This window comes from Triticum urartu, chromosome 7A (assembly GCF_056163025.1).
Source record: "Triticum urartu cultivar PI428250 chromosome 7A, HENAU_Tu73, whole genome shotgun sequence".
Taxonomy (NCBI): domain Eukaryota; kingdom Viridiplantae; phylum Streptophyta; class Magnoliopsida; order Poales; family Poaceae; genus Triticum; species Triticum urartu.
The window spans coordinates 643074575-643145461 of NC_141879.1; the positions used below are offsets into that span (position 1 = coordinate 643074575).

Consider the following 70887-nt stretch of genomic DNA (forward strand, 5'->3'; position numbering starts at 1 on the left):
CTCGGGTCCCCCGCCACGACTGGCGTCATGGGTCAATAAGGGGCTGGACTGGGGGCCGGCAAAGGGCGTGCCCCTGTTGCAGGGCCGCATCCGAGATCTCCTAGAAAGAGACATCAGTCTGGTCGTGGTGACGCAGGTTATGTTAATTCGCCGAGTTCTGCCCTGCAAACGTCGCCCCCTTCGCCTGTGGGAGTTCAACCCGGAGGGACCACGAGTTCTCCAACATTTTCTTGGCATGACGCCCATGGAGATGTACAAATTGTTCTTCGGACCACAAGTAGTGTGTTCGGATTCTACGGAGGATGCAGGTCTGAGATGCAATCGTCCGGATACTCAAGTAAGTAGCCTTGTGCCCGTACTCGCTATCCGTATATTTATCATAAAATTGCCCCTAAAAGAGTTGTCCTTCAAACAGGAGTGGATAGAGAAAGCAAAGCTAATCAGGTGTCCGGCCCCCCTCCCCGAGACCACGCCGGGTCCCGTGCTAGTCAGGATGTTGGAGGTTGTGCGTTCGGAGGAAAGCAAGGGAGGGGACAAGGAAGCTACAGCCTCCTCGAAGAAGGTTGTCCGGAAGGGAGGAATTGAAAATTCCTCTCCTCAGGGGAAGAAGAGGATCGCCTCTGACGACCCGGAGACCATGGCCTCAAAGCGGGGGAAGAAATCTTCGTCAAAGGGTCCTGCGCCGGGGGATACTTCGGCCGAATTATGCCCTCAAGGGGATCAGCCCTCCACCAAGCCGTAAGTAGAGAGGAGTTTTCTTTTTAAGAAACGAGAGAAATCCTTGCTTTATATCTGAGAAAAGTAATCGGAAATTTACCTTGTAGCTCGGACCTTAGCCCTTCTCAGCAGAGCTCGTCTTCGGGGGATCTTCTTTCGGAGATGATGGAGAGCGGAACTCCTCCCCCTGCCGTACCGCCTTGCGAGGCAGGCGACCCTGAGGTATCGTCGCGGAGGGTTTCTCCGAATCCGGCAGGGCCGGAAGGTAGTCATATGGCCCCCCAAAGCCCTTTGCGTCCGGCCTTCGAAAAGGGCCATCGGACGAGTCCGGCACCGTCTGATGCGCGGTCGGAGGAGCTGAAGGATCTGCTAGGGCGAGCATCTATCTCAGAGGAGCATCGTGCATTGATGGGTACGGTGATTGAGAGGATTTCATCCGCGGAGAGCGGATTGCACGAGGCCGTCAGGAGTTTACTGACAGGTTTTGAGGTACGCGAAATAATGTACCCTTTTTGGATAGTTGCGCATAAATAAGATGCGCCCTGTGTAGATAGTAGCCCCTGAGACTCTGTGCGTTGTCAAAAGTGACGGCGCGCAGAGGATCATAATCCCAGGTCTAATATGTCGCCTTCATACGTAGGTGGCGAAGTGTCTGGTGGCCAACCGGACTGATAAATTTGCCGAGCTAAAGCGGCAACTTGACGTGGCAGATGCCGACATCGTGCTTGTCAACAAGCGGCTTGACGGGGCACAAGGTATGTAATTCCTCCGGTGGCACCTGGTAAGGAGGAGCTTTATGCCAGTATCTTACAATGTGTGCGCTTGATGCAGATGGTGCTGCTGCCATGGAGAATCTTCGGGCGGAACTGGCCTGAGCCAAAGAGCAAGCCAGGAAAAGTGATGCGGCTGCCGGAAAGGCAATTGAAGAGATGAAAGCCAAACAGGCTGCTCACTGCCGAAGCAAGAAGAAAATGGCCGAGATGGCTGTGAAGCTGAAGGGCGCTGTTGACCGTTGCAAGCTTCTTGAAAAAGAAGATCAGGCGGAACAGACGGACTTGGAGAAGGCCGTTGCCGATGCCAAGGATGCTCGCTCTGCGATGAGAGCTATGAAGGAGGAGCTACGTCAGGCCGAAGAGATCGCGGCTGGAAAGCCCTTTATGCTGCGGAGGAAGTTCTGTGATCCTAAACATGCTCCGTTGGACCGGATGTGGAGTACGGCGGACACCTATCTGGATTTGGCAGCGAGTGCCGCAGATGCGGCCGAACACTTCCGAGATCAAGAAGATCGCGAAGTGGAAAAGCTCTTTTGGTCGCAGTTCCACAATCCAGAGCGTCCACTGTCATTAGCCAATCGTTTGGCCGAATGGGCCGAGCTAAATAGGTTGTCCGGACTCGCCATGAAGTATGTCATGAGTCATCTGTGGCCAGAGAGGCCAGAGCCGACAAGTTATTTCAACTTAGTGCAGCAGTTCCTTGGTGCGGCGCCGTATATCAATGCGATGAAGAGATCAGCGTGCATAGAGGGTGCGCGGATGGCTCTTGCCCGTGTCAAGACATACTGGGCGGAAATGGAAGCCACCGCTGTTGCATCCCCAGACTCGGGTGGAAGCCGAGTACCTGCCGAGCACTGTTTTCAGGAAGTTCTGCAAGGCGCTCGTTTAATAGAGACGCAGTGTTCGAAGGATACTATATTCGAATAACATATATTATTGTAAAACAATATTGTGATAAATTTTGGAAACTTTTTTATACTTGAGCCTGCAAGTATTATAACACCTCCTGTGCGGCCGTTTAACATATATGTATATATAATCTGAAAGATGGCAGTCGTCGGCTTCAGCCCCCACGCACATAATGCGGGGGTGTTCGCAGAAGGCGCATTTTGACACTTGATCAAACGTCTTGGTCCTACAAAGGAGGTGATAACGCAGCGAACTAGGCAATCGGACTATGATGCTTTATCACTTTCACTTAGCCATAGGAGTTTGACAGTGAGGCTACTTATATAGCCCCTGGTGGCACCTGCGCTCGCCCGAACTCGGGGCGCGTATGTGCCTGGCCGGGAAACGGCCCTTCGTTAATGCGGAGGAATCCTAAAGATTCCGGTAAGTCATCGAGTGGTTGACCAGTCTCACGCTATATCATGATAGTCAGTTTTCGGCTTTCTCTACTGAGGTGCTCGCCTGGCCGAACCGGGGCACAATCACAGTAGTTCTCCTGGTGCCGCCTTAGCCGATAGAGCGGAACGTAAGGCAGCAAAACACAGGAGCCGGGCAAACCCAACATTTGACCAAAGACATGATTCGGAGCTGATGCATATAAGGCCAAACTCGCGACACTGAACACTCCCTAAGGTATTCGGTCTTTATGAGGGTGGGCGGGATAACGCCCTTAGTAATAAGCCCCTAGTGTCCGGGTACGCGCAAAACTCTGACGTGGCCACATGCCAAAACGCCAGCCTCCTCCTTGGTTATACCAAGAAACCAGGGGATGTGTATTAACAAGAGACAGTAAAAAAGGTTTACGCAGGGTCTTAATCTGAAAAGAATCCTTGGAACGGGTCCCTGCTGCATGTCTGCGCCTGTGTCTCCGTTGTGTCGTATCCTGGACGGGCGTAGCACGGTGTTCATATGTAAAAGAGAGGAACTTAGTTAAAGAAAGATCATGCCGAACATGAGTTATACTAAATAAACAAAGTATAAATTGAAATGGGTAAAATTGAGCTTTATTGTCTCTTGTTTTATATGCGCGGGGCCCCTAGTACAGGGGTATACGGCTATTAAGCCTTTATCAATTGTATGTTTATGCCGGACTCGTCTAGCCGTGTCCGTGGTCTTGACGACCTGTTTAGGTGCTTTGGCTGGTGAAGCCGCTTTATTGTGGGGTTGTCGAGGCAGTCGCACTGTCTTCCACACGGGAGGAACACTCAATGTTTTCCCTTTAATGAGATGATGCCTCGTGGACCGGGCATCTTAATCGTAAGAGATGCATAATGCGGTATTGCGTTAAAGCGGGCGAAAGCTTCGCGCCCCAGCAGTGCTTGATAGCTACTTGAGAATGGGGCGATGTGGAAAGTTAGCTGTTCGCGACGGAAGTTATCGGGGGAGCCGAACATAACCTCTAGCCGGAGAGAACCCATACAATGGGCATCCGGGCCTGGCGTTACCCCTTGAAAGGAGGTTTTGCTATGGCGAATTTTTGTTGGGTCTATCCCCATGTTGCGGATTGTGTCCTGGTATAACAGGTCTAGACCATTGCCGTCGTCCATCAGGACATTTGTAAAGTGGAGTCCGCCGATTATTGGATCTAATACCAAGGCAGTCCAGCCTGCGTTCCGGATACTTCTAGAGTAATCCTGATGGTCGAAGGTGATCGGTTTTAACAACCATTGGCGAGATTCCTTTGGGATAGGCCGTATGGCGCGTATCTCTGTTGGCGCCATTATGTTCGTCACGTGAAGTAAGTTTACTGTTTTGACTTCTTGTGGGAAATCCTTTTATTTCCTGGTGCTCTGCTTGTGGGGTTAGTCATCGTCCTCACTTGGTGTGTCGAGCCCCTTGTGTTCGGCGTTAAGTTTGCCGGACTGCTTGAAAACCCAACAGCCTCTGTGGGTATGGTTCGCAGGCTTCCCGGGAGTACTGTGTATTTGACATATCTTGTCCAAGATTTTGTTTAAGTTGGATAGCTCGTCTCTGTTATCCTTGGTGGGCGGCTTTTTCTGATTCTGCTGCGAGCTTTTGAATCCGGCGTTGACCGCCGTGCTCTTTGGGCTGTTTCTCTTATTTTGGCGCTGGTCCTTGCTGCGTCGGGGTTTTCCGTTTCCATCCCTAACTTCGGATGTACTTGGGTCACTGGTGCTACATCTTGCCAACCAGCTGTCCTCTCCTGCGCAAAAGCGGGTCATGAGGCTTGTTAATGCGGCCATTGTTCTTGGCTTTTCTTGACCGAGGTGTCTGGCGAGCCATTCGTCTCAAACGTTATGCTTAAAAGCTGCTAGGGCTTCAGCGTCCGGACAGTCGACTATCTGATTCTTTTTAGTAAGAAATCTGTTCCAGAATTTCCGGGCTGACTCTCTGGGCTGCTGAGTTATGTGACTGAGATCGTCTGCATCCGGAGGGCGGACATAGGTCCCTTGAAAATTTGCCCAGAAAGCATCCTCAAGCTCTTCCCAACTTCCAATGGTGTTTTCGGGAAGGCTTTTGAGCCAATGCCGGGCTGGCCCTTTAAACTTGAGGGGTAAGTATTTTATGGCGTGGAGGTCATCTCCTCTGGCCATGTGTATGTGGAGGATATAATCCTCGATCCAGACCCCAGGGTCTGTTGTTCCATCGTACGCCTCTATGTTTACGGGCTTGAACCCTGCTGGAAATTCATGGTCCAGCACCACATCGGTGAAACATAGGGGGTGTGCGGCACCCCTGTATTTGGGTGTGCCGTGATGTTCGGATATTTGTTGTGTTGCATTGCTTACTAGAGTTTGCTTTCTTGGCCCGTAGATAGATCTGGCTGGGCCATCTTTTTGATGCGGATCCTTTAGTGGATCGCGTGTCGGCTTGTGTGCGGCGCCGCTTGCCGCTCCATGCTGGCCATGCGGTCGTCTATCCGACTGGGTGGCTTTCCTACTTTTTGACTGCGGGGGCTCTAAGGCCTCCTTGCCAAATTCAGGCAGTAGCTTTCGCTTTGGATAGCTTTTTGTGCGGCGGCTGCCGCCATATTTGTCTGCGGTGTTGTGTATTTTGCTCCATCTGATTCTGAGTGCATCTTCTGCAGTTTTGAGCTTCCGCTTCTGCTTTTTCAGGCTACGCGCAGTGGCGACGAGCCTTTTATGGAGGTTCTTCTGCTCCATAAGATTATCTGGCGTAAGGTCGTCCGGACTGTCATTTTCGCCGGGGACGGGGTGTTCGGTTTGTTTATCCAAGTTGCCCTGTTCGGATGGTTGCTCGAAGGCATGTTCGTTGTCCGCCGGCTCGTCCCGCTCTATGGCTGGGTCTGTATGGCTGATGTCTCTGTCGAGGCGGGGCTTGGAGCGGTGCTTACGTTGCTGCTTTGATTGCTTTTCGGGTGAACGATCCCTCATTGCATCCCCGTGTTCCTCGTCGTCGCTTCCTTTGGGTGTGTCCACCATGTATACATCATGAGATGAGGTGGCTGTCCAGTGCCTTATAGGCGTTGGTTCATGTTCATCTCCTACATCGTCGTCCATACCGTCGATGTCTTCGGAGTTGAAGTCGAGCACGTCGTTTAAATTATCGACAGTGGCTACGAAGTGGGTGGTGGGTGGGCTTTGAATTTCTTCATCATCCGCATCCCAACCTTGCTGACCATAATCCGGCCAGGGCTCTCCTGATAAAGAGAGAGACTTTAGTGAATTCAGAATATCGCCGAAGGGCGAGTGCTGAAAGATGTCCGCGGCGGTGAACTCCATGATCTGCGCCCAATCGGGTTCGATCGGTAGGGGTGCGGAGGGCTCGGAGTTTGGAGAGGAGTCCGGCTCCTTGGAGTCACAGGCTTCGCAGAGAATAGGGCTGGTGTTCGGCTCGATCGCCGTAGAGATTGCAGCCCCCGAGGCGGTGTCCAATCACCCATCCTCGATTGGCGCAGTTGGCTTCGAATTAAGGGTCGGAGCTGGTGCGGGTGCAGCCTCCAGGGCACTGTTCGGCGGCAGAGCTAGATCATGCCCATCATGACAGTGCGGCGCGCTCGGCTGTGGCTCGAATCCGTCGAAGATCAAGTCTCTGCGGATGTCGGCCGTGTAGTTAAAACTTCCAAATCTGACCTGATGGCCAGGGGCGTAGCTTTCGATCTGCTCCAGATGACCAAGCGAATTGGCCCGCAGTGCACAGCCGCCGAATACGAAGATCTGTCCGGGGAGAAAAGTCTCACCCTGGATCGCATCGCTGTTGATGATCGGAGAAGCCATCGGGCCTAAAAGTGACGACACAGAGGAACTCTCAATGAAAGCACCAATGTCGGTGTCAAAACCGGCGGATCTCGGATAGGGGGTCCCGAACTATGCGTCTAGGCGGATGGTAACAGGAGGCAGGGGACACGATGTTTTACCCAGGTTCGGGCCCTCTTGATGGAGGTAAAACCCTACGTCCTGCTTGATTAATATTGATGATATGGGTAGTACAAGAGTAGATCTACCACGAGATCAGAGAGGCTAAACCCTAGAAGCTATCCTATGGTATGATTGTTGTTCGTCCTACGGACTAAAACCCTCCGGTTTATATAGACACCGGAGAGGGCTAGGGTTACACAGAGTCGGTTACAATGGTAGGAGATCTACATATCCGTATCACCAAGCTTGCCTTCCACGCCAAGGAAAGTCCCTTCTGGATACGGGACGAAGTCTTCAATCTTGTATCTTCATAGTCCAGGAGTCCGGCCGAAGGCATAGTCTGGCTATCCAGACACCCCCTAATCCAAGACTCCCTCACATCTACTCCAATGGGTTGTATGCAATCTATCCAATAGATGGTGAAAAAATAAATGTGGTTGCTCTCTACTTCACCTTGGAGCTTGTGCAAAGGTTGTTGGTTAATCTACATACAACTTTGCTCTCTTTTCATATTTAATACATGCCACATAATCACTATGTCTTATGTGGCAAATTTACCAACACCTATCTTACAACTGTTGGAGATGCCCTAATAGGTTGTATCTAGTTTGGCCAATAGAATATGAGATAATGAATAAGGTGCTCTCTCATTCTATATTGGAGCTTGTGCAAGGGGTGTTGATTCATGTACATACAACCTTCCTCTCTTTCCTCATTTATTATATGACACATCATCAAAAATCCAATGCGGCAAAGTCTACCAACAACTATCTTAGACTAGCCACAATGAGTAGTAACGTAGACTAGTAATATGCATATGTTACTAGTCTATATTACTACCTCTATAGTGGCGAGTAACATACTCCCTCCGTCCGGTAAAGAGTGTACATCTAGAAATTTTAGGACAAATTATGGAGTTGAGTAAAAAATGTATTGGAAAGGTGCAAGCCACCAGCTATCTCCTCTTTAATTACCCAACCCGCAGTGACCTAAGTGCATGCAGAAATTAAGAAGACCATGTATAGATTGCTATTGGTCTTGATTACCGTGTGACGAGAGAAAAGTATTTTTTTCTACTTTAAAGTGCATTGGGAAGATAGAAGTACACTCTTTCGTGGACAAATATTGAAGCTAGATGTACACTCTTCACCGGACGGAGGGAGTATGTGTGGTAACATGCAACACTTCATTTATTAGGTTATAGACTCATATTGCCTTGATACGTGCAATGTTACTCATACTATTAGTAACTAGCTATGTTATCACTTTCTTCTCTTTCTTCATTTATTGATTGCCACATCATCTATTTTATCTAGATATGCGTGATATTACTATCTATATTACTCCCATTATGGGTAGTCTTACAACCATTGGAGATGTCCTGCATGAGCACATCGTTCAAGGCATGCAACTCATTCATTCACCCATCCCATACATGCACCATCTATCTCAGTTTTTAGTATTTTAAAGCAACACACTTTCTGAAGCATCGCAACGCAGCTTTAGCGGCCGCGGGCTTTGACATTTTATTAGGACCCTACCGCCAAGCACCCTGGCGGTAGGGTATAATGGGCTACTGCCAAGAACTCTGATGGTAAGGTATTTTTCACGTTAGGTGTTCGTTACGGCGCAGTCAAAGCCTAACGTCAGAGATTCTGGTGGTAGACAGTTAAACCTTACCGTCAGAGACAATGACGATAGGAAAAGGGGTCAGATCTCGATTAGCTTTCAGAAAAAGGTCAAAACACGAAATTTGGACACCTAGCGACGACTATAAGCACTAGAGCGATCCGAATGTGCGTCGCCCTCATTACCCCTCCCTCACTGGATTTGCTCTTGCTTTTTTTTCAAAAAAAACTTCCGATCTATTCATCTTTCATCATCTGTCAAGGCAGTACAAAGAACACTAGAAATTAAAATTATATCCAGATCCATAGACCACCTAGCGACGACTACAAGCACTGGAGCGGGCCGAAGACGCGCCGCCGTTATTGCCCCTCCCTCACTGAAGCCGAGCAAATCTTGTTGCAGTATACAATCGGGAAGTCGTTGTGCTAAGGCTCAATAGAACCAGCGCACCAGAACAACAACCGTCGCAGATGAAGAGAAACGTTCCTTACTAGACATGCTTATGATTTAAATCTGATGTACGAGTGCGATGATGATCCACCTAGTTTTCTTCTTCCTCAAGTCTCTCATATCTTGAAGGATGTAACTATTTTGAATTGAACCAGCAATAAAAGTGCCAATTGGCTTTCCCTCAGAAAGAAAAAAGGCACTCGTTTGCTGAAGAAACTCTTCTCAAACGCCCGGGCAGCGGCCCGTGCTCTCCACGCGCGGTTGACCCCCACAGGCCACCAGTAAAGGAACTCCCCACCATCCTCCTCGCTGTTCGCCGCCGCCGCCGCCTCCCTCCGCTAAATCCCCACCATCCCTCCTCGCACCGCCTCGGCCCCCCTCCGCAGCTCCCCACTCCGCCCTCCCGGCGCGCCACCCACCGTCGACTCGCGCCCGGAACCCTAGGCAAGCAACGGCGATCGCCGGCCAGCAGGCCATGGACGGCGGCGCGGCGGAGCTGCGCGAGACACACCGCCTGACGGGCCACGCCGACCGCGCCTGGTCGCTCGCCTGGAACCCCAACCCGGGCCCCGGCGCGGGCCCCGTCCTCGCCTCCTGCGGCGGCGACAAGACCGTGCGCATCTGGAAGCGCGCCCCCGACGGCGTCTGGGACTGCTCGGTAAGACCAATCTACTACTTCAGTTCGCTCCAGAGGCCCACGTTGCATTGCGGTGGTTCGTTTCCTCACTTGCGTCCCGTCCGCCTCGCTTGTTCAGGACGTGCTCGACGGCGTGCACGAGCGCACGGTGAGGTCCTGCGCCTGGTCCCCCGACGGGAAGCTGCTGGCGACCGCGAGTTTCGATGGCACCACCGCGATTTGGGAGTACTCCGGCGGGGACTTCGAGTGCGTCGCCACATTGGAGGTGAAAACTTTTGCTGAATTTGGTTTTTGGGTTCAGTGTTGCCGCTTTTTGTTGTGGAGATTGCTGGTTGGTTACCTGTGGATGTTAACTCTGTGCTGTCGATGGGCAGGGGCATGATAATGAGGTGAAGAGCGTGTCGTGGAGCCAGTCCGGTTCGCTGCTCGCGACGTGCAGCCGGGACAAGGCAGTGTGGATATGGGAGGTGCAGCCAGGGAACGAGCACGAGTGTGTAGCCGTGCTGCAGGGGCACACTCAGGACGTGAAGATGGTCCAGTGGCACCCAGTCCTTAGTGTTCTGGTTTCTGTCAGCTATGACAATACCATCAGGGTACGGACTCTATCAATTTAATTTGTAATGCACTAGTTTGGCCTGCGTCACTTTGCTGCCTGGCGATTTTAGGCTGTGGATAGGCTGCTCTTGCTCTGTTAGGTTTGCAGAGTTTAAGTGACATTAATATTAAGATGGAAGCTTCGATGTAGGTCTGGGCTGATGACGGCGATGATGACTGGCATTGCGTACAGACATTAACTGAAGCCGATAACGGGTAATGAGGCTCTTTGGTCCAGCCCTTTTTGCCTTTCTATGGTTGATAAAACTTGTACTGCTTGTGGTGTAATATGTTTTGACTTTATTTACTCCCAGTAATGGGTACATTGTCTTATCACGCGAATGTCCAGCTTATGTTTCTGTAGAAGATCAATCCCAGCTTATTTGATGCTGATGATTGTGAAAAAGATGTGATGCATGAAAACCCATTTTATGACTCATTTGGCTGTTGATTTTATGACCATATCGTCTTTTCATATGCTTGGATCTTGCACATTTTACTTTCTATACTAGCAACCATGTACATGCATGCACGATTCTACCATTGTTCTTTTTGTTTTTGTATAAATATCCCTTAATTATTTAACTTGTATTTTTTCACAGTTCCCACTTTGCTAAAACATAATCTGGGATTACATGTCAATCATTGTAATGTGTTTGTGTTATGTTACTATTAACTATTAAGATTACCCTGACACTGTTCCATCTTGTTTGGATGATATGATACACTTTCTGCTATTCATCTTTAAAAATAATAGAGCATATATTTATCTCCTTTTGAAGTTTTGATTGTTCATTTCAATTGTTGATGGACACTGTTCTCTCATTAGTAGCACAAAGCTACTGTATTGATTATTCTTTCTGGTGTTAGAGCTTAACTGATTATTGCTTCTTGCCCTGCTATATAGTTGATCTCCTTTTTCTTGTTTACAGTGGTCATTCCTCAACAGTATGGTCAGTATCTTTTAACCAGAAAGGAGATAGGATGGTCACATGCAGGTTCGCTCTATCATGCTGGATTAATATCCCTCTTTATTTTGTAGGCTCTTTTTGCGGTATTTTCCCAGATTCTCTAGCACTGCTGAATTCCTGTGTTCCAGACAGGCCCTAGCAAAAGTTACTAATGTCATATGTTTCTTATCCAGTGATGACTGTACTTTGAAGATTTGGGATACGAGTGTTGATTTGTCGCAGCCAACAACCGGAGAAGGTCATGAATCTTGGTAAGAGTTTTCTTATCGATACCATTTTTTGACTTATATTTGTCGTACAAGGTTCGATAACACTGAAATAGCACAGCTGTTCCTAAAAGATATGGCTGCAGAAGTAGACAAGATGTGTGGTAGTTCACGTTTAGTCCCCACCCAAAAATTAGACCATGCCAGTGATGAAATCAAGCATGTTAGTGTTCTTGTGCTTTCTATTGCTATTAGTCTGGCATATCTCTATATTTTCATATTATCTGCCACTTTACTCCCTGGGACAGTTGCAAACTAATAATTGGCGATGTGCCTGACTGCCTGTTCACGGAGAAGTGGTTGTTTGGTATAGTATTACCAGTGTGTATTTTTCTTTGTACCAGAACTTGTATAAGTTAGATGTACTCATCATTGTTGGTATTAAGATCAAATATCAACGCTTACATTGAGTAAAATTTTGATTTGCTTTCACCGGAGTGCAAATCTAGTACAACCCAGCCCTTTCCAGGCAATGGTGGCTTTAGTGTATTGTTAAGAAGATTAGTTGAGACATACTTGTTAGTTCTGACCATTCCCTCACTTAAGGACTATGAGTCGACTTTAGTGTTTGTGTGTAACTGTTCTAGTTCTGCTGATATTGTTGTTATCACATCACTGCAGTGAATCTTTCCACCCACCCCTCTTTAACAGGATGATTATTGTTTAATTTCAGGCGACATCTTTCCACTTTATCTGGACATCATGGTCGAACTATTTTTTCAGCCCATTGGTCAAGGTTAGTTGAGCTCCAATGACTAACACATATTTACTGCTTCTGAATTTTATTCAGAGGGAGCAAACAAATTACTCTTTATCAGATAGAGCACAAGCTTTTTTATGAATTCAATCAACAATATAGATTTTATAAAACTACTTTCGGACTTCTGGTTGAGAGCATTATATGTCTGCAAAAAGGAGGCTCATTCTATTTACGCAAGTAAACTTTTAATTATGTACATCAATATTCCTGTTGGACCGATGGCCAGAATCCTGCAGAAAAAGCCGATCCAAGTCCTTAACTGTCGGTTCTACATGTTTACGGAAGATATATCACTGACCATTTATGTATATGTTTCCAAAATACAGATGTTGTATATTTATGTTGAACAAATGTTGATAATTGACCATTCTTATCTACCGAAGTCTTTACATAAGTCAATGTGGATTGACATGCTGGATTAAAATAGAATAGTCTTTCACTCTTTTGTACTATTCTTTGACATTTTTCATGCTCCTCTGTGCATGCAGCGAGGATGTTATTGCCAGTGGGGCAGGTGATGATGCTATCTGCTTATATGCCGAGGAGAAGAGTACTATGGTATCTTATCCTTCCGCTGAACATTCAAATTCTCACCACTCTTGGTTTATCTCTTATACGATCTGCTTAGCTGACTAGTTTGTCCAAGTTACATTTGCGGTAGATAGTGGAGTGCGATGTTTCAACATGGAGTGCATACTTCATTAGTGAACATACTTTTCTAGGGATAAATGCTTGAGGGTTGTTCATATATTTTTCTAAATGCAGTGACCACCATTTGATTTAAGTATTAACAGCTACCTTGGACGGTGCAGGTTGAGGGGCCTTTGTACAGATTAATATTGAAGAAAGAGAAAGCGCATGACATGGATGTAAATTGTGTCAGATGGTGTCCTCAGGTAATCTCAGAAAATTAGCAACAAAATAGTCTCAATGTGTTAAGCTGGTAAAGGATTTCAATTGTCTAGCAATTCAATCCAGTATGAGACCATCACAATCTATAATGGTTCAAGTATCTTTTACTTTGGTTATTAGAGGTGCCTAATTCTTTTCTAATAAACTCGTAGGACCCGAGGGTGTTGGCTTCCGCGAGCGATGATGGCACAGTGAAATTGTGGGAGCTGCGGGGCAATGTACTGGAGTGAATTGTACTCTATGATAATAGTTCTAGTTGTGTACCTTAAGATCACAGATCAGTGTAGGGATCGCCATTTGGTTTCTGTTTTCCAAAACAATGCTCCGTTAGGTTAGCTAATACTTTTTGGACCTGCAAGAGCTTGGATGGTGGTGATCTTGTAACAGATTTGCCATCCAAGCCACGAGTTCTGGCATCGATATGGAATTGTTGGCGTATACAATATGAAACAATAGACGTGCTATCTTTTTTTTAAACGAGCTTTGAAACATCAAATTAAGTTCCTGTACAGACAAGTGCTGCACACAGTTTTTTGCAATCTCGTATTCTCTTCGCCATTGGAAAGTGGAAACACCATATTGTTTGTCGCACTGATTTATCTGCCAAACGATTATGTTCACCGTTGCTGCGCGGAGTTCATAGTGGAAAACTTCGGGAGCAGAATATATTGGCTTGCCATGGAAACAGATGTTAAAATTTGAAGCAGACTAGATGTTTGGAATTCCTGATGACCATTTCGTTGGTCCTTACCTGAAGGTTAGTACTATCTACAGACCGAAGTGTCCTGGAAGGAAGGACAAGAGATGCTCTTCGGACAGCATTCACTAATTAGAACGCAGACAATGATAGGTTATGGTTCATGCTATGAAGTTATCCATCTTTGCTGCAAGGCGGAGATGACGGTGCGGCAAGGGGCAGACGGTGGTGCTGCATGCCAGGTCGTCGCTCGCTGCACGCGGTTGCTGCAAAGGAACTAGAGTACATGTGAATTATAGGGGAAAAGATAACCAAAAAAACACCGACACAAACCTGTAGGCACCCAAAGAAAACACACACACACACGCACATGCAACATCGAGGACACCCCAACCAAAGGTTGTGTCGTGGCGCACCGTCGCTTCACCTTTGATGGGAAATGCATAGCTCTATTGCCCTATAGTGGTTTTTGATGATCTATTCCAGCTTGATTAAAGGGACTAATGTTTACTCTATAAAGTGTTGACCAGCTTAGACCCCAAAAGATACAAGTTAGTCCCCTCTTTTCTTCAAAGACGAGTGTTATCAGGATCAACGACATTTTCATAGCCTTTAGTGATCCAAAATCACCGAGTCCTTAGGTATGCTGATGCTATCAAAAAGGATATTGGTTTTGTTAAGTGAAGTGTCTTTTGCAAAGTGTTTAGAGACCAAACTCCAAAAACCCTCAAAAGCCCCATTCTTCCTTTGCCCAATTTCCTACTTTTCAACTTGTTCGAACCCTCCAACAACTCCGGGGCCTCCGACTCTCTTCAGAGAGTTAGTAATTTGTCTGTGTGCCATTCGGACCCTCCGACTGCTCTTCCCTCGGATAATTTGTTTGTGTTTTCGTCCGACTTTCACACATCGCCACGGTCCAAACAACAAGCAACATGACCAAATTTACCAACCAATTGATCTTTTAGTGGTACTAGATGACTCGTTGCGCCAATGGCGCAAAGGCCGAGAGGGAGCCAAGTATTGTGAGAATATTTAGACACCCAAGTCGAAAACCAAATGTGGCCAACACTCCCCCATCCTCTGCTTGGAAGCCGCCTTTTCTCACCGGATCTAACATAGATACATGATTCTTCAAGACCAAATTTCAGAGAAAATATAAAGCATGCAAGGCTTTAAGTTGTACTATTGAGACCATACCACCATATCTTCATTTAGTTTTTTTGGAAATCTAAAGGTCTAAGAAGATGGTACATGTGAGAAGATGTGAATCCACAACAAAAAACTAAACTAACTTCCAAACAAAAATTTCAAGTTTGGAAGCCGCAAAGAAGCAGCCCAGATCTCTCGTTGTAGTGCAGGTACATGTCCTTAATCCTGCATCCACATCCCATAATTTTTCAACACCTAAATCCACGAAAACCAACCGAAGGAAATCATGGCAGAAACATGCGCCGTGGCTTACGTCTCCAAGAAGGACTTCTTGGCATTATTGTGCAGGTTGGACACAGCAATCCTCGCTGCGAGCTGCAGAAGAACCACACAGGCACCTTTCTTCACCTTGCCCTTGGGGAGGAGGGGGGCAACACTTGCAGCGCGGTGACAAGGCTTTGCGAACGCCGCCGGTGAGAGCGCGCAGTGGAGGGCGTCGAGAGTGGCAGCTGCCTCCGCCTCGGCGCGAGCGTAGTGGCCGCGTGACTCGAGGCAGCACACGAAGCGGTCATGCTGGAGCATTACACTATGCACAAATGTGTAGGAAAGTAACAAAGATTGGTCAAAGGGAAACAAATTATCCAAAAGAAGAACGGTTTTATATATTTTCAGCGTACCCAGCCATAAAATCAGATGCTTCTTGATTAACAAAATGAACACACAATTAAGCGGGCATAGGAGGTGTACAATCATGTACTGACAAAAATCAGAGGGGTTAGATTATGTTCAAATGAGATAAATCATCAAGGTTCCAATGATAGAAAATGTTGGGCCCGATGCACTGATTAATGTTATAGCACACAAGCAAGCTAGACATCTTCGTCTGGAGCGAATACTTTCTTCTTCCTATATTATCAAAGGTGTCTGAAAGTATGAAGACTGGAATCAAAAAATAACAGGAGACAAAACATAAGTAAGCACTCATTGCAATGTACCTGATCAATCAGTATTAGGTTGTGAAACAAGGGCAGGCAAAAAGAAATGAAAAATAATATGATAATTGATGTAGCCTTACTATACCGGCCATTGAAACGAATCACCAACCAAGATCTTTAATTTTTGATGAATGCTTGTTGGGTTCTAAAGAAGGGTGAAAGGAACCTTAGCAGAAGACGATGCCTATCCATTGGTTTTACAACTTCCGTCAAACTACATTAGCATGATATCTATGTGAGGTTCACGCATTCAAAAATATGGCCAGCTATAATTCTATGGTCTGTAATTCTACAGAACCAGATAAATGTTTTGGAATGGCTAAAGATAACAAGAAAAACAAAATTAGTAAATTTCGGCCAAGAAAGCAGAAGTCCGGGATTACTGATTTGGTGTCAGCCTATTTCTTAAATCACAAAGTAGCATGGCTAGACAACTTTTCTTTGAGCAAAGTGAGCATAACAGCCACCATTAAATGCAGTTATGAAGGAAAATTGGCAACCTAACTATAATTGCATAACAACTTATTTTCCAGCAGAAACTACATCATTTCATAGGCCAACCTGGAAGCAAGGATTCACCTTAAATGAAGAAGGAAGCCGAACACACCCACATTATAGCAGCAACAAGAGAACTTCCAAGAATTTATAGACTATAAAAACTCACAAAAACTCCACTATGTGGGACAAACTCACAATTGGTGAGGTCGGTGAGCAATTGCACAGGGACACGGTTAAGCAAGCAAACTCAAGAACTTGATTCTAAAAATTGGCAAGCATGAGATATTACAATTGGCGAGTGTGAAATATTAGATGCTAAGCAGGCAAATTCAAGAAGATGATTCTAACAACTACCTCTAGGAAAGTAGTCTAGAATTCATGTAAGATGTGGTGTTCTCTGAATAACTGAGAAAAACAGAGGAAACAATAGAAGACGATAAGAAATAATTTTATATTGCATAATAAGAATACTTAATGAAGCATTGGGGCATAAGAATACATAAATGACTCCATGGTCAACTCTTTAGCAAGATCTGCATTTCAATCCAAAAGTAAGAGATGCCTATTGCTGATCACTTGCTAAACGATGAAACATTCATACGGACATTATCACTCACTAACTGGTAAACTGGCACACAAAATACACATGCACGAGGTAATGGCTCTATGGGCGTCAAAAACATCACCAATCCATACCTGCACACGAATTGATGAACAAAGATGAGGACACACGCGGCTGGCAAGGCAGGAGGAAGCATTGGCAGCTAAGGAGGGAACTGCAACCAAGGGAACCATAGAGAACATCAGTGGCGGGCACAACAATGGAAGAAATTGAATAAGCTAATTCTTTTAGTGTTCATAAGTACTGTACAAAATAACCAAATGCCACCACTAATTCTTTAGCATGTACCATAATCAAGCGTCATTGGAAATTTCATTTAGCAGGGAATCTAAAAGGAGAGAGATAAATATACCAATTGACATGGAAGATCCTATTGTGCTTGTTTGCATTCTCAAATCACCGTGTTGATGCTAAATTTATTCCTGAAGATAGAACTAAGGCATCACAAAATATTTGAATGACTGGAGCGTAGAGGAATCTGGGAAGCTACATCAGTGTTCAGGTTCACCCATGAACGAAATGATATCACCCCCTATCAAATCCAGCAATCAGTTCAGTGCGGATGCACTAAACGCCAGAATCCGAACCTAGCCAAGCATAAATTTGCCATTCAACAAGAGAAAATTGAAATTATGGGCTGGAGAAAGTACGCACTGGGATGGTACTTCTCGACCAGCAGCATCACCATGCCATCCCCAGCTTATGCATTTTTTACAACGCCATCTTCAAACAGTAGCTAGCATGTGCAGTTTGGCAAGGAATGAATAGTCTGCATGTGGTGATCTGCACATATTATAAACATACATACTAAGGCTTTAGTTCAAATAAATTAGTCCTATTGAATTAGTAAGGTTGTGTTGATTATTAGTCCGACCATGCAAGTACAAGAAAATCAATACAGTAGTGCAAGGTCATACAAGAAAACTGGTCCTACAAAACTAATTCTTTTAGTGTTCAGAATTTATCACCTCAAATTTGTTAGAACCGTACAGGCCAAAAACATTTTTTGCAAATACAATATATGCAGAACTTGGTTCTATTTATAGTACACATGCCTACAAGCTTAGCTGCTTCAGTTCGCTGGGAATTACCTGGTCAGTCAGGCTCCTTTAGTTCTACAAAATTAACATATACTGAGATCTATTCAAGCTCCTTCTTAAAAAATAGCTATATTAGACGGTTCCCAAATTCAACAAAAGGTGGGTTCAGCCATGCGTACTATCAAAGACCTGACCACTTGAATTTAAAGCAAGATGACGGTTTTATGTACGACCAAACAAGGGCGCAGGTGACAAGATCTCTGCAAAAATCAAGCCATTCAAATGCATTTGAGATGAAAATACATCATGCAGGGACAAATGGTATTAGCTACGCTGTCGTTATTCTACTTTGTTTCTTGAGCAGTGACTCAATTAATATTCTCACTGATCCAGTTTACTCAAGAACTTCTGAACCAGTTCCAGGACTCCTATGGACTAAGGTACTCTAGCTGCTTGCATCTTTCAGAGGATCTAATTAGAACCAATTCTATGGGTGGTTTATCTTTTTAAAATTATTAGCATTCACTCAGTGGAGAAGTGCAAGCAGGAGCTGACTTCAGTTGGAATAAGTGTGCTAGAAAATGTGGCCAATAGATTGTACGTCGGCAAAGTACGAACTGAAACACTTGAGGAACCCAGTGTTAAAAATGGATGTTAAATTCAGACCTTATCAATGCAGGGTGTGAATCCCAAGCACTAAACACGATCTGCAAGCATAAAAAGAAACAAATAATCTTTAGATTCTCCCCAGCAGAATAGTAAAATAATAACATTTTGATTCCTGGACAACTCCTTCCTCCAAATCACATTCAGATGATCCTTCTCCACTCTCAAATCCTCCTTCTGGGGCCTAAGATTTGGAGGGCCGCATCTCAGATTCTCAAATAGATAATAGAGCAAGTAGAAACCAATCCAATCCAATCCTCCTGCAGTAGCAGAGAGGGAGCTGCACGAGCGCGAACACGAACAGAGGACAACAACCATCCGCTTGTGTGAGAAATCTGAATCAGAGGACCAAATCGAATAGAGATAGACGCATGAGGAGGTGAAGAGGGACGAGAGGGCACCTTGACGAGCTCCGTGGCGTCGACGTCCCGAGAAGAAGCACACGGACGGGGGACGGCCGGTGGGCGGAGCGATCGTTCACGGACGGGAAGCTCGGGCGTGGGCTCAGCGGCCTCGCGGCGCCGACGAGGGGAGGAAGTGGTAGCTGACGCCGGCCATCGTCGTGGCTCTCCCTATCGACTGCCGCTCGCTTCTCCCCACCGCTTCCCGCTGTCCACCCCGTCGTGGCTCTCCACCTCTCCCTGCCGGCTGCCGCTCGCTTCTCCCCACCGCTTCCAGCTATTCACCCCTCCAGATGGCAACGGGGACGAAACCAATCGGGTTTTGCCTTCCCAAACCCATCCCCACGAGAAAATCGTAAACCCGTCCCCGTCCCCATCACCGTGCGCGGGGCTAGTTTTCTGCCTGTCCCCTAAACCCATCGGGTTTCGGGGAACCCACGAGAAAATCAAAATATTTAAACAAACATAATGGCGACAAAGAATAACATTTCAGCAGCAAAACAAGCACATTTCAGCAGGATAACTTGAGCAAATTTCAACAAAAAAAACAATAGTAGATGGTTCAACAGCTATATAGAGTGTATTTCAGCAGATTTAAACAACATACATAGTCTTTAACTTCTTGCGGACGTTGAAGTTGGATGGAGGCTCGGGAATCGGATTTGAAAGCCGTCTGCCTCCTCTTCCACGAAGGCCACGACCTGCTGCCCTTCCACCACCACCGCGTGTAGTTGTAGTAGAGAGAGGAATGCGGCAAGTGGCTGCAGACTTCGCCGGCGGCACCGGCGGCGGCGCCCTTTCACCTGACTTGGGACGTGAAGAGGCTACCATGGGGTTCGTCACTGGTGGCGGCGCCCTTTCTCCAGATCAGACCGGCGGTGGTGGAGAAGACGTGGGGCTCGCCAGCACAGATCGTGGTCGGCGGATCTTGCGAGATGGGATCGAGCCAGGCGGCGGCTGGGGTCCTAGGTTTAGGGTTAGGTATTATGTGGGAGAGAGAGAGAGATGAGGGCTCGAGCGAGGGGGAAAGGAGCGAGCGATACTGGCCACCCAGCTAGGGGTTGGTTTGGCCTTCGACGCGGGGGGGGGGGGGGCTCGGTCGCTCAGGCTCGGTAGTTTTGGGTTGGGCCGCGCCGGAGCTGTGCTTGGTACAAAAAATGTATTTTGCCGGGTTTGCCGGGTTTCGGGTTCGGGGACTACGGAAACGGGTGCAAACCCACGAAACGTGTCGGGTTGTATAATGTGCCCAACAACAGCCCCGCGGGGATGAAAAGACGCCCATCCCTGTCCCCTAATAGGGTAAAAACCCGCGGGGACGCGGGTTTCGGGGCCCCGTTGCCATCTTGATTCACCCCTCCTCTCAATGGAGACGACCTGAGCCCGATCTGGACCAGGCGACGACCTGAGCCCGATCTGGACCAGGCGCCGTCGAAGGAGGAGGGAGGTGGAGGGGCTACGCCGAGGGAGAGGAAGAGGAAGAGAAGGAGGCGGCGGGAGGAAGCGAGCGCTCGGGAATAAAAGGAGACGTGGCCACGGCCGCTAGTTGGGCGCACTGGCTCATCCTTTATATGTTCAATTTATCTGCTCAAAAGGACACATAGAACTAAAATTCGCATAAAGATTATATGGATTTGCCTGAAAATATTGCATCAATTCTTGTTGAAGAAATTAAACTGCTCGTAACCTGCAGTTCATACATTAATAATCAAAGTAGTGCGGTATTTGTTTCGGTCAATCTATCCTAGAGGAATAAGTAGGGCGTTAATCTTTAGACCCTGTTCGGTATCGCTCCGCTTCACAACTCTGCCCCGGAGTTGCAGTTGAAAATGACGGAGCTGCAGTTTCCCCGCTCCGAAGATTCCATGAGTTTGTCGATTACTGAACAGGGTCTTAATCAATCACAATTCACGATTGTTTCCATCGCCGACGACCCACGAGGTGGTCTCCTTAGCTCCGGATGCACCTCCGGGTGCCTGAGGTCTCGTCGACAGAACTGGCACAGCTCGTCGTCGTCGGCAGCCGCCCCTCGGCAGCAGTCACCGTCGTCGTCCAACGAAATCATGCAGGCGAGGGCATGGTTCGGCGGGCGAACCTCGGCGAAGAAGGTCCGATCCCGCCCGCCGCCGGCGGCGACAGGCCTGGCGGTGAAGACGACGTGGCCGAGGATCTCGGCGCAGTCGAGCAGGATGCTGTTGCTACTGGCGCTGCCCTCGACCAGCTCGTACTTGACGCCGTTGCCGGGGTCGGCGTTGTAGCCCCGCAGCGCGTGCACGGCGTACCTCTTGCTCTGGAACTCGTGGCTCCGGCGCACGCACTCGGGGTCGTCGGGGTCTTTGAGGCAGAAGTACAGATCCGGGTCTTCCTCCTCCGGGCGCCGCGCGGGCGGTTCTTCCGGCGGCGGTGGCGGCGGCTCGTCGTGGGTGGCGGGGAGGTGGCGCTCGAACGCCGTCCGGCGGGACAGCCAGGAGGGGGAGGGGGAGGGGTTGGGGAACACCAGCGGCGGCACGTCGTCGCCGACCTGGCTCGGGGACTGCGGCGAGTCTGGGTCGTGGACGGGGTCCTCCTCCCGCTTTATCTCCCAGACGTCCCGCACGTAGTACCGCACCGGCAGCAGCCTAGCCGGAGCGGCGGCGCGGTCGCTCGGCGACGGCGAGATCCCCATGGAAGGAGGTTCGATTAGGTCGAGCCCGTACCGGAGATGTGACCTATAATACCTGGCCATCCGTCGGGCCGGGCCGGGCTTCAGGCTGCGCCTACCCAAAGCCCGACGCACAAAACCTAGGCCCGAGCACAGCCCGGCCAACGGGCTTAAATCTAGGCCCAGGATTTACGGAGATTAGTCCGTAGCGAGATTATTCACGGATTCATCAAATTTCCATCGTGTCTAAAGAAAAAATCAATTTTTTTATCAAAGGGGTTTCCCCCCGCCCCATTAAAACCATTAAGCTACGCGTGAAGGGCGGCCAACCAGCTATGCCATGTGGCGTAAGCTGGTTGGCCGCGGTGGGAAATCTTTTGCAAATTTTTTTAGATGAAGCTGTGGATTATTTTTAAATATATTCTTTTTTAGATGGAGATGGAGACCTCTGCTATTTTTTAAATGCAGGGTTATGCAAAGTGGCACTTGCTGATAGGCTGGTTTGGTAAATTTTTATTTTTTACTTCTTTTTTAGACGAAGGTGGGAATTTTTTTAGACGGAGGCGAGGACTCTATGTATTTTTTAATGGAAACATGCACACAGCTTTCTCTCAAGCGGCGCCACAGGATGACGCCCCAAGCACTAGTTTTTATTGAAAACGGAGCAAAACGCAAGTCAACAAAGACTATTACAAGCAATCGAGCCTACCCGAGGTGGCAAACCAGAGCAAAAAGAAAGCAGGAGAACCTACGGCCTAAGAGAGTTGTAAGTTTGCAGAGGCAACTAAAAGCAAAAACAGCCGAAATGGAAAAGCGTCTACTGTCCAACAGACAGACTCTAGTCCTCGCGCTGAGCCATGAACAGAGGCAACAAAGATACATAGTGAAACGTTTTGTGTGTTGTACAGCATTTTTCCCTTCACTCTGAATGAGTCTTCAGCGCCTCGCCTCGGGACCTCTTCACGCATGCTCTCAGACCCAGACCCACACAATCCTGAGTAGCTCGCCTCTTCGCCGATCCAGTAGTTGAAGGCACTTTCTCAGCAGCACCGATTGGTCGCCCACACAGAGGATCTTCCATTGATGTAGCGATGCGCTGATCTTTGACAAGATTGCACGGGTGCTTGTCCATGGTACGCCCTGAAAACACATGTCATTACGCATAGTCCAAATGCCCCAAATGGTAGCAACACAAGCAATATTAACAACACATCTCTTGTTATTTAAATTATATAAGGAAGATAATTCAGTCATATTATTAGGTATATTAAACTCAAAGGAGTCAGTCGCATCACTCCAAATCTGTTTGGCAACTACACATTCAAAGAATAGATGATAAACTGTCTCATCTTCATCACAATACAAACATTTTAAGTTTTCTACCACCCTCCTTTTATTTAGGTTATCTCTGATAAGAATTTTATTCTTGAAGGCTAACCACAGAAAAACTAGATATATGTGAGGCACAACAATCTTCCAAAAAAATTCCACACGGGGGTACAAACCCCACCCCAATTAATCATGTTGTAGAAGGACTTGACCGAATACACCCCTGATGATTCTAACACCCAAATAGGTTGGTCCTCCTCATTAGTTATGGTTATGTTAGATATGACCCAGATCAAATTATGCCATCTCTCCATAAACTCAGCCTCCACGCATCTGTTGAAGGTGAGTTTTAAACTAACACCATCCCACACCTCTGAAACTGCACAATGTTGTTGTTGACAGATTTCATAGACATCCCAAATTTGGGTTTTTAGGGAAGAATCCCCTACCCATACGTCATCCCAGAAGCTAATCTTCTCTCCATTTCCCAACTTCCATTTGTAGAAAGGTCTTATCCCTTCAAAAGCCCAGGTAACTCCCTTCCAAAATGGAGAGCCCACACCCTGTCTGGACCACAACACATTGGGTTTGCCAGTTCTACACTTATGATCTACCAGCCTCACCCAGTTTTTATCATTGTCCATGAAATACCTTTTTGCCCAAGAGGCTAGTAGAGCCATGTTAAATTCCCTTAAATTAGGTACCCCCAATCCACCAAATTCCTTTTTCTGAGAGATTAACCCCTAGTTAGCAAGATGGTATTTATGCTCATCTCCTAGGTTACCCCAGAAGAAATGAGCCATCTGTGAAGTGATGGCTTTGATTGCCCACTTGGAAAATTTGATAACAGACATTAGATACATAGGAATACTAGCAATGCAGGCTTTAAGGAGGACTAACTTTGCCTCATAGCTAAGTAATATCCCTTTCCAGCCACAAATTCTCCTAATAATCTTGTCTGTGATATACTGAATGTCTTCTCTTCTCAGTTTGAGGTAGTGTAATGGGACTCCAAGATATTTCAGAGGGAAATCCCCCAACTTACAACAGAAAATTTGGGATAACAACTTAGCATCATCTTCATTCATATTTATTGGCACTACCTCACATTTATCATGGTTAATCTTCAACCCAGAAAGGTTTTCAAAACATGCCAGGAGCCATTTTAGATTCTTAACATATTCAGGTTTGGGATTAAGGAATAGGATTGTGTCATCAGCATATTGCAAACATATCAGCCCCTGTGGGATGATATGGGGAACAATCCCAGAAATAATGTTGCTGTTAACAGCTTTAGCAAGCATGCGAGAGAACACATCAGCTACCAGGTTGAAAAGCATGGGGGAGCTTGGGTCTTCCTGTTTGAGCCCTCCCCCCCCCCCCACACACACAAAGTAAGGCCCTAGGACATCATTAATTTTGACAGAGAAGGAGCTTTGTTGCAAAATGGAGAGGTTCCACCTAATCCATTTAGCTCCAAAACCCCTAGAAGTTAGCATCTCTACTAGGAAATCCCAGTTCAGCGGATCATAGGCTTTTTCATAATCTAACTTGAGGACAACCCCAGGTTCATTTGATTTATGAACTTCATGGATGGCCTCATGGGCAGTGACAACACTTTCTAGAATAAATCTGTCCCTAACAAAAGCAGATTGGCATGGTGATAGGAGCCTATGACCTACAGGGGCAACCCTGTTTGTCATGGCTTTGCTAAAGATCTTTACAGAGTGGTTACTCAAACAGATGGGTTTGAATTTCCTCATATTTTTTGCATCAGGCTCTTTAGGGATAAGAGTAACAATAGAATAATTTAATCTCTGGATATCCAGGGTCCCATTTTTAAAATCCCTCACCAGGGCCATAAAATCATTTTTGATAACCTCCCAAAAGTGTTGATAAAACAAGAATGGGAGGCCATCAGGGCCAGGGGCCCCATTAGCATATGAGCTCATGATAGCTTCTTTGATTTCCTCTTTTGAAAAAGGTTTTTCCAGTGAGGCATTCTCTGCTTCTGTCACAAGCTCTTCCTCAGACCAAAACTGGTCATCTAAATGGATATTGGGTCTGGGCTCATAACAAAAGAGGTCTTTATAAAAGTCAGTAGCAACATCTAGCATGTCTTTAGTGGAGTACACAGGTCCATCTGGACCCTCCAAGATAGACAACTGATTTTTCCTCCTACGCTGGTTAGCCACAACATGAAAATATGATGTGTTTCTATCTCCCTCTTTGATCTTCCTATCTCTAGATCTCTGCCACATGGCAGTTTCCTCTTTTCTCCAAATTTCTTCAAGCTCACTCCTGATTTGTTTCATTTTGAGGACATCCCCAACATTAGTTCTGTTTTGTTCAGCAAAGACATCCAAGATATCAAATTCCTGAAGCAGGTCCTTTTTTCTTTTCTTCATGGCTGCTTCTAGGTTTATACTCCATCCTTTAACACTTCTCCTAAATAACTGGGTTTTAAATTGCCAGGTCCCAATAGTAGTTGTGCAAGGGGAAGGTGTGGCCCAGATTTTTTCTACCAGGGCTTGAAAATCTGGTTGTTCCAGCCACCACTTCTCAAATTTAAAGGGTCTGGATGGGTTGCATGTACCTATCCCAGAGTCAAGGAGAATTGGGGCATGATCACTCCCCACCCTAGGCGGTGCACACAAGGTGGTGAGGGGGGAGTGACTATCCCAGCTAGTGGCAGAGAAAACTATGTCAATAGTGGCAAAGATGGGGTTATTTTGATTGTTACTCCAAGTATAGACCATGTTTGACAGTTTATATTCCATAAGGCCCCATTTGTTAATCTAGTCACTGAACATAAATGTCCAAGAAGTATTAATATTGCCCGAGGATTTCTCCTTAGCCTCCCTAATCAGATTGAAATCACCTCCAAACAGAACAGGATAGCACAAGCCATCCATACTTTCATGAAATTCAGCAATAAAGTCAATTTTGTCTACAGCATAAGCTGTTCCATAAACCACAATTAAGTGCCGGCAAAAGCCATCAATTTTATTTTTTAAAGATACAATAATACAATACTTCTTATTACTCACACTAAGAACCTCAAAAAGATTAGACTTAGTACCCACAAGGATACCCCCAGCAGAACCTACTGCAGGTAAAATATGCCACTCATAAGCAATAGAGCCAGCTAGGGCATTGAGGAAAGAGTCAGATAAACTTTCTCTCTTAATCTCCTGAAAGTCCAAAAAATAAGGCTTATACTTGTTAACTAAGTCAGACAGGCACTGTAGTTTCCTTTTTGACCCAGACCTCTAATATTCCAAAAGATATCAATCATGGGATTTTGAAAGGATGTGTCAGACTAAAAAGTCCACCTCTCACAGCATTCCCAGAGCCACCTTCCACACCAGCAGTGCCCCCTGGTGTGTGGGTGTTGGGAATGTCTCTTATTGGAGTATAAACTCCAGCGTCAGTATTAAATCCAGTGTCTAAATTGTCAGGCAGAGATATTTCAGGATTCTGAGAAACAAATAAAAGGCATTTTTCAGTTTCATCTATAATAATGTCATTAATAATCTGGTTTTTCTCTATCTCATCATCACCAATTTTGATGTTAACTACAGAAGCATAAGCCTCTAAACTAGATGCAGAATCAGTAGTAAAAGACTTACTTTTAAAGGTAGGGGGGATTTCCAGGTTTTGCTTCATTTTGTAGGCTGCAGCTTTCTCCATGATGTTTTGCTTGCTGTGTACCCTGGAGCTCAGCCTTGGAGCAACAACTGGTCCCCACTTGTTTTTGGGTGTCGACCTTTCCTTAATTTTCTCCATAAGTCACATTATCTTCAAACCACTGGCTATAGGAGCTTCAACAATATCCATTTCCTCATCTGATTTAGCAGTTTCACTAGCAGTATCAGAAGCAGAGTCCTCCAGTTCTTCCAGCAGGCCAGAGCAGTATATTTTTTGAGCAGACATTGGGGAAGTGACAGCAGCTTTACCACTTGATGATGCAGCAAGCATACTGGCCTCATTTGTCTTGTTGTGGGTAGAACTAAGGATTTTGATAGCCTCAGAGAAGGGTATCGAAGAGCACATGCTCTGGGCCTTAGTTTCTTCTTCATTCTTCTTATTAACTCCCGCAGGAGTAATACATGCCTCTAACAGAGCAAGGGGATGGAATGTAGCACCATCATCAGTTGTTTTCTTCCCAGCTGGAGTTTTTGTGGGGGCCCTATTGGCAAGGTCCAGGTCATCAATGGGTTCCTCTCCATCATCTAGGATGTCCTTATCCAGCTCCTCATCGTCAATTGCCTTGTTGTCATCGTCCAAAGTTATGTCAGTAGGTCCATCGTCATCATTAGGATCATCAGCCCCTACTTGGTCAAAAGCTTCCACTGTAAAGGATAAGATATAGAGTTTTTTCCTCATCTCCATGATCCATTCGAAGGGGATCTTAGTTGGGTCCCTGCAAGCAATTTTGACTCTCACTTTCCCATAAAAACTCTTCATCAGGCCATTCCAATATACATCCACAAGGATTCCAAAGCAGGAAGCAATCTGAGACAGGACCTTCCATGTGCACCATTTAGACGACAGCCCCTCAACGACAAACCAGGCTTCAGTAAGCTCGCTGAATGGGTCAATTGCACCGGTCCACTTTTCAACAGACACAGAGACTCCATCGATGGGCAAATCAAAGGCAGGAAATTCAATTAGTTCTTCAAATCTTTCCAGGGTGGGAATCTGACCAGGAACTACTTCTCTAACAGTGATCTGATCTGCCATGTCCATTGCTTGTTTTTGCAGAATATACCAGACATATTCTTAACCAGATCCGACTTGTTGATTTCACCTTTCATGACCCACACTTCTCCACAGTTTCTGAAGTTCAGCCAATTTGCTTCTCGACCCACAAGAGCGTCTATGTGATAGAATCCCAGCCCAAAAGCAGAACTCCCGAAGAATGTGGCCACTTGGTGAGGTTGCGCCCAGGCTGCGCAATTGTTGACATTGTGCCCCTCCAATCCACAGATGAAGCATGTTTTCTTCTGAATGCAATTACCAACGTAGTGGCCAGGGCCTCCACAGGTAAAGCAAACCATATCCTTGTATCGCTCATCGAAGACTTGCACCTGTGGGGGAGGAGGGACCGGCGACGGGGGCGCAGCCACTGAAGCTTGTGCAGGAGGGGCAGCACCTTTGCTGGGAACGGTAGCAGTTCGCGCGCTCCCCGCGGCTTGGCGATGCCCTGAGATCTTCTGCTAGGCCGGGGCGCGTTGCTTCAGTCCCCCCGGCGGTGCATTCTTGTCCGCCATGACAGCCTGAGCAAAGGATTTGGATCCCTCCCCAATCCCCTCCCTGATGGTCTTGAGCTGTGTCGGAGGAGGGTCAAACGGCCGGAGATGTTTGACTGGGAAGAGATCAGAGGGAGAAAAACACCCAGAACGAGCTAGATCTTTCCGGAGCCATCCCAGCGTGGTGGTGGTTTTACTTGGCGAAAGAGGGCGAGGCTGGCGACGGCGGGGGAGGGAATGGACCAGAGTTGTCCGAAAACCCTAGAAATAGTTTCCTCCGCGCCGTCTCGAGGAGGAAGCGTAATTGCCAAAGGCGTTTTCACTCTCTCGCATCTAATTGGTGGGAGGGATGTGGCAACGGGGCCCACGTTATCCCGCCCAAATGTGCTCCCACACATCTCAAGGGAAAAATCCCCCAACTCCGGCGGTTTGGACCTCGCCGCCGACGATGATTCCCGATTCTCCAAGCACAAGCTCTGCCCAACCTCTAATGGTTCCAACACTATCATCGGTTGCGAAATCGTATGACTAACCTGTCCCCTTGGGATACAAATCCCTTTGTTATATCTCGAACGGGCGCCCGGCGGAACCTCACCGCGGTCTCCAAACCACAACGGCTCCAGCGTGTCGCGGCGAGGCAGTGGGTCCACCCCACCCGCAACAGTCCTCAAGCGCTCGGCGGAATGACGCCAAGGATGCACTCCCAGCGGAGGGCTCGCCGTGGCTCTTCCGATTTTGCTTCCGCCCTCGCCCAGACCACGAATTCGGCCGGCGGGGAGGACGGAAACGGGGGCATCCTTGCCCTCTCCTCCAACGTGGCCTCCTCGAAGATTCGCCGTGGTAGCTTCCTTTGTTCCACATCCGCCCTCCTTCATTGGATTTCGGCAACCTTCATGGCCGCAGATCTCAATTCCGGTGTGGTCGCCTCCACAACCGCCCGATCCGCCGCCTTCCAATCCTGCACGCACCGGATCCACTCGAAGGTAGCGTCCCGGATCTTGGTCGCGCGCTCCGTCCACCCCCTGGCTCTGGTCGCCGTGAGTACCGCCTGCGGAACCGGAGAAATCAGCCGCAGGATCTCTGGGATTCTCTCGCGGATGGGTGGCGCAAGTTGTTGGGGTGAGGGAAGCATGGGCGCAGCTAGCGCGAGCACCCCTCGCCGGCGTGGAGGCATGTCGCTGGGCTAGATCTGTGGTGGTCTAAAAACAACAAATTCCCATCGAATTCTAGGCGTGAGTGGCCTCCTCTTACTAGCACAAATCTCTCTCAAATACCGTATAAAAGAAAAGAAAACAGTGAAGCCGAAATACGTCTCACACAATGCCCACTCTGCTCTGGTCATCACAGGTCTGAAGAGAGTGCCGAAATCCTTATTCACAGCAAATCTACTGAACTGGCAACACCAACCAATACACGGCAAAACAAATGCGACGACACCGCCAAGAACTACCACCAGAGCTGCAGCTCATCTACCATGGGATATATAAGCCGAAAGAAGATCATGTCTATCATCATGCCGAATCGCCGGTTTCTTATGCCAGGGCAGACCACAGGACCAGGAACAGGCTCATCAGCCCCGCGAAGCCGGCCGACATGGTGCGGTGCCCGGCGCTCTTGCCACCACCTGACGGAGAACTTGGACTTGAACCTGCAATCGACACCAAGATGTTTGTGAGGTCATGCATTTTTTTTTTGGTTTGCTGTTCGAAACAAAAACGTGGTCAGACAAAGGTGATTTCCTGCTTGGAGATCAGGTTTTTGTTGGGTTTTCAGCTAATCTCTTAAACTCATTTTATGACCAAAATAAGGGAACCCCTTTATGAAGATCGAATAAGTATGTCAACTATGGTAAGTTGGTAACAGCTCAAGGAAACCTTCACGTTAATGATTTTATATGAGAAATAAAGAAGCAACCATGTTGGCCCTTGATATGAAGCTTCGATTTCAATTTTCAGACACAGTGAGTGGAACAAGGCGTACTACCAGTAAGTTGCATCCAAGTCCTAAACGATCCTAAATTTGTACAGATTGCGATTGTTTGGTGAGCCTTCAAGGCAGATCTACGTCAAATAAATTCCAGCGGGAAAATACTACAATTCCTACTTTGTAATGCAATGCATTTATTGCGTTGCCATGAACATGTTTCCAAATGGATGAATAGATACAATGACCCCATCTGCAAATGGATGTGCTACACTGTCGTCCACATCAATCCTTGGGACTCTGTCTACTACCCTTACATGCCTGACGGAAAAGGAAAATTCAAGCCCGTCTGGTGCACATTTGTGTATCTCTCGCCATGAATTGACTCCAAAGTCTGAATATGTCTTAACTCTTCTCACATGCAGTGTTTAGTTTCCCAAAAATGTTTCATAGGCCATAGCACATGCCCAAGTCCTATGCTCATATATATGACAAAATGCAAATAGAGTGATTTGGTTCTACAGTACAATATATTTTCCCCATATATAATTGCAAGCAGCCACAATCATCCGATAACCGACCAACACGAGTTGTTTCTATCTATAACTAGGTGCGTTTGGTTGCAAGGGTGGTCATGAATGGGTTGGGATCGTTCAAAAAATAGACATGTTTGGTTATAAAGCACATGAATGGTTCAAGTCAAAAAAAGAGAATATGCCTTGAAGGTGCTGAACCGTTCCACCCAACCAAATCGGTCGAATCAAATGGCCACCCTTTGCATGCATGACTATGTGAGCATGACTGGTGGTCCCGTCCTAAATAATTAGCTCATCTCTTATATTCAGCCAAACGCATGAATTGAATGGTTCAATCCCAAAAAAATTGGACGGTCCCAACCCATTCATATGACACCTTCAACCAAACGCATCCTAAACTAACTAACGTGGCTTGCATCAATTTGCCGCCGCGGTATCAGAAATCATTCTTTAATCAGGCAAGTTTCAGCTGGCAAAGTGTCACGATTCAGATAACAGGGCAAGTGGCTAGTTTAGTCAGTATACTAGTAGTAGTACTCTTTAGAAAGCATGAGAGACATATATTACCTGGAGGAGACTTGGTCGGAGAGGCGCCTGCGAATTGAAAATACAATGAGATCAGCAAATGACAGTACGATAAATACTGAAATGATCAGAACAAAATGCCAGCTACTGGCATGGTCAAAGAATAGATTATGGCAGTTGGACAAGTACAGGTCAAACTATATAATTTTCAGAACCGGTTTAACCACCGCAAAGTAAAATGGATAAAACAATGCATCCAAGACTGGGCTTAGACTAATGTCCCCATAGCATAATCTGACAAACTGACACCCTAAAGTCGCTGGATTTAACTAAGATTAGCACCACATCTGGAGTGGGGAAGATGAAGGCATCTAGGAACTCTTGATGCCTTCAACATCCTTTTTTTCCCCTCTTCATTGCAAGCCATCTGGTCCAAGATTTCACATCTAGATTTTGCCTCTTCCTGCTATACAGCCATTTGATGGCGACAGTCAGCAGAATTGCTAAAGACCAACTTCGAAACGACACCCGCAACGAAGTAACAAACGCGTAAACGTAAGTGCCGGGTTTTCTCCAAAACAGGATCAACCCATTTCCCATTACTTGGATAACAGAAACTAAAAGTTCAATCAAGGATATTTTTTATCCCTCTGCTCATCTTGATCTGCCATGTGTTGCTTAGTTGCTTAGACAGATTGATCCCGCAATTCAACAGTAATTTCCACCATCGTCGGATCAAACATGCATTGCTTGAGCATTTACAATTACTCTGCAATTAAATTCCTAAAACGTGGAAGCAGGTGGAGCAAATCGCATCTGAAATGAAGCAGACAAACATTCCGCGCGGTAAAAAAAATCCTAAAATAGGAGGGGGAGGGAGGGGGGGCGGGTGAATTACTGGGGCAGCTGCTGACGTCCTCGGAGACACCGCAGCGCTTGGAGAGGCGGAGCGCGTCGGTGACGTTGATGTTGAAGGCCTTGAAGATCTCGGGCGAGGCGTAGAGCGCGCAGAGGCAGGGCTTCTCGTTCTTGACGGCGTCCCGGAGCGGGCCGCAGCAGGTCTCCGGCGGCTTCTGCGCGTCCGTGCCGTTCATGTAGCCGGCGCAGCCCGTCAGCTTGGACGCGCACGCCGGCGTGCCCGCCGACTGCGCCGCCGCGCCCGCCGCCAGCACGCTCGCCACCGCCAGAAGCAGCACCGCCGCCGGCGCCCGCATCGCCATCTGTCTCTCCCTGCTGTGCAGTGGTGTCACGAGGGGGAGGAGAAGAGCGAAGAAAGGCGGTGTCTTTTTCTTCCGGAGCGTGGACTCTGGCTCTGGCACCGTCTACAGATACAGAGGGTTGGGTTGCTGCCGCTTTTATGAGAGGAGCGCGCCGCGTGTTCCGAGAGAGGACAGCATCCAGCGACGAACGGTATTCGCTCGCGGTTTCCGATTTAGACTTTTCGGGTTCCGAGAAATGTCCATCGACACTTGGCAGCCTACCCCGTCTGATTTTTGTTTCTACTACTTTTATTTTGCGGGGGTGCTCTGTGCGATTCAAATTCAAAGGCTGCAGAATCTTTGTTTATAAATAAATGCAGCAACTCGTGTCTCTCGGATTCTATAAAAAAAATGGTGTAAAATCAATTGTTATCGGTAATGTTTTTGTGTCAAATCATGTTGTTATCATGCCAAATCGAATGTTTTTCATTGATTTGCCATGATAGATAGAAAGTATGACGTTCAATTTGTAGCGAATCCAATGTTGTTACTCACTCTCTGCTTCAAATTAATTCAAATTCTAGAATCAAACCTCTCTATATTTTAACCAAGTATACACAGAAATATATACCGCTCCATTTATTTATATAGTTCAAAAATACAATCCATGGTGTTCTATATTTCTTTTTCCATTGTCTCCCTTCGTCCCCTCTCGTCGACAATCTAGGTGATTAGGGTTTCCTTGAAGATGGAACAAGTCCCTCGTAGAAACCGTCTACCTAAGGTTGCCCCGGCGATGCGTCCGACGTTGTCGGAGGGCATAAGGGGTGTGTCTCCGGCAGATATCATGGGACTCAGTCGGTGTTGGCCTTCAGCGGATCACCGTTGATGCTGGATGTTGTCTTTACTCGTGAGTTTACAGCTTGAATCCTTCCGACGTAAGCTTCTCTTCACCGGCGGCGGTTCTTCTTCTGATGCGTCGGTCATGCGAGGTCTTAGCAGGACGAGTTGTTGGTTGTCTGCTTAAACAAGCTTTGCCCCGCTCTGGTGAGTGAGGGGCGATAGCGGCGGCGGCGCATCTCTGGCTCGCTCCAGTGCTTGTAGTTGTTGTTGCGTTCTCTATGGATTTAGATGTAATTTTTGCCGTTGCAAGACAGATGATGAACAGACCAGAAGTTTTTAGTTGAAATTCTAAATCAAACCTCTCTATATGTTGACCAAGCATACAGGAAATAAAAATACTACTCTATTTATTTATTTATGTAGCCCACAAAGATTATGCGATTGCTGCATCACGGTCGTGAATAGAAGAAGACACGAGCTTTAGCCTGTCCGTGTCACGCCTTTTCTTCCTCCGGAAACGAACAATACGTGTGTGCGACTCGGGGTCAGTTGGGTTCGGTTGAAACTTGCGGCCGAGCCTCGCCGGACGAATTCGTCGTGGGCCGCCTTGACTGGCGGTGAGGTCTGACCTGACAGCGCAGCGCGGCAGAGCAGCCGTGGCAGACGTCTCGTCTCGATCGCCGGCCGCGCAGAGACCACGACACGGGGCTGCTCTGCATGTGAAAAAGTCTCCGCCTGAATCTGTGCGCGCTCCTCTCACGGACGACGGGAACGCGCCGCGGAGGAACGTGCCTGCCCACCGTGACAGCCAATCGATTCCACGTGAAGAAACCAAACCACGCGCAGAGGCTTTTCTTCATGCCATTTTTCCATGCCAACATATGAACCGGGCACATTTGACATTTGACTAGAGTATTTATTTTTACTGAACAGTCGTACATGCTGAATCTTGAATGTTACTCCCTCCGCCCGGGTTTATTAGGCCTCTCAGCATCACAAGCATGTCCCCTTTTATAAGGACCCGCGTTGGAAAGGTGCATGCATGCAACCATTTCATTGGTTGTATTGAAAGCTATTGTTGTTGGTGTCATGGCTGAAAAGTTAGGGGGTGTTTGTATCTAGGGATTTTTTTGTATAGGGACTAGAAAAAGTCACTTTTAGAGACTTTTTTACCAAACGGGAGGGACTTTTTAGGGACTAAACTAGGCATTTGGGACTAAATGAAGAAGACTCTCAAGGAGAGTCTTTTTTGGGACTTTTCCAACAATGCCTCTCCATGCATCCAGTGGCCCGCCACCCCATGATGTTGTTTGATTGTTATTTTTCTATATACTAGGGGCAACATGGTCATTTAATAACCTCTAGAAAGGGACTAGAGACTTTTTAGTCTCTGGAAACAAACAGGAGGGACTTTTTAGGGACTAGGAACTTTTTAGTTGGGACTGGAAAAAGTCCTAGGACTTATGAACCAAACAGGGCCTTAATACACTTCATGTGTGCTTTTTCATTGGCTGCATGCATGTGAGAGAGTGCATTGGGAGTGGAATGAAAGAATTAATGTGAGCAAATTACTATGTGTCTTGATCTAAGAGAAGTTGTCTTTAGGCCTAAGACTGGTTGTAATGGGGAGTATCATATATTAGTATCATGCATATGATATTAGTCTATGATACTACATCTCTAATGCATAGTATCATATGTTAGTATCATAGAGAAATATATTTATTGTCATGCATGACACAAAGTAGCACATCATTTAATATGATACGGTATCATGATATGATACTCAAGCCTCTCTTTCTTCATTTAATTCTATGCCACTTCATCAAAATTGCTTAGTTGGCATGCATGATACTACCTATGATACTCCCATTACGAACAACCTAATAAACCCGGACGGAGGGAGTAGTATGTAGTGGCGCTGGCCGTGGTCGACCTGTGACCCAGTCAGTGATGGATCCTTCAGTCGAGAGTACTACCTCCGTCTCGGTGAATAAGTCATTCGCGTAGTTCTAGATCGACGATTTAACTATCTAAGTACTACCTCCGTTTCAGTTTACAAGTCCTACGCGTATATCTAGATTGCCAATTTTATCACCTTAATATAAACTATATAACACAAAAATTATACAGTTTGAAAATAGAACATCTGAAGTTTATATTGATATATTTTTTATAATATATGACTTGTATTAGGTTGGTCAAATTGATGACCTAGGGACACGCGCACGCCCTGTAAACTAAGAGAGAGGTAGTATGTATTATATGTGACAAAAAATATATATTTAGAAAATACTTTCGTATAGAAATCTAGTGATATACTTTTCATGACATATAACACATATTTAATTTCTCAAATCGATGACCTAGAACTGCACGAATGACTTATTCACCTAGACGGAGGTAGTAGCGTTTTGGCACATGGGAGCGCGCGCTCCTGATTTTTAAAATCTGTTTTAAACATATTTTGAAATGTCAAATAATTCTAAACAGAAATATGGTACATACATCTTGATATTGTATATGCTCACAAAGTTGTTTCGCGAATAACCGACAACTTATGTGTTGTGTGTGAAAAAAGACAAAATTCGATGTTAAAAATTGTTTTTTCACAAGACATCCTTTTGTCTTTGTTACAAAAGCCACAAAAATCGTCAGTTTTCTCTGAAACTTGACGTAACATGCACATATATTTTTTTCTTGTATAAGAGCGCGCGCTCCCGGAAGCACCAGCGGATTTCCGCCTTCAATAGGGCTAGTGTTGGTAGAAATGTTCTGAACTACATGGTTTTCTTTAATAAAAATCCTACATGGTTTTCTTTAATGAAAATCGGACGTGGCGGTAGACTAGAGATGAAAGTCCTACAACAAAGCCTTTAGTATCAAACAAGTTGGGGTAGATTAGAGATGAAAGTCATAAGATCTCGCGACCAACTCATGGCTTTGACACATGAATAGCAAACTTTCACGCATCCGTGTTCATAGCTAGTTCTTTGATGATACTCCAATCCTATAACACAAGAGTCAAAGTACTGAACAATCACATCACTCAACAGAGCACCTTCAGTTGTCACGCACTATAGCAAAACAGTGCCGGTGCAACAAAATCTGCCACAGCAAAAGAGGCATCAAGATTTAAAAAAGGGAAAGTGAAAACGCGTGAACTAGTAGCAGCAGCAACGGAGTCAGAATTTGTTTATTCAAGGATATAATAATAAGTTCTAAATGGCAACAAGACAAAATGGTGCGCGTGATTTCTGCTCAGCTCCTCTTGTGCTCTCGGACCTCTTTGATGATGCCTTCGGCCAGGGTGTCTTCGTCATAGTTCTTGCCGAAGAATTTGACAAACTCCATTTTCGGGTTCATCAAGTACCTGTACAAGTAGATGGCCATACGGTCAGCATTTATTTAACATGTACCACTAACGCGAAATGACGGCATAAACGAACATCAGGTCGGTACCTAGTCTACATCCCGCGAAAAAAAGGGTACCTAGTCTTTACATAAACGAACATCCAACAACCAACTTGTTAATTGCTAATTCTCGGTAAACATACTCCCTTCGTTCCGAAATATTTGTCTTTCTAGTCATTTCAAATGGATTACCACATACGGATGAATATAGACATATTTTAGAGTATAGATTCGCTTATTTTGCTCCGTATGTAGTCACTTGTTGAAAATATCTAGAAAGACAAATATTTAGGAACGGAGGGAGTAGTCAGCAGTCCCTACTCTTTGCATCATGATATTTCAGCTTCGTGATAGATAGGCTGAAAATACCTCTTTGGTGGTACACACTTACTAGACATGATTAATGATCTCCCGACTGAACAACTTAAAATGAAGTACGGTCAACACCATAATCAACTCTCATTATAGTAGATGGATACAAAAGTTAGTGAAAATGAAGAACAACTCACTAATGGAGACAGCGACAGATTCCACGGTGTACCTGGACAGCCTATAATCATCACTCATCACAACAAAGTACGAGTATGATCTATAATGGGTGCCACATGGGTTTGCACCCAACAAATATTGCTTGCTTGAATGGTTCAGTTTGGGAGACACATTAATTAGTTGCAGCTGGACTTATTACAAAGGACAACAGCATGTTGTATGCCAGGTCAAGTCCCCGTTTGAACAGGGCAAGTTGGCCCATCAGACGTTTTGGTTCGAGAACTGGCAAAGGCAAGAATGACCTAATTGTTTTCCCTCTAATGGAGGTCTTCTACTTTTGGTTTCGTTACTGTATACAGTAAAATTGCTATCCTATTGATTAGTGCATATCTACTGCAGATCACATATAACATCAAAAATCAAAGGAGAGTGATAAAATAATAGAAAATGTTAAGAACTTTTTTACATACATGACGATTGAATGATCAACAAGGTAGTCAGAACCCTCCTCCTCTGTCTTCATATAGTAGACTCGATAAGCACGAGCAACCTTCCTCACCTCATCAGAGGTACCAGTTAGTCCTATGAGATCTTGATGGAACTCTGCAACACAGACAAGTGACAGTAGTTTGACATCACAGCTGAAAGCAATACAAATGAGCAACCCACCACTGCTAGAAATTGCGTACCTTTAACATAGTCATGGACTTGCTCAACAGTGTCTCTTTCAGGATCAACTGAGATGAATACTGGCACAATTTCTAGTTTTGCCTTTTCCTCTGAAGAAAATGAAAGCAAAACTTTATGATGATATCCATGGAAACCATCCAAAAATTGAACAAACAAAAAAAAAGATCTATGTCTGCTAGTGCTGTTTTGTTTCATTTTTTGTCCTTTTTGGAATCTTTAACTACGGCCTATGTTTTTAAGGCGACGCCTTACCGCCTTAGGGAGGGGGGGCGCTTTGGCGCCTAGGCGACGCCTAGGCGGGCGCTTTGGACGCCTAGGCGCCCAAAGCGGTCGATTTTCCAAAGCGGAGGGGGAGCGCTTCGACGCCTAGGCATCGCCTTAGGGACGCTTTAAAAACATAGACTACGACAAATCAAACTATATCCTGAAACTCCACTGTGGCACAATATGTGTTATACAGGAGATGAGTACAGATGTACATGTAGCTGAAAGTCTAAAGCAGACAAAACAATCACATCCTAATGTTCGTTGGGGCTCTAAAGTTATATTTCCACAATACAGGGTAGCTGGGTAACATCCGACCTAACATAGTTGAGGTGTTCTGTGTAATCAAATTTATTGGGGTTGGCTTCAGCAAGGGGAAAAACAACCAATTCATTTATGTACTATAGCGATCACCAGTATTATCTACTCCCTCTGTTCCTTTATATAAGGTGTATTTATTTTTCATAAAAATCTAACAATGTAAGGTGTATTTCTCTCCTCAGTTTCCATTTGTGAAACTCCACCATCCAGTATGTGCCTTCCATAAAAAGAAGTATGAGATCGCAAATTGGAAGGTAGTAAAAAAAGAATCTCTCTCCTTGATTGCATGCACTCACATTTCTCTCTCTTCCATCCCAGCGAATTGATTTTATTCCAATGCAGCAGGATTTAGCTGCGTGTCATTAGGTCGCTGCTTATTAGTTGCCGCTAATTAAGCTGCTAACCACCTAAATAGTTAAGATTATATTCGTCCAAAATTCTTCTCAATTGTGTGTCTTGGTGACCGCACCCAAAAAAATACACCTTACATAAAGGAACGGAGGGAGTATTATGTAAAAGATATGAGCGGTACACAAATTCCTTCTGCCATGCCCATGCGCCAACAGAGATTTGCAAATATACATATGTGCAGCATCATATAATTTTCATATAAAAACATTGTTTGCAGGTTAACAGTGAGACAGTGATGAACTGACAATTAAACTGATTCATTGCCCAATAAAAAAATTAGCTTGACCAAAAGAAGATAAGTGTGCTTTATGATTAACTCGGCACACAACAGTTCTAGTCAAAGCAAGATCCAATTGACTTACTGATTTTATTAATAGCAGCAGCCATCTTCTGCAGTTCATCTGGACAGATGTCAGGGCAGTGTGTGAACCCAAAATATAGCAGCGTCCATTTACCCAAGAAATCCTTTTCAGTGACGGCTTTCCCATCATGATTTAGAAGACTGAATGGACCACCAATAGCAGCAGTTCCTACTGTTTGTGCTGGCTTTACTGAGTTCGTATTGTTCTTCAGCTCTGAGAAACAAGGGACAAGAGATTAGTCACGCTAGATTAAACAATATAGAAGTTTAAGGAGTAAATTGTTTGCACATGGATGGCACTTCCACAAAACGTTAGTAAAGACATGGTAGCATTGGCCTCCCCCATATTCGAAATATATTTTTTCTCATTCAAGTGAAGGAACATGTCAAAATGCACAGATAAAATAGCAGAACATACTAACATCCAGCATATCGGACCTAAATGGACTTATGACTGGTATGAGTAACTATCTGCGTGATCACATGATAGAGTTGGATGGAGCTAGAATTATTGTTCCGCAGGCAAAAGAGTATTGATAATCAGACATTATAATTAATTAATCAGCAGATGTAGCATTAAAAATAGTTAGTTGATTCACGCTTTAGTAAATAAAAGAAGCAAAATAAGATACTCTTCTGCATATTCACATGATAGGGTAGCAGCTAGAAATACCCGATTCTCGGGTGAAAGAGTATTACAGTCAGAAACATCAGAACTGATTAATCTGCAGATATGGCATCGAAAATAGATTGTTCTGTCAGTTCGTCCAATCGTGCTTTACTACAAGAATCAAAAGAGGAAATTATTAAATTGCTATCAATGTAAAATTCATCTCAGACTGTCCCCCCCTTAAGCCTTACGCTGCCTGGGATTATATATATCTTTTCCAAAGATATGGAACCGCTATACATTCCAACTTTCTATCTGAAATGGCATCGCAATAAAGTTTCTCTTGGCAGTACTAATATCCCAGTACTGCGAGTTGAAACATGATTACAAACCCCATATATGGTAGATCCACACAAAATAAAACTACACTAACTCACCATAGTAATCTACCTTCAATGTGACGCTTCTTTTCCTTGTCGTAGTAGACTATGATTCCTCCTCCGGTCACAAGAAGCAGAAGAAAACTCAACCACGAGACGGGCTGCAAGCAAGCAACATAACCACTGAGAATTACTCCTCGACTAGCACTTTCAATAACATAAGGCAGAAATGGCCCAATTCTGGTGCCTCGTATTCAAAGGATCACTAGTCCTAAATCTCTTGGTTCCACATTTCGGCAACCCACAAGTTTCAGTAGTTCTGATTCAGAACCCGCATCACACAGCAAAGCGCATATGCAGCTAGCACTTCCAATGACAGAAGACAGAAATGACCCATTTCTGGCGCCTCGTTTTCAGAAGTTGTCCTAAATCTCTCAGTTCCACGATGTGGTAACACAGAGGTTTCAGTAATTCCGACTCAGAACCCGCATCACACAGCAAAGCACATATGTAAAAAAAAATGGAGGGCGTCTGAAACACAGCTTACCCCTCCTCGGACGGACTTCCCGGAGTCCCCTTGCTGCGACTTCCCATCCCGCCCGCCCCCTCCGCCACCGCCGTCAGAGCCCGACGCCACCGCCGCGGGCTTCGAAGCGGCCTGCGCCGCGCCAGAAGACGCAGCCGCAGCCGCAGCGGACTTCGACCCGCCCTGCGCCGCTTCGGCAGTAGCAGATGCAGACGCGCCTGCAGCGGCTTCGGTCCAGAAGAAACCCGTCGACGCTCTCAGCGCGGCGACCTGCCGCGCGAAGAAGACACGCACAGACAAACCCATGCGCTGCTTTAGCGACAGAAGAGGAACGGCGGAACGGCAGATTTGGGACGGGCGGGGCTCGTGCTCACCTGATGGGGATGGCGCGGAGGATGGGGACGGGGAGCGGAGGCGCGCACCGCGCGCGCGACGAGCTGGAGCGCGTGCCTCCTCATCGCGGTTGCCGTCGTCGTCGTCTTGTGCTGCCTCTCTCGCTCCCGTGAGACGCGGCGGCGGAGGTGCGGGAGGAGGAGACGGCGCCGCCGGGGGGTTTGGAGCAAAGTTTCTTACTTGTTTAGCAAGTGAGGGCTGAGGGCTTCCGGGCCTTTACTTTATGGCCAGGCCTGTTAAACAGACAGATACTACATGAAGGCCCAAAGAGATTATGCTGGGCCTGACATTTCAGATACAGCAAAGCCTCAAAACACTTCGCTCAAAAATAAAACAAAGCCTCAAAACACTCTCAGCTGAGAGGATGGTGATTCTTGAAGAAAAAAAAAGCTGAGAGGTTGGTTTTCCTTTTGATTGAGAGGGGAAAATTGAGATGGTGTTTTTTAACACAAAACAGAGATGGTGTTGATATGTATCGCTTTATGCGCGGTAGCTATATCCCTCTTAAACCGAGATATATGCTCCCCTCGTCTGAGGCTTTCCACCACATGTAATTGTTGTAACGGCCCATTTTCTTCCGTTTTTCGCAGTTTGTGATCAAGTCATTTGCTCGTGGTGGTCGACGTGCACGTATCTTCCTTGTTTTCATTTTCTTTTGGTTTTCTCTGTTTCTTTATCGGTTTTGTTTAGTTTCTTTGTTTTTCACTGGTTTTTTTCATTCTTTCCATGGTTTTCATTGGTTTTTCGTTTCTTCATTTTTCTTTGTTTACACTATTTTTTTTCCTTTTCTTTCTTTTTTCGTAGTTTTGTTTCTTTCTTGCTTTCTACCAATTTTCAACATTTTTCTTTATTTTTTCTCAGTACTCATTGTTTTCCATTCTTGTGCATGGGATTTCTTCGGGTTTTTTCTGTCATTTCCTTTGTTTCTTTTTGGGGTTTCTTCGTGATTTTTTGTTTTCATCAGACTTTTCTTTCTCTTTTCGTATAGAAGAGGAAAAAAATGTATACACAATTAACATTTATTCGAATACACGAAATATTTTTGTGTGCATGTTAAATTATTTTCAAATAAATTATTAACATTTTTACATACATATATTTTTTATGTTATCTTTTTATCATACACAGTCTATATTTTTCGTGTGCATCAGGAATATTTTCCTCACAAATTTAACATATTTAAAATACATTATTAACTTATTATAATACATAAAATTTACGTCTACATTTTGCATACACATTGTACATTTTTGGTATACACCTCAAACATTTTTATATACACGTTTAACATTTTTATTTAAAACAATCTGTTATAACTACCTTTTATTTATATACAATGTATTTTCTAAATTAATAAAAAGATTAACGTTTTTAATACATGATTAGTATTTTCGTCTGTATGTTTTGATGTCTACTTTTTCCATATAGATTTTATATTTTGTATATATTATAAACATTTTTATATACACAGGTAACATTTTTCAAATGCATGATTATCATTTCTAATTCTGTATGTAAAGTAATTCTTATAATAGGTATATTTAAAAGTTTTCAAAAAATACAAAGCATAATGTGGAAAGAAAATGAAAGAAAAAAACACGTTCAAGGCCTGTGGTCCCCGCTTGGCGGCCTATTATGGGCGTTGCTTCACGCGAGGCTGAACATAATAGCGGAATATCCTAACAGACGCTCATTGCGGCAGAATGTCGAGCTAACGCACAGAGGCTGGCGACCTAGCGATCAAGATGGGCGGCCCAACTATGAGATAGTACACGCGCTACAGTATTCAGTTTTGGATACTTTCTGGAAGGTTCCTGACCGGTTTTGGGCACACAAACACGTCACCATGTACCTCCAACGCCGAGGGTGATGCACCGCAGCTCACATCGAAGGAGACCCGTCCGGAAGCGCGGTACGCAAGCAATTCGGCGGGTGCTTTTGAGGACCCGAAACCCCACATGCCCGGGAGGGACCCCGTCTGGAAGCACGGCGGCTATGGGCTGCCCTAGGTCGACCTGATCGCCCCTAGGGCCTCGTGGATCGTCGCCCTGCAACTAGAAGAACAAACGAAGAACGAGGAAGAAGAAGAACGAGGGAGAGAGATAAAGGTAAAGGTAAAAAGTGGTATATGATTTGTTCGATTGTGTGTTGTTCAATCGGCCTTCACCCCTTACATATATATGAGGCGGATGGACTTCCCGTACAAGAAAAGGACTCAAATCACGTCCAAATCATCAAAAGTTACCCTAACTCGGACTACGAGGGCCGGAACTTCCGATCTGGCCCGAAACTTCCGGACTGAAATTGTATCAAGTAGCCCTCTTGCACTGAATCTGCAGGCCGCATACTACTTCGGATGACGATGGTCCCAAAAGCAAAATTGTAGGTCTTGCAATGGAGAAAAACTCTTCAGTTGATTACTTTTTCATCCGAGGTCATCTTGATGTCGAAATCGGCCTCGCAAATCTGCAAATAATGTTAAAATTCCAGTTTCCGGGACGCACCGCGTGCAAACTTTCGGTTTAGCCCGGAACCTCCCTGAAAGTTTTGTCCGGAACTTCCGGGGCAAACTTATGCAGCACACTGTTTTGGCTCTAACTTTTGCATACGAACTCCGATTTAGAAGTTTTTTATATCGAAATCGATCGCCTCGACGAGACGAAGACAATTCGTGTAGAAACATTACTCATATGAGTCCATCTTGGGGGCATACTCAGCCGAATAGTTTTCTGAATGCAAAATCTCAGTACTTCAAACACAACTTCGGCCTTAGAGATTAGATCGGATGGCTACGGCCCAAATATCAAAGTTTTTCCTTTTGACGATACGGAACTTTCTCAATTTGAGCACTTTTCTATTTAAAGCCTTCTTAATCATCTTTTTAATGCCAAAATCCGGTGTCAACAGTTCTTGAACCGGTTTTCACTAGTTTTTTCCTTTTCTCTTTCTTTTTCTCTTTCTCTTTATTTCTTCTTTCTTTGTTTTTATGTTTCTTTATTTCATTTTTCAATTCCTTTTTCTTCTCTTTCTATTTCCTTTGTGCTCTTCAGATTTTCAAATTCTTTTCTGTTTCTTTTATCTTTTCTTCTTTTTTTGTTTTTTCTGTTTGTTTTCTTTCTTTGGTTTCTTATTTCCTTTCCTTTTCCTTTTCTATTTTTTTTCAAAATATTCAAATTTTGTTTGCCTTTCCATAAAATGTTCAGTTTTTTTAAAAATATTCTGAAAATTCAAAAAAATCTCGTTACACAAAAAAGTTCAAAACTTGCGAAATTAATGTAATGTGCTAGACTTTCATTTTTTAGTTCATGTTTCCAAAAAGTGTTCGCGCTTCCAAATTTGTTCTCCATTTCAAAATTTGTTCTAAATATTCAAAAAATGTTCGTGCTTTAAGAAATTGTTTGTGCTTCCAAATTTGTTCTATGTTTCATAATTTTTTCTCAAGATCAAAAAATGTTCATCCTTTAAAAAAAATTCTGCGCTTCCAAATTTGTTCTGCGTTTCAAATTTTTTTCTCAAGAATAAAATAATGCCCGTGCTTTAAAAAATGTTCATGTTCAAATTTTGTTCTCTATTTTAAAATTTTGTTCTCTAAATTCAAAAAATGTTCGGGATTTTAAAAAGTGTTCACTTTATCAAGAATTTGTTGAAGCTTTTTATTTTTTCTTCTAAAATTTGGAAAGTGTTCGCTTTTAAAAAAGAAACTTTTTCAAAATAATTTTCGCGTTAGGAATTTGAGAAAATGTTCGGATCTACATTACCTTTAGCATTGGCTAGGCTCGTGCGTACAAAGATGGAGGTCCATGTTTCGATCCCTCCCTCGAGCCGAGTTTTTTTGGGGATTTTTTCACTTGGGTTGCGCAAATGGGCCGACCCAGCTGGAGACGCGCCTATGCGTCCGCTCGACAATTTGCCGCAACGAGCGGCGCATAGGACCTCTCCATAATAGCGCCCCGCTTTATGCGAGCATTATTCTTGCATCGCTCATATCGATTGACTCGAGTCATTGGGCCATAAGAAGCCCATATGGAGCTTGTAGATTCTCGATATATATAGCTTGTCTTGCGCACACGTTGGTTCTTTTTTTTAGGCAAACATGCAAACTTTATTACTCAGGTGTCACCGTGACCGGGACGAAGGCAAGGTTTCCGGGATGACCTAACCACACATGACGGCCAACCCCTAAAGCTAGAGCATATTTTGCAGGACTATGGACCTCCACATTCAAGGTCCTAAACTCATGACGAAAATTGTAAGAAATTAAAACTGAAGAACATACCGACATTCATGTATGACTGCACCATAAGAAGATGCACACCCCCTCTCGATCGTGTCAATCACCACCTTGCAATCCGAGGCCACTATTATTCTCTGACCATAGAGATCGTTTGCCAAGGAAAGTGCCTCTCTCACTGTGAAAGTCTCCAACGTAGCTGGGTCAATTATATTCCTAAATACCACCACCGATGCACCCAGGAAGGATCTGCGCTGGTCACGACATATGGTACCAACTGCTCCGAAACCTCCCGCCCTTGACGTTGCTGCAATGACGTTAATGTTAGCATCCCCTTGACTCCTTCGATTAATCTAGAGCTTTGGCTTCTTGAAAATAAGAACTAACAAACCAATGAGTAGCATATGGACTTCAGAAAATTTCCTCACGCATTGCTTTGCGTCGAGATCCCGATATGGCCCATAGTTTACAATCATTGTTGTGAATTCAGAGGCTTGCAGAGACTCATGCGTGGTGAACAACCAATTCTTGGCACTGGGATCCTGGTTTACACACAAGTGTGCCACCATCGTCTCGTTTGGCAATGCCCAAATGCTTCGGGACATACCAGAGTCCAACAAGGAATGTCTCCAACTATCACGCGTGCCACACAGAGCACAGACATCCTTGATTGTCATATTTCTGTGATGGTACACGTCACCGATTGGTATCGAGTTTTGCGCTAATCTCTAGGCAAAGACATGTACTTTAGAGGGAACTTTAGTTTGCCAAATAGCCGACCAACTTGAACTCTCATGGGTGCCCAACGAACTGCCTCCTTGATGCTCTATCCAGTCCTCCCTAGCTCTCTTCATGTTCATGATGATGTGATAAAATGACCGGACAGAAAACAACCCCCTCTCATCAGGATGCCACGCCCAAAAATCATCAACGTGTCTGGTGCAATTTGGTATTTTCAAGATAGCTTCTACGTCAAAATAGGGACGAACACCAGTTGAACAAGATCTTCCCGCCAAGATGCAGTAGTGGCATCAATTAGCGCCGCAACATTAGCGCCGGGGAGGGGGGTGTTGACTTTTTTAACACAACATAAATGCAAGTGCTCATATATACGTGCATACACTCACCCATTTAAACGCACACACGCACACCCTACCCAATGAACACCTCCAAGAGATTGAGCCGGCATATCATCTTGAGATTTTACGATGTCACCATAGGCGCCTCGTAGTCGACCAGAACGTCGCCTCCCACTGAACACGTATCGCCAAAATTTCTGAAATAAATTTAAGATAAATGTGAGCACCGGGACATGAACCCTGGTAGGTTGGGAATACAACTTTCCTCCAAACCATCCAACCACTATGTATCGCTTTATGCGCGGGAGCTATATCTCGTTTAAACCAAGATATATGCTCCCCTTGCTTGCAGCTTTCCACCACGTGTAGCTATTGTGCTGCCCAATTTTCTTCTGTTTTGCACTGTTTGAGATCAAGTAGCTCGCACCAGTGGTCGACGTATTGGTTTCTTTCCTTTTCTATTTTCTTTTATTTTTTTGGTTTTCCCTGTTTCTTCACTGATTTTCTTCAATTTCCATTTTTTTTGTTTTTTACCTGTTTTATTCATTCCTCTCATGATTTTCATTCATTTTTCTTGGTTTTCGTTGGGGTTTTTTAGCTTTTCTTTGTTTTTTCATTTTTTTCTATCTTGTTTCCATCTGTTTTCATTGTGTTTCTTTCTTTACTTCTATGTTTTCTTCTTTTGCCATTCTTTTGCATTGATTTCTTCGGGTTTTGTTCCCTTTGTTTCCTTTTGGCCTCTTTATTTTTTTGTTTCCATCAATTTTTTTCTTTCTCGGCATAGAACATGAACAATTATTATACGCGATTAACATTTATTCAAATACATACATTTTTGTGTCCATGCTAAAATTTTGAAATACATGATTAACATTTTTAGACATATTATTTTCTTGTGTCAATTTTTTTCATACATACTCTACAATGTCTTTATGCATCAGGAACATTTTCATAGATGGATATAAAATAGTCAAATACATAATAAACCTTTTCTGATCCATATTTTTATGTCTGTTTTTGCATACACATTGTACATTTTTTGTATACATCATGGACATTTTTATACACATGTTTAATACATATTAAATAAATGATTGACATTCTCTTACAAAAAATATCTGTTGTGTCTACATTTTTTCAGAAACAATTGTTCATTTTTTAGATGTTAGGAAACAAATTATAAATATTTAACATTTTTCATGCATGAGTACTTTTTTTCTTATATATGTTTGGATGTATTCTTTTTTCCATACATATTGTATATTTTTTATACATTAGAAACATTTTTCTATAAACATTTTTTTCATATACTCGTTACACCCGCAAAAAGAAAACATAATTTTTTTGATATGAGCGATTAGCATTTTTCAATTATGTATGTGAATATGATTTTTATAATAGATATATTTAGAATATTTTGATAAATAAATAAAGATAAAACAAAGCAAAATCTGGAAAAGAAAGAAAGATAAAACGCTCAAGGCCTGTGGTATGCGCTGGGCTGGCACACTTCAAGCGAGGCTGAACATAGTCGCGCCTATTTCTCGCGTTATGCGAGACGAGAGGTTTCTCTCACATAAGAGTGCACGAGCTGGGCAGGCCAACAAAAAACACGCATAAAAATAAAATTTGAAAAGAGTTGAACAAGTACTTCAAAAGTGTTGAACAAGTATTTAAGAAAATGGTGATCATTTGTATAAAAATGTTGATCATTATCCATAAAATTTTTGAGCAACTATTTGAAAATTTTGAACAAGTATTTTAAATTTTCTAAAGAAATATTTAAGAAAAATTTTAATCATGTATATAAGAATGTTGAACAGGTATTTGAAAAACGTTTAACATGTATATGAAAATATTGAAGTATTTAAAAAATATTGATCATGTATATAAACATGTTGAACAAGTATTTAAAAAATGTTGAACAAGTATTTAAAAAATGTTGATCATATATATAAAAAATGTTGAACAAGTATTTAAAAAATGTTTAACAAGTATTTGAGAAAAATGTTGATCATGTATATAAGAATGTAGAATGAAACAAAAATAAACAAAGAGAAAATAATAAAAAAGATATTAAAAATCAGAGATGCAAAAAGAAATAAAAGTAAAGATAACGGAAAAACAAAGAAAAAAGGGAGAAAACCCGATCCGGTCGCCTCTAGTAGGCCGTGATCCTAATAGTAACTAGTAGCTGGAAGCTAGCGGAGTGGGTAGCTGTGCCGGCGTTCCCCGTGGAGACTAGTGTTCTATTCTTGGGCGATGTTCTTTTCTTCCCTATTTTTCAATTTGCGTGCGTGAAAATGGGTTTTTTCGACCCGCTTAATACGAGAAATAGGTTTTTTTGGGGGAACACGAGAAATAGGTGCCGCGTATATTCACGCCCCGCTTTATGCAAGCATTATGCTTGCGTCGCTCATATCGATTGACTGGAGTCATTGGCCCATAAGAAGGCCATCACATATGGAGCTTGTCTTGCGCCGGCCTAACGAGCGATACCATGAGTATCTGAGCGTCCCCTAAAAAAATGAGCATCCCAGCGAGCGAGTGAACGCCTTTTTTCTTTTCTTAATTCGTCTTGATTTCGGTCTGTTTTATATCAATTAAAAATCTATGAATTTGAAAAAAGTTATCAATTTGGAAAATGCTCATGAGTTTCAAAAGCGTCCATTTTTTAATAATCATGTTCTCAAAATACTCATGAATTTGGAAAAATGTTACGTAATGAACTTTGAGTATACTCATAAATTTAGAATATGTTTGTAAAATAGCAAAACAATAATGAAATTTAAAAAACGGTCTTTAATATAATAAATGTTCACAAATCCATAAATGTTCCCTGGATTAGGGAATTAACGGTGGGAGTTGGAGATAGGGCTTAGGTTAGTTTCCCTTGTCTAGTCCATCTTCAGTTTGTAGAAACCAAACAAACGAATACAGTTTCTCCTCAAATGTTACATGTAATCCTGTTATGCGCCAAACAAAAGATTGATAATAAAACGACTTATCTCGTATCTAATCACAATACACCTCGCCACTCTAAAGTCGCATTCCCCTTTCCAAATATTGCCAAACGCGCTCTGGGCTTACGGCCCTTCCAGCTTTGGGTCCTTTCCCTAAAAAAAGGTGAAGGAAAGAGCCTTTGTGTTGAGATCAGGGCGTTAGCCATTGCTGTGTTACAAGCGGCATGGTCAGTGATCCGGCTGCCCAGTCTGGCCACTGGTCCCGATCGAGAGATCATGCAGCAAGTAGATTAGGCTAGTCATAGTGGGAGTAACTTAATTTTTTGCTTATGTGGCAAGTAGTTAATGAGAAGTAGTAACATAATATTCCCTCCGTTCCTAAATACTTGTCTTTCTAGGCATTTCAACAAGTGACTACATACGGAGCAAAATGAGTGAATCTACACTCTAAAATATGTCTACATACATCCGTATGTAGTAGTCATTTGAAATGTCTAGAAAGACAAATATTTAGGAACGGAGGGAGTATGTTACTGTAACATAGCACTTTCCAAAACAACATGAGCCTACAAGTTATTAAATGAGGCCATATATGACATTAGTACTATATTACTTTGCACTATAAAAATAGTAATTTAGACTAGTGTCATGCCACTATGACCAGCCTTATTCCTTCCGGGATCCCGGCCATGGCGACCGATCCCACGCAGGCGGGAGCAGCGGAGCACAAGACTCGGCGGTTTCTTCTCGCGCGCGTCCCCGGGGATCGGGTCCTAGTAGAAAAACAATGCACACGCTCGTGCGTGCGTGCAGCGACAAGAACGGCGTCCCACCCCGCGCCGCGCGCCGTGCGTCTTGGATCTGCGGAAGCCGGATTAGTTTTGGGCCGGTCGCCTCGCCGCACGGAAAGATAGGCCGGCACCGGATTAGTTTCGAGTTAAGTAACGGAGGGTGGATTGGTTGATTCTTTCATGGGCTGGGCGACCGTGGTTTCGATCAACGTATTGACCGGCCATTACGTCGCGGGTTTGCTTAATCCATTGCCATTGATCCGTTGTCCGAGCTGCTCTGCTAAGCAAGTGCAGGAGAGAGCTTCTTGTATTGTATGGACACGATGCCACGAATTCATGAACGTGTCCACTCATTCTTAGTTCTCCCACTGCTGGCACAAGTACCCCATCCCCATACGTTGTTGTTTATTGGGTTTGCACGCTTGCTTTGCCTGGACCTCGTTCCACGCCACCGGTTCCAACTACGACGCCGATGTGAAATGCTACTGCTTCCTCCCTCCGTACCACGTGCTTGGCCGATCAACACGGACGCTGGAGTACAGCAACAGAAAATGTTCTCTACTCCATATTTCAAGGTATGTGATTGCTAACCTGGCCTATCGCCTGGTGAAAATGTTCTCTACTGGCGCTATTAGGGATGGATGGATGGGGGCGTGACGGGATGGGCAGCCGTGAGCTGCACCTGCACGTACATACTTGACCGGACGAACCAGTAGTATAGTGATGGGAGTCGCGCCAGCGATCGGGGTCCGGCGCCGGACCGTGACATCCGGATCGAGTGCTTTTTTTTCTTTTTTTTTTCTTTTGCGGGCAATCCGGATCGAGTTCGAGTGCACAGCATATGCGTGCGAGCGCGTACACGTGCGGCGTGTCACGCCAGCTAGACGAGCTTCTTTCCTTCCTTCTCCGCGTCCATCTGTTGGAATGGAGCTGTGTTGCCTTGCGTTTTTTCTTTTTTTCTTTTTTACTACTTCTATCTAGTTGATGAAGGGATGCTGACAGTCTGGGTCTAATACCAAACAAACCTCGTAGTCAAACCTAACATTTATGACCTAAGGTTCTAACTAAAACGCCTGCCAGGTATGGGCACCCACCAGTCCGACGCACTCCTCAACCAAGACACCTGCCGGGTATAAGACCGCCACAGCCACCTGCTACCAATCCATCTTCAATGCCGCCACCACCCCACACGTATCCATCCACATGCGTCCATCGCCAAAGCTCCGCAGTGCCATGCTGCCTCGTCAGCCTTGCGGTAGATGAAACACCGCTCCTCCTCGTCCCCTCCAGCCAGCTCCTGTTTCAAAACGATGCACTCCGGCCTCCGGAGGGAGCATGACAACGAAGGCACTTTTGGCGATCCCTACATCCCCACACCTAAGATAGATAATGAGATAGTTCTTCCCCAATGAGGTTGGAAAGAAGGAAGAAGAAAAAAGTGATTGATGCAGCATAAAATTTCAGGCGCCTGAAAAACAGCAAAAACGTATTAATTGACCATGCTCTATCTTTGCCGACTTAAAAAGATCAAACTTACTTTCTTTTCGAGCAAATAATATCTGGACCAACTGCAGGACATACCTTAAAAAAGAACAGAAAAACTACGGAGTAGCATGCATGAGGAGTCAATTATTATATACTCCAGGACACACTAGGCAGCATAAATTGGAGCGTGACAGCGCCACCCCGTTTTAACTTTGTCCTGTCTTTTGCACGGAGGAGAACAGCAGGTACCTATGTGACCGCCAAGCGAGATCACTGTGCGCACAGCCGCGACGAAAGCAACGAGACAAAAGCTTTGCTCCCGACACGACATCTACTCGGCTCATCTCGATCCAGCCCCACGCGACAGCGACGGCATACAGCTTCCCATGCCGACACACCTTCTCTTTCTTTCTTCGGTCGTCGTGGCCTTTCGCCGTCCTCCGCCGCTGGCGATGGGCCTGAGCTTGACCCGTGAACAGTGCGCGCATCACGGGCGAGGCGAGCCACCCCATCCGGGAGGACCTCGCTACGGATGTACTCCCTCCCTTTCGAATTACTTATGATGTATCTAGACTCATTTTAATGCTAGATACTTCCGTGTCTAGACAAATCTAAAACAAGTAATTCAGAACGGAGAAAGTATACAGTACGTAGCCGGGACATGGCGCGCTTTGCATGCACGAAGAGGAGCACGGCGCCGGCGATCACGTGATCCGAACTGGGCGTTCCAACTTCCAACAGTGCAGCCGGCGGGACGACAGAAAAAGTGGCGCTGGCGCTGCTATCCCTCCCTCATACTCCTGTAGCGTACACCCGGTACGCACCTCTCCGCAGTACTCCTACTACCTTTTCGAAGAGAAATGCGACTCTGTACAGGGTGAGGACACTCTCCTGTTCTCCCCGGGGTAGCAAGTCGCCAATGCCAAGGAAGAGACGGGACAAAACGGCTGAACCGCCAACTGCAATCGGCGCATGCACGCACCCGTCCGCGCGTAGCCAGGGATACGTCCGAGCGAGCAGCTAGCCAGCTAGCGGGTTGAGGCAGCAAGCAACCAGCCAGAGATCGTACACACTCCCTCTGTAAAGTAATATAAAATTGTTTAAATCACCAGTACAACAATTACAGTGATCTAAACGATCTTATATTAATTTACAACTGGAGTACCTACTAGGCAGTAGGCGCACGCACCTCCGTTGTTTGTCGATTGGTTATTCGGCCTCCTCCACCGGCCCGGGCGGCCAGACCAATGTGAACAACTATTCCACAAAAAAGTGAATACAAACGAAAAGAAAATTTAGGTTGCTCTATAACCTTAAACTCCGCTGCTACTTTGCCACAACACATGTTCCACGAGAAGCACAAATGTAGATGTACAAACGAATGAAAGAACGAAGCACATCGTCACCATGAGGGCGTTGCAGAAAAAACTTTATAACAAAATGCTACGAAAGGTGAGACCATGAATGCAGCTGGAGAAGTAACGACGGGGCCATTGTCCTTAGCTTATTGTGGTTCAGACACAACGTCGCTAGACAAGAAGGCCAAGAAGAATGTCAACCACTTTGGTGGTTAGCACCAAACCTGACGCCTCATTCGAGATGAGCACCCACAAGCCCCTATCTGAAGCTACCCAAGTTATCGATGAGACAGACAGAGGATCGAGGCCGGCGAGATCGTATTCGGGCCCCGTCTCACAATCGAAGGAGGAAACATTGGATTCAGGGAGCGGATGCATATTGTCGAGAGCACACAACCACCGTTGGAGCTAAAGCGGTGAATGAGCCGCGAAGCTAAAAGGCCAAGAGGGGATGGTTGGCAAAAGAACGGTAGAACAGGGCTAATGCTTAGATCTTGAGGAGAGGAGATGTTGAAATATATTGTCCGCCTTTCTCCATCAGTTCGGACTTTTGAATGAGTTGGCTGGTGCATGAATTCAATATGGTATCCAAGCCAAGAGGTCTTGAGTTCAAAACCCTGTCAACGCAATATTAAAAAAATGATTCTGCGCCCTACATCGATCCCACGTCTAAGGACTAAAATAGCCTAGGCGTGAGGGGGAGTGTTGAAATATATTGTCCGTTTTTCTCCATCAGTTCGGACTTTTAGATGAGTTGGCTGGTGCATGAATTCAATAGAAAATGAAAAGTAGTACAAATTATAGTGCGAGAAACCCCCCGCCCCATGGTGGAAACTGGGAAAGGTAACTATAGAGTGGTTACGTGAAGACATCAAAGTGTATACTGCACATGTGAAATGTCATTATCTAGTATAAGCCAAGGGTTTCATCCATATTTTTAGCTTCATGGCTATATATGGGGATAGAAAGGGGGCGAGGAATCGGGGAGAGTGGTCGGGAAAAAACGGGAGGAAGGAACTGTTTGGATGTCGGTAACTTGAAAATGCTCATCGACGGTCGGACAGGTAGTACCGGGCTACCGGCACCCCCCGGCCTTGGATGGTTGGTCTAATCGACACGGCAAGGGTGGGAAAGGGTTGCGGTGGATGGAGATGTGTCAGAGAACAAAAGAGCAAAGAAGATCGACACCACACTGATCAAAAGAGAGATGAACGGATGAGGCGGCGACTCGAGAGGGGTGAAAATTGAGGGGTTTCACACTTCACGCCCTAGCCCTTTTCAAGATAAAAATGACTTTGGACAGCAACCAAGGAACAAGATATGACAATGCCCGGCACAGGCCCAGGCCCCGCAGGTCAGCGGCTCCCCGAACCTTGGCCTACACACATGTTCTGTTAGGAAAGCGCGGTCGCAATGAAAAGGGACCGATGCTGGTAGCAGCACAGCAGTAGCAACAAACGTCGCGATCCATCGACCACAGGCCCCTTTGTTCGCTTGCATGCTTTGCCATCCCCCCAGATCGCCACGACACAGACAGACACGGACGGGGACACTACGCTCTCACATCACGCTCAGCCCGTGGCCAGCACCCATCTCCCCTCGTCCCATGGCTGTGGCAAGTCCTCATCTCCCACCACCAGTCCGCCACCACTCCCTCGCCGTGGATCCAGCTCAACATATAGAACAACAGCATATATGTCTATGTCTTTGTGTTTGGTTCCGACACTGACGAACCACACGCATGTTTTGGCAGAAGAAAAAAAGATTCAGACATTCATTCTTCCCATGATTTGCAGCGAGGAATCGCCATGGATTCATATCATTCATGAGTGGTAGCCAAAACAACGGAAAAAAAAAAGAAATCTGTTCACATGGATTACAAAAACAATCAGTCTCATTCTGGGAGCTGTCCAATCGGAGTAAAACGTCGCGATTCGCCTTTGGAGTTTGAACTGAGCTCCTATTCTAGTATCTATGCTCATGGATTACACAAACAATCGTTCGACTCCATGCTATCTATGCTCTCTGATAATCGCCACCCTGCTGCGCTGCGCTCCTTCCAGCCATACGTACAAGTGGCAAAAGGGCTTCCTTCCTCCTAGCTCAGTAGCCTATCGCCGCTCGTGTCCGTTAGTATGGTCAGCCTACACGCAGTCTTCGTGAAGTCACTGCAAAATTCACTAGCAAATTTGCTGAATATGTTAGTATCTATAGTCTGGACAAGAAATGGAGAAATGAGAAAGAAACATGCACTAGCAGAAGATGTTTTCTCCCATCACAAAAATAAAAATAAAAAAAGAAGGATGATGAGGTTTCCTTTACAGCATGGACACGCTGGTTGTCTCTGGTGGGCATTCCTGAAGACTGAAGTCAAAGTACCAAAGGGGGATGCTTCCATGGCAAGAACATCTAGATTTTCGGTGGTTGAAGATAGGTCAATTTGGATGTATTAGAAGAAAATCCGCACCTACTGATACAAATGTGGCCATTTCCGAGGTCTCGCAATACATGGGGAGTTTAAATGGGTGATATCGAGGTCGGCAGATGCATATTGTTAGGTGGAATAAACAGGTAAACTGGAAGTGCTTTGCCAACAATGCTAGGGAAAAAATCACGAAACTGGCACTTATATTTGAAGAGTGGATGTGACCAGATACCTAACTGATTCTAAAATGACTAGCAAGCTTTTTTTTAGTTAAAAAAACAAGTTTTTTTTGCAAGTTGATTAGCAAGCTTTTTTCGGTAGACGAAATGAAACGAGTAACCTTATGCTTGAACAGAAACATACAAACCTGAAAGACTCATCTCCAGTGTGTCTTAGTGCCCCAGCTGCATGCCTGCATCACGGTAGAAAACATGGCTCGTCAACTCTGCTTTCTAGTGGTAGTAGCTTAATGCGATTTTATTTTTTTGGTCCGCATAGAATTGTCATAGTGATGCCGCTCTCAACAAATAAAGATGATCATGCTAAGGATCTGTCCACATACGGACATATGGTTCAGGAGATCAAAACACTACTTCAAACTCTCGATGAGTTTTTTTGCGAGAAATTTCCAATCCATTCTTCTTCAATCATGACAGTACAAAGAACAACAGAGGTAATAAAAATTACAACCATGTTCCTGGACCACCTAGCGATGACTACAAGCACTGGAGCGAGCCGAAGACGCACCGCCGTCATCGTCCCTCCCTTACCGGAGCCGGGCAAACCTTGTTGTAGTAGACAGTCGGGAAGTCGTCGTGCTAAGACCCCATAGGACCAACGCAACAGAGTAGCAACCAACAACGATGAAAAAAGTCATAAATCAGAAGGATCAAACCAGTAAACACCCAAACGACGACTGGATCCAAACAGATCAATCAAAGACCAGCAACAACCGAATCCCGTGAGATCCGACGGAGACAAATTTCCACACGCCTTCCGATGATGCTAGACACATCATCGGGACGGGGATAAAACGTGGGATACATTATTCCTACTAAGGGACATCGCGGACGCAACATAGCCCCAACCAAGACGCCAAATCTAACAAGAACGAGAATGGCCCCCCTCCCGCCGGCGGGGGGCCGAGATCCTCCGCACCTCCATGGCCTAGAGGCCATCAAAGATGGGGTGGACCGGCGGCGGCGCCGACGTGAGGAGAAGAGCTTTTCTCGATGAGTTTAAGATAAGTTGGGTGTGTTGCTGCGAATAGTGCGGTGTATGTAATGGCTAGGGAAGATTGCACCAAGAAACTTTGTAAAACTTTGCTCCATATTCCACCAGAGTGTCTCGACTCTGTGGTAGCTTGGGAGATTCCTGGGATTTGAATAAGAGTGAAGTGCATCCTAGGTCCTCGAACTATTTTGAGGGTGTCATGTAGGTTCTCAAACTAAGAAAAGTGTCATCTAGGTCCTCAAAAATTCTTGAAGTGTAATGAGTGTGTATATATATGACACCTCTAAAATAGTTTAAGGACCTATGTGACATCTTTGAAATAGTTTGAGGACCAGGATGGCACATATATTGCACTATGAGGATTTGGATGCGATTTTCATAGTTTGAGGACATATGTGACACCTCTGAAATAGTTTGAGAACCTATGATGCACTTCACTCCCTGAATAAAATGCAATAATTCCAACTAATTTTTTTTGAAGAGCTTTCAAATATTTGCCGGGCTCTCCAGACTTGCTGCCCTCAACAAATAATGTTTCGTGTATGTGTTTTTCTTGGGTGCAACAATGTCCTCGTACTGCAACGCAACTGGCCATCAATAATTCTCTTCCTATATAGCTCCGCCACAGCGCACATGGTGCAACCGTGCACTTCGATTTGTCGCCTTCTGCGTCGGGAACTCGTGGGTGCGTACGCCCACATATACTGCCTGCACAACATTGCATGTACACATATATAGCTACACGTAATGGTTCTGCCGTGCGAGTCGCATGATTACATAATCATATATAGCTACACATAATGGTTCTGCCGTGCGAGTTGCATAACTACTGTCACAGGCCGAGATAGCCGTAGTAGCACGGTGTACAGTGCCTAGCTAAGTGGTGCAGTAATAATATCACGAGCGAGCTCATCACGTACTACTCCCTCCATCCGAAAATACTTGTCCTTCAAATGGTTGTATCTGGACTTATTTTAGTTATAGATACATTTATTTTATCCATTTCAAGAACAAGTATTCCCGGACGGTGGGAGTACTACCTAGCTATAAGTGGTGACGTGCATGTATGAGCAGTTGGTTCACGGACACATCATTCATGCATGCATGCAAAAAGCTAGCTAGGGTTGGCGACGGCACGATCCCATGCATCGAGATAGGTTTAAAATTGCATGATGTGATTATGTATGTGTATGCCTGTGTGCACACGTACTTTGCTTGTGCGTGTCGAGTTCAACTGTCGTTGTGTGGCCACGCCAGCGTCTCGACCGCTCACAACGGACCACACGATGCAAAGTTGACAAGCCGTCCCATATATACAAACCGTAACAGACGTCTTTGGGATGGAGCCAAGAACGTCGCGGGGACAGACGTAGACGTTGCTCTCGACGTGTAGCAAAATGACAAAAGCATACCATATGTACAAATATGGACGGTATCTTTATCCGGGAGAAACTACTATCCAAAACCAAGTGGTCGATGGCCGCACGAAAAAGTTGGTAAAATACGTATATGTCTTTGCACGTATGTATGGGCTAATTCTTTTCTCTGTCGCCTTTTTTTTGTCTTTCCTTGGTCAAAAGCGACCAAGTATATTTCGCAAAAAAAAGCGACCAAGTATGGAGGCTCCACGCATGTATATGGTGTTGGGATGCACGCGCGCTTGAAATCGAACATGGGAGCAGAACAACTTTGCACTAGGCATCGATGGCACATGTTGCCGCCCTACTCCAGCCGCTTTGGCCTTTCGCTGGAATTTCGTATCCATGCTGCCATGCATGAGAGAGTGTTGTGTCGGTTGCAGAATAATAAGTGGCTCCTCCTCCAGTTATCCACTGATGCAACTAAAATGAATTAATCATGAAACCAAGGCCTATCGCTGCACTGATAAATTTGTATACTGGTTCGTTACTAACACTATTGTCACATCTGCTAGGCTGTTACTCCCTCCTTTGTTTATAGGGCTTATCTTAAAATTTTAGTTTTTCATTTCATAAGGCTCAATTTGGTTGTTTTTCATCACATGTTCAGATTTCAAGGTGCATTAAATCATTGCATGCAAGTACTAAGAGAAAATTGATCAATGCATGTAATTTATGCATGCATGTATTGCAATTAATGCATTGGTAAACATACTTTTTTAAGGAAAACAAGAGCATTAATTGGGTGCTTTTGCAAACTACAAAAAGTATTCCACCATTTACCATCTACCTTGGTTGGTGAGAATTTTAAATTAAGCCTTATAAACCGGAAAGGAGGGAGTACCTCACCCAGCCCCAAAAAAATGACCATGGCGCATCTAGTGAACATAGACAAGAGAGTGCTCGGATCCCGATGATCCCAAATCCAAAGTACACGCAAAACAAAATAGTAGAAAACCCCCAAAGATGCAAGAGTGCATGTGATCCCAAACATGCATCTAACCATGGTTTCATGCATACCTTCGTGGAGTGCTACCTTTAAGGTCCACACTTCTCACCCACCTGAAAGGCTGAAACACGTACCTGATGAACTGACGGCATGGTTTGCGTGCTTACCGACAGAAAATTTTCACTTTGTCACCTTGATCCGCTTGCTTATGTTGGTCAATCTCAGGGAGTAAACGCATGCACATATTTATGGTTCGTTTAATATGGCCCGTTCGATTTGTCGCTGGAGCAGTGAGCATGAGGACCAGCTAATTAAATTAAACAAATAATGGGGCCAAGCTAATTTGCCGCCACAAATGTTGCTGGATTTCATCAGCTCCAAATGACACTGCACCACTACCACTCAAGAGTTGGCCGGCTTCGAGCCGAGTTGGGTGGCTGCTGAGCTTTGGTAGTCGGTCTCATCCGGCGTGTTTAAGGGGTTGCCGGGCCTCATTTGTCTTCCTGAAGTCGAAGCTGTAGAGGAGGTGCTTCCGCGGAGACGATGATACGGGACGGGTGGTCGGTCTCGATGCCGGCTCGGCGCAGGCCCATCGCTTTTCCTCTGCAATGCTCGTCGGCAGAGTCGGAGCTGTCTGGTCGTTGGCGCGTGTGGTGGACTGTTTGGCATCGACCGACGCAGGCCTCGGCGCTTGTTTGCGGCGCGGGCTACATCAGTGGTCATTGATGGTGGACTCGGAGTCGCTCTCGCGGAAGTGTGATGACGATGACACTGGATTGCAACCTTGATGGCGATTTTCTCCTCGGCGGCATGTGTGTTCTTGTGTGAGTTGTCAGATCGCCCTGTGTGCCTTGTTTTTGCGGGCGTGTTGTGACGGTTTTCGTTAATTAACTGGGCAACTCTCTTCGACCTTTTTCAATGAATCAGGCAACCGCGTTTCAAAAATAAATAAATAAACTACCACTCAAGAGTCAACAGTCGATATAATAGCGTCGTGAGATTATGCTTAATTACTCCAGGCTGCACTGAACACTGAATCCCAATCAAATCTTCTTTGCATAGTAGTGTGCATTTAGATATGGAAAGCGTGGATGACCCGGCAACTGTTTAGTCGAGTCTTTGATTTGACGTAGCCCCATGGTCGAGAAAAAATAAGGTTTATGTAAGTAGTTTTGTGAGGATCCCCAGGTGAGTCGCCCCCCTGCTAGCTATTCAGTGGAAGGCAGCGGTCGGTGCTGGCACAAGGTGGCCGGCCGCGGCGGCGGTGGCTGCGCGCGTGGTCGTCACGTAACGTCACCTTTCACGTGCACACGGATGCTGATATGCATGCACATGCGCGTGGCCGGAATCTCTGTTGATCAGACGACAGTTGTTGGGCTGGCCACATCAACCATATTACAGGATTCCAGATCCAAGCGCCCTCATCTCCGTCCATGGTTTTCTCCATTGGGAGACGAGCACAATCTGCCGGCAAATGTGAAAAAAGTTGCATAATTTGCTAGTGCTAAAATTGTTGCACCAGACTCTACTGAGTCGTGTGGAATTTGAGGTATTTATTAGGGTAGATTGTAATCTGATAAAGAAAAACTATACTTTTTTTCGGGGTAAAGAAAAACTATACTAGATGAATTAAAAAAAATTGAGCATCATTGGAGGGGAAAAGAGACGTAATTTGGGATGATCGAGTTCTACCAAACTTCCAAGCTATTTATAGATAGCAAAATGAGAACGAATGAAGCGCCATGTCTAGATTTGCGTTACTGCTAAATGCAGCTCGTTGTTATTCTCATCTTAAAAATCGTTCGACCACGATTGTAAGAGAAAAACCAACTAAAAGTGGAGTCTTCTTTTTGCAGGGATAGAAGTGTACATAACATATTTGAATATGTGGTTGTTGGTTGTAAGCCCTTACTACATGAGCAATGGAGTTTTTGCACTTCCCGTAAAATGTACTCCCTCTGGTCCTTTTTAATTTTGCATATAAGTTTTGTTCAAAGTCAAAGTATCTCCACTTTGACCAAACATATAGAAAAAAGTGTCAACATTCACAATTCCAAATCAATATTGTTAGATTCATTATGAAATATAGTTTCATAGTATGTATATATATATATATATATATATATATATATATATATATATATATATATATGGTATTGTAGATGTTGATGTTTTTTAATATAAATTTGCTCAAAGTTTGCAATGTAAATCTAATACGCGGAGTAAAAATAACCGGACGGAGTATGATTTTTTTTAAAGAAAATATACTTATGCAATTTGAGGCTGCTACAATGAAGTGTGGTTTTTAGGTTGACTACGGTGCAATTTGAGATGATCGAGCTTTACCGAAATTTCAATCTATACTTCTCCTTCCCGATGAGAATATAAGTCAAGCATGGATCTTGGTTTGATTAGTGGAAAATGAGGTGTATGTCATAAAAAATATTTTTAGATCATCCTAGAATGAAGTTTATAAACATATATTTTTCATGACATACTATATAACGTTTTGCTAGGTAAATTCTTGTGGCAGACCAAACATTCCCATCCGGAGGGAGTACTAGGCATAGTGGAACTAGGACATAATTGGTTTTTCTCATCTCACAATGAAGTCGACTTCATTGAATGAAGTAGAATATGCATTAGCATTTTTTAACATATCATTAATATATATGAACTCTTTGTGCAAAATGTATGTGTGTAATTTTGATCATTAACATATATGAGGATGCAGTTTCATGTTTTTTTTTGCCGGGAGGATGCAGTTTCATGTTAACGTAAAAAGAATTGTTGGATACTTGGATGCAGATCCAACTTCCTGCAGAATCAACTACTGTACTAGTCGGTCCCTTGTGTACTATCCCGTAAACAAGTTGAACCATATCAGAAGGAATTAACTACACTGTCCTCGTGGTATAATGTCATCCAGTAATTGCCATGATGAACGATCTACACATTAGGCTCGTGCACATGTACTTTTGAAACAAAGAGCCAGCAGCACGTACTTGGAAGTTAATTGCGGCGGGACAGATCACACGTACGCTTGAGAACTTTGTACAGGATTAGTTAATTGATTGCTTCACTTGAGAAGTTTAGCCCTCGTGAGCTCATTTCAAGGGACAAAACGTGCACGCAAGTAGTGTGCACCAGTGACTGCACATGTTCTCAGTTCCTTCTATGTACTGCATGAATGTAGGATGATCTTGTTAGGATGATCTCCACCGTGTGGGCCCAACGACCCACCGGGCCCTTAGATCTGCGTCCTGATCGGGGGCGCTCAACCCACTATGGTTGACGGGCCCCTGTCACCTGCACTATATAAAGATCTCCATCGTGTGAGCCCAACGGCCCACCGGGCCCTTAGATCGGCGTCCTGATCGGGGGCCTTCAACCCACTATGGTTGACGGGCCCCTGTCACCTGCACTATATAAAGAGGTGGGGGCCGACGGCTCGCATCACGAGGTTCATCACGAGCCGTACACCCCCACCTACACCCCCTACCGATCTAGGGTTAGTGTAGTGCTGACGGGAAGCATCGCCGCCACCTCGCCATATCACTACAATCACGCCGCCACAACAACACCATGGCTGCTGGTTCTGCTCGTCGAGCAGAAGGAGAAGGTAAATTACCGATTGATCTAGCCTACCGGTCACAGAGGATCTATCAATGGTATCAGGCCATGCTAGGCTATGATTTTCGGTGCAAAGTATAAACAGAGAAAGAAAAAAGATCCCTCCCCAAAAGAACCCTAGAAGGGCAAAGAATGAATCCTCAATGGAAAAAGTAGCGCCGCCACTCCGGCCGCGCCTGTTCCTCTTGATCCCCGCACGCATCGGCAAGCCGAGGTGCAGGGACGAAGAACCAACCCCTGAACGGGGCAAAGTGTACCGCGGCCGATCCGTTCGACGGCGGCGTGCTCACCACAGAGGGGAACGCGCAGCCGGCGAAGGGAATGGCAACGGCGAAACCACCGGCTGCTCCGACGCCGACGACCACAAAAAAAACAGGGGGTGAGAGGGGGCGCAGCCGCCTGTCTCTCTCGTGTTGGAGCTGTAGGTGGAAGGAGAAAGAAAAGAAGGGGAAGGGGAAGGGGAAAGGGTGCTCGCGCGGCACGGCGGTGCACCCTCGCCGCCGGCGGCCGGCGGAGCCCCAACCCCGCTGCATCACAGAGAGAAACAGAGGCGGGCTTGAAGGTGAGAAGAGGAGGGCACAAGTCCGACCCTGTCTCTCTGTTGCAGGAAAGGAAGGAAGGCGAAGCGCGGCGCGGTGGCTTTTCGCTGCCGTCGCCGGCGACCGGCGCGGCGCGGTGACCGACCGGCCGGCGTCGAGCGCCACGGCTCAGAGCGAGAGAAGAGCGGCGCACGGGGGGAGAATGGATTAGGTTTTCCTCCGCAGGCGCTGGGCACCGTTTTGCTCGGGCTACAGGCGCGCTGGACCGTCGGATCTCATCCGACGGCCAGGAGAGAGTAGGGCGGGCGGCAGCGGGCCTTTTGGGCCAAAAGAGGAGGTTGCGCTGGGCCAAGGCCAGCGACCGAGGCCGAGGCCAGGCTCGGCTCGCGCGAGCACGCGGGGGCGCAGGCCGTGGGCCGCTGCGGGCCTCCCGCGCCAGGCCGAGGCCGGCTGGAGCTGACGTTTTATTTCGTTTTAATAGTTTTAGTCCAGTTTAGAACCGAAAAGTAAACAGAAAAGTTTCTGTAAAGAATGAAGAGTTCATGGATTTTTATTCATGTTTTTCCGCTGCGTAAATAATTAATAGTGCTATTTACAAAGAAAATAAAAGTTTAGATAGAATTATATTTAAAGATCATATTAAAGTAATTATTGAAATGAAATGATTATGTTATTTTTATGACCAACGTTGCTAATAACATGATCATGTTTTATTATTGAAAATAAAAGTGCTCTTTTAAAAGTGAATAGAACTAAAGTAAAAGATTAAATTGTTGCTTCTCTAATGCATTTTGAACCAACCGGTTAAAATTGCTTAGAGAGAGTAAAAGAGTACGGAATTGTTTCTGAATAGAATATTATAAAGTTTTCGCTGCAAAGTAAAAGTTTTATCCTCCAGTTAAATTGGAACCAACGGGAAAATTTAATTGGAAGAATTGTTCTTAGCAATGTTTTTCCCCTTGTGGGTGAAATAAGATGCAGATAGTTTCCCTATGATAAAAGAAAGATATTTGTTTTGAAGTTAAAATATGGTATTGTTATTTTCTAACCAACGTTGATGATAACAGTACTATAATTCTATGAGTCTTATGTTCAAATCTTAAATCTCTGATAATTTTTGTATCAAAGTAATCAATTTTCAGAGAACAGATAAAGATCAAGAAATGCTCTTAAGCTAGAGAAATGTATATTTTTCTTGTTCCCGTTGCAATAAAGTTGATGATGATGATTATTTCTTAGCAAAGTTGTTTAATAGAAATACTATCATCACATTGTTTATGAGTTATATGCATTATTTTCATTTCCGCCCAACGGTGATATGGAATTAATGTAGAAGGATGGTGTTTTATTCTAATTCTGCCACAACGGTGATTTAGAATATAAAAAGAAAGTTTTAAAAAGTTTAATGTGCATATTTTTTTAACCAGACCAACATAGGGTTATTTTTATGCTCATTATTGTTGATTATTGGCTAAGTTTTCTCAGACTAAAAGTTTTTCATGCTTTCATTCGTGAAAGCGAATGTCTGGGTACTTGTGACCCGAAAGATGACCAAGAAAGGTCATAACATGAGAGAATATGTTCTCTCCAAAGAATGGCTTCAAAAGAAAAGAGATAAATCATTGAGAGTCTTGGTTGACGAATGGCTTTCATGTATTCTATATGAAGAAGTTTTTTCAGTCAACATGATTTGAGATGAGACAAGCAACATGCATGTTTAACCAACGTCGGATTAAGCATGTGTGTCAAAGAGCGTTCGAATTTATTTCTGAATTTGATGATTGCGTATGCAGTCAAAAGAGCCAATTCTAGCAATTATGTTCCTTACAGGGAATTACCCGCATAGCGGGAAAAGAGGATTATGATAAAACCCGCATGGCAGGAAAAGTCTGGGAAAATACCTGCGTAACTGGGTAAAGTTGACATAGTATTATGTCAAAAATCCTGTATGGCAGGAGAAATGTAGGCAAAGGACTTATCCTGAAAGATATGATGACTCATGTGCGTTTAATGTGTCCCACTCTGGGAGAAAAGTATGGAGTAGCTATTATGCTTTCCTAGTATCGATTGTACACCTTATGTGTAACGGTCATTAAGCACTCAATAAATCCAAAGAGAATAAAAGTTACAGACGAACCTAAAGATAAAAACGATATGCAAGTGTGACTTGCAAAAGTACTAATGATAAAGAATTCTTTTGAGTTTCCGAAATGGAATGAGGAATAAGGAAAAAGTACTCCCATACCAGTTAACAGATAACTTCATTACATATGAAGTAATCAGGTAAATGAAGTAGATACTCAAAGTTTCCTCAATTCACAAGAGTTGTGAATGGTTTTTCGAAATTGTGGCAGAAAAGTTCTTGCCACATTTCAAGGGGGAGAAAGAAATATGAGATATCCATTAATGAAGAATGTGATCGTCTAGGGGAGTACGACGGTCATATTAATACCCCTAAAGAAAAGAAATAGTTGTATTCCTGGATCTTTTACAGTTCCGAAAACAGACTAAGGAATACTACGACGGTGCTTAAAGTGCCATAAGGAAGAAAGTTTTAATAGAATAAACCAAAATAACAAAGTTTAAAGATACGCCATTTTTAGTGAAGATGGAGTAATCTGGGGGAGCATGTTGTATGACCTATACAACACCTGTTGTTAGCCCTATAAAGGAGGAATGAGTAAACATGGATCTTGTGACAAAGGTCCCTATAAAACCCATTATCTCTTGGAAATGAAAGACTATACAATTAATTTGCCTCTTGGCAATGACAGAACAACAACAACCCCATATGAAAGAAGTGCCAGTACCTGAGACACAGATGGTCTCAAGGAATGAGAAAAATCAGATACTTCTGATTACTATAAAGTCTATGTTAATGAAATTCAAATGGAGGTTAATCCCACCTCATTTAAAGTGCTCATTCGAGCTTTGAGAAGTGTCTGCTTATCTAAATGATAAGAGACTATGTGAGATGAAATAAAATTGGTGAATCCCAACGATGTTTGGGACTCATAAGTAAATTCCAATGGAGCATAAACAGTAGGCTGTAAAGGGTCTAAAAGGTCAATGTGACTCCAAAGGAAATATGTAAAGGTGTAAAACACGACTTAAATCAAAAGATTTTTGCGTGTTTTGCACTGAATAGATTACAATGAGTGTTGGTAGCACATCATGATCTGAGTTACATCAGATGAAAGATATTATGATCCGAGTTACACAGATGAAAGTAAAGAACACAAGGGATACTGCCTGAAGAAGTCTTTTATGGACTAAAGCAATCAAATGTTGTTTTGGGTTAAAGAAAAACGAGAGGACAATTGTATTCATGCAAAGTTATGGAATGAGAAATTCATTTCCTAATCCTATGCATGTGGATGGCGTCCTACTTGCTAGTGGTCATGTCAATCTACTGCAGGAGGAGAAAAGAAGTTCTTGTCCTCAAAGTTCAAAAGAATGTTCTCGGTAGAGTGTCTCTCGTTATAATTATCGAGATTCACCAAGAAAATAATAAAAGGGGGTATTAGGGATGTCGAATGGACATGCTAAGAAAGGTCTCTAAAGTATGCATGCGAGAAAACCTACCCCTGTTCTTATAGTCAAGGGTAATAGAACTGGAAACTATGGTGTTCCAAAAGTTGATGAGAAAAGATTGAAAACGGATATGGTACCATATGCTTCAGTTGTTGGAAGCTCAATACATTACCCTGACACAGTTCACATATCCGGATTGTTTTGGCAATGTCTAGTCCATATATAGATAACTAGAATGGAGTCAAAGATATCGGCCTCAAGCTGAAAGAAATAAGTGCTCTCAAAAGATTGCGAGTACAAAGACATGACTTGTGAAATGGATAGCGAAATCCACAATTGTCGCTAACTTTCATACTTGGAGGTTTTTGTGTGGAAAAACTCCAAAGAATGAAACGATTATCATCAATGTGATGCAAAGATATGTTATAGCTTGATATGAGGCTGAGGGACAGGCAAAATGGTTATGAAGACATGTACCCGAAGTTGATAATGGTTGACAACAGCAATAACTATTTTAAGTCTTCCGCTCCTATGACAACGAGTCAAGTGTTGATGCAAAACACACTGACACAGAGTTATCCGTTGTAAAGGAAAAAGTCCGGAATTATGTAGGAATGCTTGAAGCATAAAAGCAACAGACAAGTGTTTGCAGATATGCTTATTAAAGGCTTACTGCCCAGTGTGTTCGGATAACACACAGTCGACATGGGTTTTATGGTATAGTCTAAAATTTCAGGACAATAAAAGGGCCCAAGGTTAAAGAATTTGTTTCAAAACAGAGAGGTACGTTGTGGCTGTCTGATTCTATCGGCAATTGAGCTGTGACGATGAAACATGTTCTATGTATTGATCTGTTATGAAACGAGTAAAGTAAAAGTATAAGGTCAAAAGTAAAAGTTGAGATTAAGGAGGAGAATGTTACGATGATCTCCACCGTGTGGGCCCAACGGCCCACCGGGTCCTAAGATCCGCGCCCTGATCGGGGGCGCTGAACCCACTATGGTTGACGGGCCCCTGTCACCTGCACTATATAAAGAAGTGGGGGCCGGCGGCTCGCATCACGAGGTTCGTCACGACGCCGTACACCCCCACCTATACCCCCTATCGATCTAGGGTTAGTGCAGTGCTGACGGGAAGCACCGCCACCACCTCGCCATATCACTGCAATCACGCCGCCACAACAACACCATGGCTGCTGGTTCTGCTCATCGAGCAGAAGGAGAAGGTAAATTATCGATTGATCTAGCCTACCCGATCACAGAGGATCTATCAGATCTGTACCTCTGTACGTGGCCAGGGATCTTGACGTGAGACGGCGAGAGTACGTAGAAGAGATCCTCCAGCCTTCTCTTGATCAAACCATTACTGTTACTACGGGTGCTGCAAGTCCCTTGAGGAAAATCGGAAAAGAAGTGCTGATACAAGCACATCATAGCAGTACATCAGTAGTACAAACTCCGCTCGGGTTTATTACCCCTCCCCCCCTTGAATTTTAAGCCAGATTGTGATCATCTATACGGCTAATGTAGTATAACATATATTACCCTAAAAAATAGTATAACGTATATATTATAAAAAATATATACCGTTAGATTTCTATTCCATGACGTTTCCGACGTATAACTTTTGTGGCATGTAGGTATTCAATTTATAGGTCAAATTTTAACCTAAAATAGGAGGGACATAATAAACCCGGATGGAGGGAGTATTGGTAAAATATTCTATTGTCCTAGCTAGCTACCATAGGGATCTGAAACAACGAATGCAAATTAAGTTATACTCTTTGCATTGCAGCTAGCAGCAGCAAGATCTTCTTCGGATCTGAGAGAGCATACATGCACATGCCTAGCTTTGCTAGGGGGTTGCCTAATTCTCGTTTCTCATCACGTAGTAGTACTACGAACTTACTATACTGAAATACCAAAGTAAGTGCTCAAAAGGGTACACTCGTGATGAAGTGATAATAGTATGATCATAGATATATTTTCACACGCCTCTCTAAAGGGAGCCGAGTTCCACTATATTTCATAGGGAACAACAATTCGAAATGCAAACTAAGTTCAATATACACTACCATGAGTAACTTGCATCGTTAGTATATTATTAAGTTGGCTTGAAGATCGGAAAGGTCCAATTCATACATTGAAGAAGAAATGAGACGGCATATGTCCTGAGATTTCTACAAGCAAAAAAGTTTTTGTAATTGGGTCGATGAATCCTTTAGATTCCTTTTGTTTAATCTCGAAAACCATCGTCGATGTAGCTATATCTTAAATTAATAAAGATAGCTGTGATATGTTACGGCAACTTGCATCGTCGCCTACCCGTACACACACATGCATGTATCAAATTCTGGGAAGCCGCGTTAGCTACTACTCTGTCCTGACTTAGAGCAAGTATAATAAAATGTTGTAGACAGACTATAAGAAATGTCACATTAAATTTGTGTCTAGCTGGAGGAGAGAGAAGAATAGAGAGAAGAGAAGCAGACTAGAAACTTACATACGGCTTGTAACACCCCGGATATGTTTTACCTAATATGTAATCCAATTCTTGCCGTTTCCGGCGTTAAGTTACTTTATTTTCTCGGGTTCGGGTTTTTGTCTCCGTGTGTTGTTATCATTATCATGCATCTCATATCATGTCATCACGTGCATCGCATTTGTATACGTGTTCGTATCATGCATCCGAGCATTTTCCCCGTTGTCCGTTTTGCATTCCGGCACTCCGTTCTCGTCCGGTGGTCATTTCTACCTTTCTTTCGTGTGTGGGGGTTAAACATTTCCGAATTGGACCGAGACTTGCCAAGCGGCCTTGGTTTACTACCGGTATACCGCCTGTCAAGTTTCGTACCATTTCAACTTCGTTTAATGCTCCAACGTTTAACCGAGGACTCGAAAAGGCCTCGTGTGTGTTGCAGTCCAACACCCTTCCAATTTGGCCCAAAACCCACCAAAACTCTCTCCATCATCTAGAGCATTCGATCACGATCGCGTGGCCGAAAACCGCACCTCATTTGGACACTCCTAGCTCCCTCTATGCCTATAAATACACCACCCTTCCGAAATTCGCGGTTCCCCTCGTCTGAAACCCTAAAAGATCATCTCCGCCGCCACCGGACACGTCCGGACGGCGCCGGACGCGTCCGCCGCCGCCTCCGCGCCAACCCGCGCGCGCCACGTGGCCCCAGCCACCGCCTCCCGCCGCCGGCCCGCCAAGCCCGTGCGGGGCCCCAGCGGCCCAGCCGCCTCCTCCCGCCGTTCGCCGCCCGCGCGCCTGGGAGCGCCGCCGCCCGAGGCCTCTTCCTCCTCCGCGCGGACGCCCGCGCCGGCCGGAGCTCATCACCGTCGAGACCATCGCCGGCCATCGCCTCCTCCACTCCGGCCGCGCCGTTTCCGCCGGGGGACGCCGCCCCTCGACGCCGGCGAGCGCCCCGGTGCCGGCCGACCTCGCCTTCGCCTCCCACTCCCACGGATCCGGCCGCCCCCGACGACTCCGGCCATCTCCGGCGACCTCCAGCTACAGTACTCCGGCGGCCTCGTTTTCCGTGCGATCTGGATCTCAGATCTAAAACTATCCCTCGGTTGACTTTTGCCTGAAACCCTAATTTTATTGCTATGTTCATCGTGTCGTAACTTCGCATTCGTAGATCCGTTTTGGGTATATTGTATATCAAAATGTTCGTCTCAGAGAGCACATCATTTCATCTCATTGTATAATTTTCATTTGAGTTCATCTTGATGCCCGAAATGCTGTTGGAAGAGTGCTATTTGAGTTAATTGTCAGATCTGCTGCTCCAAATAGCTATTTGTCATTTTTGCCATGATTATTGTGTGCGTGATATGCCCCTGAGCTCTACATATGTTTTGTTATATGCTTTGTCATCTTTCCAGAGGTGCCATCCATGTATTTTTGTGATGTGTGTGGTGACTAGCACAAGCTTGCAAAGTGGTGCATTCGTTAATGCTGATTTCAGGGACTTAGCAATTCCACAAAGTCCTTGGACTGTTTTTATCAATATGCCATATGTTCATGTTGTTTCCTAGTGATCCGTGCCTCTTTTGAGGATGATTTGTT

General features: G+C 44.9%; 5 protein-coding genes across 5 annotated transcripts; 1 reads left to right on the forward strand and 4 right to left on the reverse strand.

Annotated features, from left to right (window-relative positions):
• The first annotated feature begins 9058 nt into the window (after positions 1–9058).
• Positions 9059–13493, forward strand: LOC125521591 (protein CIA1). The gene is made up of 10 exons (XM_048686648.2): positions 9059–9515; positions 9613–9759; positions 9869–10087; positions 10240–10304; positions 11021–11086; positions 11233–11310; positions 11999–12061; positions 12574–12643; positions 12898–12981; positions 13150–13493. The coding sequence occupies exons 1-10, from the start codon at positions 9333–9335 to the stop codon at positions 13225–13227; spliced, it is 1053 nt and encodes a 350-aa protein (XP_048542605.1). The 5' UTR covers positions 9059–9332; the 3' UTR covers positions 13228–13493.
• Positions 13494–15001: 1508 nt separating this feature from the next.
• Positions 15002–15656, reverse strand: LOC125521755 (uncharacterized). The gene is made up of 2 exons (XM_048686818.2): positions 15157–15656; positions 15002–15068 (listed from the first exon to the last, which is right to left on the reverse strand). Exons 1-2 carry the CDS (start codon positions 15594–15596, stop codon positions 15002–15004), a joined length of 507 nt encoding a protein of 168 aa, XP_048542775.1. The 5' UTR covers positions 15597–15656.
• Positions 15657–22343: 6687 nt separating this feature from the next.
• Positions 22344–29447, reverse strand: LOC147960979 (uncharacterized). Its single transcript, XM_087534359.1, has 2 exons — positions 26665–29447; positions 22344–22843 (listed from the first exon to the last, which is right to left on the reverse strand). The coding sequence occupies exon 1, from the start codon at positions 27782–27784 to the stop codon at positions 26825–26827; it is 960 nt and encodes a 319-aa protein (XP_087390485.1). The 5' UTR covers positions 27785–29447; the 3' UTR covers positions 22344–22843; positions 26665–26824.
• A 136-nt stretch (positions 29448–29583) lies between these two features.
• On the reverse strand, positions 29584–32613 carry LOC125521735 (non-specific lipid transfer protein GPI-anchored 7). The gene is made up of 3 exons (XM_048686800.2): positions 32170–32613; positions 31314–31340; positions 29584–29935 (listed from the first exon to the last, which is right to left on the reverse strand). The coding sequence occupies exons 1-3, from the start codon at positions 32489–32491 to the stop codon at positions 29820–29822; spliced, it is 465 nt and encodes a 154-aa protein (XP_048542757.1). The 5' UTR covers positions 32492–32613; the 3' UTR covers positions 29584–29819.
• A 3730-nt stretch (positions 32614–36343) lies between these two features.
• HCC1 (electron transport SCO1/SenC family protein) lies at positions 36344–41372 on the reverse strand. The gene is made up of 7 exons (XM_048688773.2): positions 41154–41372; positions 40801–41049; positions 40324–40414; positions 39265–39477; positions 37906–37995; positions 37687–37819; positions 36344–36686 (listed from the first exon to the last, which is right to left on the reverse strand). The coding sequence occupies exons 1-7, from the start codon at positions 41235–41237 to the stop codon at positions 36575–36577; spliced, it is 972 nt and encodes a 323-aa protein (XP_048544730.2). The 5' UTR covers positions 41238–41372; the 3' UTR covers positions 36344–36574.
• Between the last annotated feature and the right edge of the window lie 29515 nt (positions 41373–70887).

What these genes read in the sequence shown, in the direction of transcription:
- LOC147960979 (XM_087534359.1), bottom strand. Translation starts at nt 27,784, where the DNA reads ATGGACATGGCAGATCAGATCACTGTTAGAGAAGTAGTTCCTGGTCAG.
- LOC125521735 (XM_048686800.2), bottom strand. Translation starts at nt 32,491, where the DNA reads ATGGCGATGCGGGCGCCGGCGGCGGTGCTGCTTCTGGCGGTGGCGAGC. An exon ending in GGACGTCAGCAGCTGCCCCA is followed by an intron (nt 31,341 to 32,169) that starts GTAATTCACCCG and finishes TTCAATTCGCAG; the next exon opens with GCGCCTCTCCGACCAAGTCT. An exon ending in TCCGACCAAGTCTCCTCCAG is followed by an intron (nt 29,936 to 31,313) that starts GTAATATATGTC and finishes TGTCGATTGCAG; the next exon opens with GTTCAAGTCCAAGTTCTCCG.
- LOC125521755 (XM_048686818.2), bottom strand. Translation starts at nt 15,596, where the DNA reads ATGATTGTACACCTCCTATGCCCGCTTAATTGTGTGTTCATTTTGTTA. An exon ending in AAGAAGTCCTTCTTGGAGAC is followed by an intron (nt 15,069 to 15,156) that starts GTAAGCCACGGC and finishes ATGTGGATGCAG; the next exon opens with GATTAAGGACATGTACCTGC.
- HCC1 (XM_048688773.2), bottom strand. Translation starts at nt 41,237, where the DNA reads ATGAGGAGGCACGCGCTCCAGCTCGTCGCGCGCGCGGTGCGCGCCTCC. An exon ending in GGAAGTCCGTCCGAGGAGGG is followed by an intron (nt 40,415 to 40,800) that starts GTAAGCTGTGTT and finishes GCTTGCTTGCAG; the next exon opens with CCCGTCTCGTGGTTGAGTTT. An exon ending in TGCTGCTATTAATAAAATCA is followed by an intron (nt 37,996 to 39,264) that starts GTAAGTCAATTG and finishes CATTTTCTTCAG; the next exon opens with AGGAAAAGGCAAAACTAGAA.
- LOC125521591 (XM_048686648.2), top strand. Translation starts at nt 9,333, where the DNA reads ATGGACGGCGGCGCGGCGGAGCTGCGCGAGACACACCGCCTGACGGGC. An exon ending in GATAGGATGGTCACATGCAG is followed by an intron (nt 11,087 to 11,232) that starts GTTCGCTCTATC and finishes TTTCTTATCCAG; the next exon opens with TGATGACTGTACTTTGAAGA. An exon ending in GTGTCAGATGGTGTCCTCAG is followed by an intron (nt 12,982 to 13,149) that starts GTAATCTCAGAA and finishes ATAAACTCGTAG; the next exon opens with GACCCGAGGGTGTTGGCTTC.